We start from the raw sequence: 68,035 nt of genomic DNA, 5'->3' as shown, positions 1-68,035 counted from the left end.
ATTTGCCATCCCTGATCTAATCCATCCCCTAGTTACCCAGCCGAGGAGTGTGTATCAGGGGAGGGGACAGGACTGACTCTGGGTCACCCAGGGACAGTCTGGATGGAGTCCAGGTCTCCAGACTCCGGCCCAGAGCTCCTTCTGCTCTGCTAGCCTGCCTCTCTTGGTTCCTTCTTTCCCAGATCCCAGAAGCCTGGCTCCTCCTGGCCAACGTCGTGGTGTTGCTGATCCTGGTGCCTGTGAAGGACCACCTGCTCGATCCTTTACTGCTGCGCTGCAAGCTGCTTCCCTCGGCTCTGCAGAAGATGGCGCTGGGGATGTTCTTTGGTTTCACCTCGGTCATTGTGGCAGGTATGTCGGCCTGAGTGGAGGGCCTTGGGAAGGGGGCTGGCCTTTGTCTGGGGCTGGGGGGAGGCTGGCTCCACCGGGGGCTGATGCTGAAGCTGTGGGCCTGGGCCAAGTACACCCTCCACCCGTGGGTGCCAGTCTTGGCTTCTGGAAGATGTGAGCTGAAAGAGACCCTCCTCCTTGAGTCCATCCTCCCCTCGTTTTGACAGATGAGGAAACTCAGGCCAGGAGAGGAAAAAAGATTTTCCCCAGTGGGATGTAAGCTTCCTGAAGGCATGGGATTTTTTTCTTTTTTATTCACTGCTATGAATAATGCACACGGGTGCTCAAAAAATGTGTTGAATGCATTTTTCCAAAGACACACAGCCATTTAGCAGTTGGGGGACATTTTTCAAAAAGTATCTATTATTTATTCTCTTCCCTCTTCCATTTCAAAAGGATTTGAAGCCACTCATAAGAAAGAAGCTCTGGTAAAGAAGCCTTGCATGCTACTGCACAAACCTCAGCCCTTTTCACTTTGTGACTTAAGGATCCTGAAGTTACTTAGTGTCTTTGAGCTTCATCTTTAAAATGCGGAGAGTAATTCATTCAGACCCTGTGCAGAGGCCAGGCTCTACCCTCCTGGACTGTGGTCTAGCAGGAGTGTTGTGAGGATTAAACAAGATGAAGTTGGTAAAGCACCCAGCACCATGCCTGGATCACAAGTAGGAACCAGAGGAATTAAAGCTCAATTAGTATTGTGTTGCAAGTATGAAAACCAAACTAGATTCTTTTTCAGCTACATGCTTTAGTGCATTTTGTCCTATTTCATCCTCACAATAATCCTGGGATTTTTATTCCTACTTCTTGCATAAGGGAACTGGGTCTCAGAGAGGTTAAGTGATTGGCCCAAGATCACACAGCTAGCCAGTGGCAGGACCAGGCTTGGAACCCAAGTCACCTAATTCCATATCTGGTGTTCATTCCACTAGAGCACAGCTGTCTCCTAAGCAGTGAAGGGGAAGGAGATAAACTAAACTTGAAAGCCAGGTTAGAAACGCTATTGTAATACTTGATGCCGCAGTAGAGGAGTCATGTGATATCATGGGAATGGGGCTGGCTTTGAAACCAGACAGGCTGGGGTGCAAATACAGCCCCAATTACTTATCAGCTGTGTGACTCAGGGCTGATTACTTAACCTAAATTTCTCTTTCTTACTTACAAGAATGCATATTAAACGCCTCGCCTATAACAGGCTCTCAATTAACGAGAGCTGTTACGGTTGTTGAGTGCAAAACCTAGTTCTGAGCTTCCTAGCAGCCAAGGCAAAAAGGGAAGAACTGGAGGGCCAGTGTTCTTTTCCTTACATGCTGCCTAGTCAATGACTGGCTACTTAGTGAACACCCACTACATGCCAAGCTCTGTCATGGGCTAAGCTGCCTACTGTGGGCCTGACTGTAGCCCCTCTCCCCACCACCAGGAGTCCTGGAGATGGAGCGTTTAGAGTACATCAGTCACAACCAGACGGTGTCCCAGCAGATCGGGCAGAACACATATTATGCAGCACCACTGTCCATCTGGTGGCAGACCCCTCAGTACCTGCTCATCGGGATCAGTGAGATTTTTGCCAGCATCCCAGGTACGCTGGACCCCTCCCCTGCTCTCGCACGGGTGATGGGCTCTGCCTGGTGGTGCCTCCAAGTCAGAGGTCCCACGGGCACAGCCTCTGGAGCTTGTCTGCATGGAGGAAGGCGGGGTTTTCTGAGCGGGGCTGCAGTCACCCCGTGGGGACTTATCAGCACTGGTTTGTGCCAGGCACTGCGATAGGCAGTGGGGATTAGAGGTGAACAAGACATTTCCCATACCACCTTCCCCCACAGTCCCCCTGGTGCCATGTTCCCCACCCTCTGTGACTTTGCGGTTGCTGTTCCCTCTGCCTTCCCATTTCCCAGATTGGAAGTGAACTCCCATTTCCCCTTCAATTCCCAGTCTAACTGCCCTCTCCTCCATGAGGCCCTCTCCAAGGCCTCTGGGCAAAGGCGGTCCTCTCTGTCTTCCCTTTGTTCATGTGGCCCAGGGCAGAGGGAATGGGGCGGGGGAGACACTGGGAGATTTCTGAGGTTGAATCAAAATGATTTGGTGATGCTGCTGAAGGTGGGCAGAGAGGGTGAGAGAGAAAGAGGATGAGGACGGGGCTTCTGTCACTGAAATGGGAGACCCAGGAGGAAGGGGAAGAGGGGAGACAGAGCAGTGTGGGAGCACCCAGGTGGAGGTGTTCAGGGGGGATGAGCAGGGCAGAGGCAAGGGGTCACCCAGGGGAAGCCAAGAGGGAGGCCTGGCTGGGGGAGGGGAGGGCTGTGGCCCAGCAGGCTCTGCTCCTCCACCAGCCCCTTGGGTCGTCCTTCCTCCCTCTCTGCAGGCCTGGAGTTTGCGTACTCAGAGGCCCCGCGTTCCATGCAGGGCGCCATGATGGGCATCTTCTTCTGCCTGTCTGGGGTGGGCTCGCTGTTAGGCTCCAGCCTGGTGGCACTACTGTCACTGCCGGGGGGCTGGCTACACTGCCCGGAGGATTTTGGTGAGTGTGGGGGGCCTCCCCGGGAATGGGACATGGGTGGAGGGCGACTTGGAAAGGTGATGGCAGCTGCCAAGTGCTTTGACCCCAGGCAGATGGAAATGGCACGCTAGACTCAGAGCAGGGCTCTCGCCCAAACCCGGCCCAGCGCCCACAGCATGGTCCTGTCCTGAGCCTCAGGTACCCTAACCGCCCAAAAGGAATCAGTGAACTCAGCAGACCTCCAAGGCACCTTCCTGCTTCCGGAACTCTGCCATTCTGGCTAAGGGTCACCTTTCTCTGTGGTACTTATGAAGCTTTAAGCCCCTGAAAGAACAGCAAGCTACCAGGGCATTGTAGACGCCACAGGAGACACCTAGGGCAGCCCGATGCTAGTGGGCTATCTGCCCTGTGTTTTCAGACCCCACCCATTGCCCACTTTGGCTTCAGCTGCCAGCGCTGGGGGATCCCTGCCCTGACCCGAATGCCAACCCCTCCTTTCCCCAGGGAACATCAACAAATGCCGGATGGACCTCTATTTCTTCCTGCTGGCCGGCATTCAGGCTGCCACGGCCTTGCTGTATATCGGGATCGCTGGTCGCTATGAGAGGGTGGCCCAGGGCCCAGCCTCCCAAAGCTGTCCCAGGAGGGGCAGTGGCTGAACACGGCCCCCACTCCCCCCCTTGCCTCTCTCCCCCAACAGACAGTCACAGGCCCAGCTGGGGTTTCCTTCTCAGTTTATTCTGTACCCAACATTAGGATGAAATGGTTCTCATAAATAAGGGCCCTGAGCCCTTCCTCACGTCCATGGTCCATGACAAGGGGCAGGGCAGCGGGGGCCTGGGTGGGAGTCCTTGCGAGGGACCAGGCAGGGGACTCGCATCGACCAGCACCAGAGGACGAGCAGGAAGCTGCCCAGGCCAGAGGCCGACGGCGCCGGGCCAGGCAGGCTGGGGAGGGTCAGGAGCTGCCCCGGATCCGCTCCATGTAGCTGCGCAGCTCCTCGGGGTCCTTCAGCCCCATGTCCTCACACACCCAGCGGATGTCCTCCTCGCCCGCCACCAGGATGGACTGCACGGCAGGGGCCCCCACGGGCTCCTCGGGCAGCTGGGCTGGGGGTGCTGGCGCAAACGTCACAAACTCTACTCGCTTCCGCCGCCCCCCGGCTTCCTTCCTGGCCAGGGTGCTCGAGGAGCTGGTGGTGCCCCCAGCAGGGGCCTGGGCCAGGGTCAGGGCCTCCCCTCCTCCCCCACTCTCGCAGGGGCAGCCCCCCTCCCCCTTGGGCAGGCCAGGGGACTGCCGGTCCAGCTGGCGGCTCAGGTCCTCCTGGTCAGTGCCCAGCCAGACCCAGTTGTGGGGCTGGGGGGAGGCAGGGTCAGCAGCACCGTCCGGTGGCTCCTTGCGCTGGTAGCGCAGCATGAAGACCACACCATTGACCAGGAAGATGAGGATGGCCAGACAGAAGATGCCCAGCAGGGCGTACATGCCCAGCTCTAACTCGGTGACCCGCTGAGGGGCGGGGACCATCTCCTCCTCTTCCTCCTCCTCCTCCCTAGCTTCTGCCTTCTCCTTCCCGGCCTCCTCCTCTGCCTGCTCAAACTTGTACCTCACATCCCCGCTGCCCCCCACACTGCCTGCCGCCCGCCGTTCTCCACCCACGCTGGCCTCTGGGGCCGGTGAGCTCTGAGCTGGGCTGGATGGGAGGGCAGGGGCTGGGGTGGGAGCAGGGGACAGCCCTAGCCAGGCGGTGCCAGAGGCCAGGGGCACACGGTGGCGGCCCCGGCGGCAGGGCTCGGGCGGGTGCAGAGCCACATGCAGGGGCAGCCCCTTGACGCCCGCCCCACTCACCACCACCCCGAGTTGGGCACCCCGCTCATAGGCTGGCAGCACAGCACCGGGCTCCTCGGCCGAGACGGACAGTCCCAGGTCACGGTGGTTGTAGAGCTCAGCGGGGGCCAGGGTGTGGTCAGAGAAGGACAGCCACAGGGAGAGGGCCACCTCCTGTCGGGCACACAGACACAGGCAGAGACACGCGAGGGCACGCACGCATGCACACAGAGACCACTCCCACAGAGACAGGCCACACGGAGGAGGAGAGACCAGAGAGAAAACAGACACAGGTAGAGGGACAAAACACAGGGAGAGAGGGGACATGCGTCAATCACCTGTCTTCTACTCAGCCCCGGGGTCTGAGTCATCGGGAGGGTCCTCAGTTAGAGCCATCTAATAACCTCCCACTGCCACACTCCAGCCAGCCACTGCTTGATCACCTCCAGCCGCAGAGAGCTCACTACCTTACAGGGGTCAGTCCTCATCCTGAAAACCCTAAGGTGAAGGGTGGAGGTACCTCCCATCCCCCTGTTATCAACCCCCAGCTGGAGATGTTGACCTCATCCCCCTGACCCCCCAGCTGTCACCTGCTTTGGGGCAGGAAGGGCTGACTGTGCCCAGCACGTGGCTGTGACCTCCCCGGGGTGGGCAGTGCCCCGGCTTAGGGCAAGTGAGATGCCCATCACTGGCTGCACCCGCAGCTCCAGCACCGAGACCTTGTCATCCGTCACAGCCAGCACCTGCTCCCCCAGGATGGAGTCAGATAGCGGGGAGCGCACCTGAGGGTGAGAGGGAGTTGGAAGTGCGGGGGGGGGCCTCGTACACAGACAGCCTCCGCCCTCTGAGAGCCCAGCACCCTTACAAAGGGATCTGGTTTGTGCTCCCAGCATCTGCACAGGCTGCTTTCCCACCTTTGGCACCTCAAGACCTGGCTCCCACATACCCAACCCCAGCCCTTCATACTTTGAGGACTTCCCCCGTTACACGGGCCGCCCTATTCTGACCCAATCCCCAACCCCCCTGGGTTCATACCTCCCCAGGTACACCCTGGGCCTTCCGACACTCTTCACACCTACCCATTAACATTATGGGAGTCACCTACACCCTTTTCAGGCCGTCTGCTCACCTCGATGGAGGTGACGCCGGGCTCCCGGCCCACCAGGACGCGGCCTCCCTGCAGCGAGGCTACGCTCGGGTCCTGCACGCGGGCGTGCGGCGCCACGAGGTGGGACACGTCCAGCAGCCAGTCCGGGCCGAGCAGGTGGGTGAGGCGGCGGCCGCCGTCCAGCGGGTGGGCCGCGAAAGGGACGAGGAAGCGCACGCCGGCGCGCTGGTACTGCAGGCGGCAGCCGCGGACGCGCCGCTCGGCCTCCTCCGCCCCTGCCGCCTCGGGCTCCAGCACCCTGCGGGGAGCGGCGGCCCGGGGGCGGGGCGTCAGCGCGGGCCCCGCCCCTAGCCGGCCGAGGGCCCCGCCCAAGGGAGGCCCCCGGCTCCTAGTGGGCGCACGTTTCCCAAGCCCCGCTCGCAGCCGCACCTCCGTGGTCAGGTCCTTCCACCTGCAGGCGCCGCGCCCCAGTCCCATTTCTGACTGGTGCCTTTGCCTAGGCATCAAGCCGCTCTCGCCCTCCTCTTACTCCTAATTGGAACTCTGGTTATGCGTGACGAGACCCTCTCTTATGGGGGAGACCCACGGTGCTCACTCTCTGGAGGGCCTGGGAGCTCAGATTCCAGAGGCCTGAGGCCACCTCGTCCTTGGGCTCTGGTGGGATCCCCTCAATATTTACTAAGTGCCATCTTAGGCTTTGAGGACACAGCAGGGAACAAAATAGACAAAATCCCTCCTTCAAGGGCTTACATTCTAGGGGAGGAGTGTGGAGGGTAGTCAGACCACAAACAAGATTAATCAGATCACGTGGTATGTTAGAAAGGGATACGTACTATAGAGAAATAAGGCAGGGAAGGAGGAGAGGAGTGGAGGTCGGCAATCACAAACAGCGGTCAGAAGCTGGGTGATGGGCGGGCAGGGGGAGAAGGAACCGCAGGCAATCGGGCAGTTTTTCAGACCCCAGCTCGGGCTTATGGCTGTGTCCCCTGCACCCTCAGTCCCAGAGCGACTTCGCCAAGGCCTGCCAGCTTCCCCAGGGCTCCACCTACCCTTCCGCTGGGCCAGGTACCCTCCAGCCTCGGACCTGCTCGAGGGTGGTGTCGGTGAGTTCGATGCGCAGGGGCAGCAGCGGGGCCCACACGGTCAGCCGCAGCGAGGCCCGCAGCCGGCGCCACCAGAAGTCCACCTGCACCCCCTGAGCACCCCGGCTCTCCTTGCCAGCCACAAACACAGCGTCACAGGCCTCGGACACCTGTGGGAGGGCAGAGGACAGGGGGTGGGCTCAGCCACCCGGGACAGGTATGGACCGGGGGGCATCTCTTGACCCCCATACCATAAGAAAGGGGTACGGTTGAAATTCATTCTGTATTTTTCTGTAATGCGTGTCCTCAGATTAAGATTTCCCCATGCAGCCAAGATCCATTACCCTGGCAGGAACAGTCCTTCCCTGAGTTCACCTGGGGCTCAGCTGGGGGAACTGGCTATTTGCACAGGACAAAATCTCCTGGCAGAGGAGGGTTTGAATCCACAACTTTGGCTCCTCGTTAGTGCTGGCCTCTGGCTTTGGTGCTGGAGCCACCAGGTACGAGTGGGTAGGCAGAGGCTGAGGGCAAGGCAGACCTATCTGCCTATCGGCAGACCGTGAACCCTCAGGTAGGAACCACTTACAAAGAGACAAAGTGCTGGCACAGGTAGCCAAAGACACCTCCACTCAGGCGGCCAGAATTTAGGAAATGCAGGCTCTGGGCTTCCCCTCTTAGGGGAATTCAAAATGGGGAGTGTTGCCCTGCCTTTTTTTTAACCTCATGGGTCATTATGAGGCTCCAATAATAATAGATGTCATTATTTTTACCATTCGATAATGATTATATTGTATTATGATTATAACAGCAATAGCTGCCGTTGTTCAGCCCCTGGTCTCTGCTGGATACTGTCTTAGAGTGCTTTTAATTCTTACAACATCCCTAAAATAGATTCCCATTTTAAAGCTTAGGAAACGGAGGCTCAGAGAGGTTGAGACTTATCCACAATCACACAGCTAGCTGATAACAAAGATGGGCTTCAAATGAAAACTTTCCCACCATAAAGTACATGCCCTTAACTCTCCCACGTCAGTTCATTTGCCAGTGCAGTAAGAACGTGAAAGTGCCTAAGTTGGGGGTTTGGGGGTTGCACAGCTCCCACTTGACTCTGGAGAGAGTTGGTGGGACCAAAGCTGTGGTTCCCCTCATGAGGTTACTGGTGTCAAGAAGAAGCTGTTCTCTTGGGGACCTGAGTGGGGAAGGAGGAACGCTGTGTGCGCCACGCGTACACAAACGCGTACGTGCCACTCACCTGCAGGACCTGTATGTTGGCTGACTCGCAGCCGATGTGCTCTGTCACCTCCACCAGAGCTCCGCCACTGTCCACGGTGACAAGGCGCACAGGGACGTGCCGCGGCACTCCAGTCAACGGCGCCGTGTTCACCAGCTCCTCAGCCTGGGGGTGCAGGAGGAGCTCAGCCCCAAGCTCTTCACCTCCCTTGGCCCCCAGTCTGTCTGGGAAGAGCTGGGGACCCCTTACCTTGGCCAGTGGGACGAGGGCTCTTATGTCCCGCTCCGACACCAGGATCTCCCACACCATTTTGTCCTTCTCTGCTTCGGGGGCCTGGCCTGGGTACTCCAGCTGCCATGTGACAGGGCGAGTGACCGCCACGCCCCCACTAGTGCCATTCTCCACCAAAAAGTCCACCCACAGGAACTCGGACAGTTCAAGGGGGCTGCTGGCCAGAAGAGAGAGAATCTGAGTGCTTGAGAGTGGCCAGGCACTGTTGTGAGCGCTTCCTGTATTCGTGACGTAGGTCCTACGATTATCCCCATTTTACAGATGAGCAAACTGAGGTCTGGAGGTTATGTAACTCACCCAAGGTCACACAGCAAAAAGTGGTAGGGCTGGGATTAAACCCAAGCATCCTGGCTCCAGAGCCCAAGTTCTTATCCGCTCAAGATCCATGGAGCCACTTTACCAACCCCTAGAATGCTTGCTGGCTCTCCTGCCTTCCTGGGCCCCCTGCACTCAGGCCTCTGTCTTCCACAGCCATTGGGGTGGCATGAAGCACCAATGTCAATTTTTACCAAGTAGGAAGATTCACTTCCCAGTCCCAGAACTGGCACTTGACACCTTGAATAATAAATAACCTCACGGTTTCCTTTGATCAAGCACCTACTATGTGCCAGGAACCAGCCTAGACGCTTGCTGGGTGGTACCTTATTTTCACAAACCCTAAGGGATGCATCATTATCCCCATTTCACAAGTGAGGAAACAGAGGCTCTGGTGGGGTAGGGCGGGGGCGTGCTTAACTGGCTTGCCCAAGTTATTTATCCAAAAAGTGTCAGAACTAGGATTCAAACAGGGGCTACAAAGCGCATGGCCTTGACCCAGACTCAGGGCATGAATAAGAAGAGTTCATAAGTGTTAAGAACTGCAACTGGGCTTTTGGAGGAATATTAATGGCCGGGAAAAAGGGACCCATTTGGTGATAGTGGGAGGCAGGGTAGCTGCAGTGAGGGTTGTGACTGGGTGGCCAGGATAGATTGTCATCACCTGGAATAAGACTCATAGACACTCACTGTTCCTGGCACGTACCTGGGGATGGATAAATAGTAGCTGAATGAACAAAAGATATATCTGCTTTGTGCTGCTTCCTCGAAGGAGTCTGCTCTTGTGCCTGCCTACATGGGAATATGGGGGCCGGCAGCCCCCTCCCCTCGGGCCCCCTAAATCTGCCCACTAGCACTCTAGTACCATCCCTCCCTGCCCTACCCCTCGTGAGAGGTAAGTACCCACCTGGAGTCTGGCCCCGCGGGCCTGTCCCGGTGGCAGGTGATGAGGGTGGTATGGTGCTTGGAGCCCTTGAAGCGGTCCAGCTTGGCAGTCCAGAGGGCTGGTTGGGCTGGGCGGGCAGCTTTCACATGCAGCCCCTTCTTTACCTTGATCCTGGGGAAGGGGACACAGGTCCAGTTTGTCAGGGGGGTGCTGAAGTGTGGACTGGATCAGAGCGGGAAGATAAGGGACTCCAGTCTGAATCTCCTCCTCGCCATCCTCTGACCCACAAGGACCGCATCTCATGGCAGGTCCTCCCACACAGCTCTCACCCATTCAAAGACCACTTATGACTCCCCACTACCCACGAGGTCAAGTCTTAGCCTGGCATCCGAGGCCCTCCAGGGTCTGGTCCAGTTTCTTCTTTGGCTCTCCACGCACTCTTAGCTTTAGCTGCACCCAAAGTACACGAGCACGATGCCCTTGAAGCCTCTAAGCCTTTGCTCAGGCTGTGCCTTCAGCCTGGTCTGCCCTTCCTTTCTTCACCTGCTCATTCTTCAAGTCTCCAGCAACACAGATACCATTTCCTTTATTAAGCTCTCCCTGTGGCAGGATGAATTTCCCCTGCCTCCACCCCCCTAACCCCAGCCCGTGCAGCACTTTGTACCTTCATCAGAGCTTATAATCCAGTTCATGCCCGTCCAATCCCCTTCCCTACCACTAGGGGTCCCTTAGTGCCAGAGGGGGACGGGGCCTTGCTCTTTTCTGAAGGTCCAGAGTGGAGACACAGGGATTGGCATATTTTAAGTGTCTAGGGAGATCTAACAATGATACGAGTGAGAGAGGAGGGCATGAGAGACAGGGAGATGGGACAGGCACCTGTGAGACACAGGGATGGGACACACACAAACCCGATTATGGGATAGGCAAGTCACGCTCTGCAAATCCTTGGCAGTAGTAAGACTGGGGTAGGGGGGACTTCCCTGGTGGGGCAGTGGTTAAGAATCTGCCCAGCCCAGTGCAGGGACACGGGCTCGAGCCCTGGTCTGGGACGATCCCGCATGCCACGGAGCAACTAAGCCTGTGTGTCACAACAACTGAGCCTGCGCTCTAGAGCCCCGTGAGCCCCAACTACTGAGCCTGCGCACCACAACTACTGAAGCCCGCGCACCTGTGCTCCGCAACAAGAGAAGCCACCACAACGAGAAGCCCGCACACGGCAACGAAGAGTAGCCCCCGCTCGCCGCAACTAGAGAAAGCCCGCGTGCAGCAACAAAGACCAAACGCAGCCAAAAATTAATAAATTAATAAATTAATTAAAAAAAAAAAAGATTGGGGTGGGGGACGGCTGGGGGTGGGGCACTTCCTGAAGAAAGGGACAGGAAGGAGGGCCTTCCTATGGGGAGGAGCCAGCTCTGTCCAAAGGCTAAGGACCCATGGTGAGGGTGGTAAGAGGGAAAAGATGCAGATGAATGGGACTAGGGCAAATGCCTCGGCCGGGGCATCCCAGCATTAACCACTCCCAGGCACCGCACTTCCCAGTTTTTAAGCTCTCTCCCGTTTCCCCTCCCTGGAGCCGCAACTGCCCTGTGGGCAACGTTAGCCTACTGGACAAAGGAGTCTCAGGGAAGTGCCAGGGGAGGGGAGCTTCCTCCTTCTGATTCCAAGTTCAGGGCTGTGCCCAGTCGCCGGGTCCTGCTTGCTGCCAGGGCAATCACAGTGCTTGGCCTGGAGGGGGTATGGCGGACCCATGTTTTGCAGAGGTCAAGGATTCCACTAAAGACCCCAAGAGGAAGAGGTACCTGCACAGTCTTCCTGCAGAGGTTCCGGCCTCTGACCCGCCCCCAGGGGCCCGGTGCTCACCGCAGGGTCAGGACGCTGGCTGTGAAATTGTGTTGAAGCAGGAGGGCGGCACTGAAGAGCTGACCGGGCCGCACGGGCATGTCAGGCACCCGCAGAGTCACTGCCTCATCCAGGGGCACCTCTTGGTACTGTGGGGGGTCCGCGGGGCGCAGCTCCACGTCGCCCACTGGGAGGGCCTGCTCCCCAGGGTCCTCCTCACCGCCGGGGCCGCAGCCCCCAGGGCCCTCGGCTGCCGGCTCCAGTGTGTAGGCCAGCTCGGCCCGCGTGGCCGAGCCCTGGGAGAACCAGTGGGAGGGGAACTCCATCTCCACTACACAGGCGCCCAGGGATGGCTGCAAAGACACAACGGCCATGGTCAGCGTGGCGGGGGAGGGGAGTCCCAGCACCCAGGGCGGGAAACCCAGAGCTGCAGGGGTCCATGAGAGCAGGGCCAGCACGGGCCGCAGACGCATCCCACGTGACACAGCCAACTGGCAACGCGACCGAGGCTAGGTCTCAGAACGCGTCCACTGGCCGTTCTTCCACCTTTGGGAACAGCCTCATTCCAGAGGGAACCAACCCCAACGCCTGCCCCTAATCATGCTCCAGGACCGCCCTGACGACCACTCAGAATCCTCAGGCCTCTCAGAATCCCACAGCCCACAGAACACCTCTCTCCAGTGGAATCCTGTGCTAGACTGCAAAAGAGCAGAAATTGCAATAATAAAAGTAATGCTAACAATAATACAAACACTCACTGAGGGATTGCTCTTGTGCCAGGAATTGTGCCAAAAGCTATTCTTGCACCCATCTCATTTATTCTTTATTCCAACTCAATATGAGGTAAAAACTGTTATTATCCCATTTTACTGATGAGGAAACTGAGCCTCAGAGAGGTTACATTACTTGCCCAAAGTCATGTACGATGGACTGAACTCCTTAAGGGGCCCTAAATAAGAGGGACCCGCGAAAGCCAGCAGAGCAGGAATGGAGTCAGGTGGTCCATGACCTCCAAACCTCCCAGGAGTGGTGAGCCCTCTCTTCCCTACTCCGGGACCACCCTCTGGTGGACACAGCAGCAGGGCCAGCCCAGGTGGGGCCCTCCCACTCACCTGGAAGCGGCAGGCTTGGTGAGCAGTGCCTGCAGGGTGTGTGGCGTGGAGCCGGGCACAGGGCAGGCTGCCAGGCCCCGGGGGCCAATCCTGCCCTTTGAGGTGGAAGAGGACGCGGGCGTGGGGCTCCGCTGGAGTCACAGCCACTTCCACTGACACGGCCCGCACGTCCCACGGGACTGGCCGTTGCTGTGGCTCAGTGACCCGAGGAGGGACCACCTGGAGGGAGAACGGGGGTGCTCAACAAAGCAAGGGGTGGGGAGAAGCAAAAACTCAGGCTGGCAGGAGAGAGCCTTTATGGGCCTCCTTTTCCCCCTCTGGAAAATGGGGAGCACAGCTAGGGCTGAGCCACACACAGCAGACCTTGGCTCTGAGTCCGGTTAGCCCAGGAGACTCTGGTGGCCCCTCCTTACCTGCTGAGTGGCGAAGGGTGGGTAGGAGGCCCGGAGAAGTGGCTGGGCCCTGGGCCAGGGCTGCAGGAGCAGAAAGGTCTCAGATCGGGAGCCCAGAGAGGAGTTGGCAGGTGGATAGCGGCCCACCTGCTGCACACGGAAGTGCTCGGGGGCATCCAGGAGCTCCAGGGCCGCCGGCAGGTAGACTGGGTCCAGGGGGTCCTGGTCACACTCCACTGAAGAGGGAGAAGGGGGAGGGATGGTGACAGCTTTAGAGCAGGCAGGGGCTGAACTCAGCTTTGTCCTGGGGCACAGCAGTGGTGGGCGATGGAGGAAGAAAAGGGTTGTAAATGTCCCATCCTCCCAGGGTGTCGGGGGGAGTCTCCCCATTTCACAGATGAGGTAACTGGGACCAGGATTTGAATCTACATCCAGGACTGACTGCCAGCTTCTGAGTCATTCCTTCTTCTGCCTTCCACAGATCCAGGCCTTCCTCACGCCAGCAGAACCTTCTCAATGTCTCCTCCTCTCCCATTCCTGCCCCCTACCTACCTGCCTCTGACACCAAGGCATTTGCGGGGTACAGACCTCCCAAGACAGGGTCTATGTAGTAAAAGATGGTGATGAGGTGAGCTTTGTAGAAGCAGAGACCCTTTCTCAGCCCCTGGGTCCTTGGCCAGACTTGGCTGGGTATCCACACCCCCTCCCGCTGCATCATCACCATGGCAACCTTGCACTGGTTTCCCGAACTTGCTCCCTTCTACCCATCCCAACTGGGTACTGGAGTGCAAGTCTAGGATGGGGGAGGGGGGTGGGAACCATAAGCTTGGGGAGAGAGTCAAAGTATTCAACCAACAGTCAGAAGGGCAAAGGACCCCTAAGACCATATTTGCTTTGTATCAACTGACTATTAGTTAGCCCTAAAAATAATAGTTAACATTTTTTGACAGCAAGCTGTATGTTGGCTACTATTTTAAATACTTTACATGTATTAACTCTTTCGGGTTTTGTAATAGCTCTGAGAACTAGGTTCTATTAATATTAATCCCATTCTGTGGTTGTAGAAAATGAAGCTGAGAGGTTCAGGGACTTGCCTGGGGTCCCACAGCAGGAACGTGATGGAGCTGGGAGTCAGAGCCCAGGCACCAACCATTACACACCCTGCCTCTCCACCCTCCACCTCTCTCCACCCTGTGCTGCTTTCCACCGTGCGCCCTGTGGGCTTCATTCCCTAGAGTGTGGGTCTCTCCTCCTCTGCTGGGCAGCGCCTCCCTCCTCCTTCAGGGTCAAGAGTCATTGTCACCTCCTTCTTAAGGAAGCCCCCTTGATTGCTTGCCCTCTCACCAGTCCCCTCAGTCTTCTGCACCCCTGAATTAGTTATCTTCCTGTCTGTCGGCTGGGGGCCTTGTCTTACTCATCCCAGCATCCCCCATCCCTGGAGAGGATGTCCTGGGAGCCTGGAGACCTGTGTTTACGTCCTAACTCTTCCTCGGTTAGGCTTGGGTCAGTCGTTTAACATCCTGGAGCCTCAGTTTCCTCACCTGTAGAACAAGCGAGCACGGTGTCCACACGGTGGACAGGGGAGGGCTTTGTAAACTATGGTGCGCTGTCTGGAGGAGGGCTTATTGCTGCTGCATAATAGATGTGACGAGGCTTTCCTCTTCTCTCTGTGTGAGGGGTTATTAGGGCTCCTGCTGGGTCCCCTGGGGAGAGGAGCAGGTGGCTGAAAGCAGCCCTAAAGCCAGTTCGCTCGCTCTCAGCCCCACTGCTGGGCTGGGGGACGTGATGGTTTCAACCTCCTTCTAGACCCTCCCCAGCAAGGAGCATGTGGCTGAGAAGCTCCACTCCCCGCGCCCCCCACCCCGAAGTGTAACAGGTGAGTGACTATGGCTCCCTGGGGGCAGACCCTGGCTTCTGGTCCTTCTCCTACTCCATATACTCCACTGCCTGGATAATTACAAGATGCTCTGTGGCCTGGCTCCCACGGACTCGCATCACTCAGAGCTCAGCTCTCTTGTGGGGGGAGGGGGGCAGGGAATGCCTCGCTCTCTGTGGCATCATCCACCTGGCAGCCTCAGCCCGCGCCAAGGGCAGCCTGCCTCCCACGCAGGGGCACAGGGGAGGCGGTGCCCCTTCCTCCAGTGATCCCCATACTCAGGAAGGCACCGATGAAGTAATTCCAAGGTCAAAGAGCTCCTTGGGGCAGGGGGAAGGCGGCTGCGGATCTCGCAGGTCCTGGGCAAAGGGGCTGCTTCCCGTTCCGTGGGGGCTGGGTTGATGGTTGCGGGGAGGAGGCCAGGAGCCACGGGGCTACAGCTCTCTGTACCGCAGATTAGGGAGCTGGTGCGTGCGGGGCAGGGGGCAGCCAGGTTAGACGTCGCGACTGGAGGGGAAACTCGTGGAAGGTGCGGGGACACGGCGAGGATGGGGGGATGACGGTGAGAGCCCGGGGACCCCGCTGGCCTTGGGTCAGGAAGAAGTTGCCAGGTTATGCAAGTGAGGAAAGCCATAGAGGCGCGAGGCTGGGGGCCAGATCCCAGGGGTAAGTCCTCTCCAACCCTCAGGGCACGCTGCGGGGCGACCCGGCTCGGGGTTTAGTCCCAGAACTCGCGGGTTCCCGGCTCCCGAGCATCCCTCGCGCTCGGCCTCTGCTCGGGCCCGGCTGCCCCTCGCCCCGCCCCGCCCCTCCCCTCCCGCTGACCTCTCACGACGTCCAGGGCGAGGGCCACCAGTAGGCAGAGCCAGGGGCCGCAGGGCCCCCGGGGAGCCGCTGCCGCGAGCCCCGCCATCCAGACGTTCATCCTTCCCACGCAAGGCCGGGACTAGGCGGGCGGCTCAGGTGGCCGCGGTCCTCCCGGCATCTCCCGGCCCGACCGGGCCGGCTGGGTCCCCGCCGCCCGCCAATCCGCGGGCCCGCCCGCCCCGCGGCTGCAGTTCCCAGACAATAGAGCGGGAGCTAGAGCTGGAGCAGGAGGGTGGGAGGGAGCGAACGCGGCTCACGGGCTGCCCCTCAGCCCCGCCGGGTCCTAGTGCCCTACGGATGCCGAAGCCCCAAGCGCCCCTGTGCTAGAGGTCGGGCAGAAGGCCACTTCCCCGGGGACTGACTTGCCTCTGCCAAAAGGGACATGACGACGTGTTCGGTTCGCTCCCTTTCGGAAGCTCCTGACCAATGAGGAAAAAGCACCTCCTCTGCCTCACCCCCACCCCACAAGCAGCTCTCCTATAAAGGCATCTGACACTTGAACCAGAACCAGAATTCGGGGTGGGGGGGACGTAGAGAACCGAGCTCCGGGGTGGAGAGGGGATGAGAGGGGCCAGTAGGGCCAGGAGACAACTGCTCTGACAGAGGAAGAGCCCCAGATGCAGGCAGCCCCATCCCTGGGAGAAGTCTGTGGATCTGTGAAGAGGGAGGGCTGCTCTCTTTGCTGAGGGAAGGCCTGCCTCCCAGGTCCGGCCTCTCGGCGCAGCCTTGCTCGCCAGGCAGCGTTGGGAGAGGTCCAGAGCGGGGCACCTGGCTGCACTTTAGCCTTTCCTGAGCGGCTTAAAAAGGAAAAACCACACCCAGGCCCCTCCCCGAAATGCCTGATCCAATCCATGGGCCGGGTTGAGAACCGCGGCGCAGAAACTCCTGTCTGGTGGGGAAGCACAGGCAAGCCTCTCTCTGGCTGGGGGCCAGCCTTTGCCACTCCTGCACACAGGGCTGGACGGGGAACCCTCCTCCCCCTCCCCCACAAGCACACTACTGCCACAGAGCTGGTCAGTTCCTGGAAGTTTGGTAACAGGGGCTCGTGCCCTCCTCATTCCTCACACCCCTGGAGGCAAGGGTGACTGGTAACAGCCTTCTTTCGCACTCCCTTCCTTTCTCCCAGCTTCGCACTACCTGACACCTGCAGGGAGAAGTCCTGAAAGCTGAGCAGCTCCACAGAAATGGGTTTAGCTGGAGAGGGAGCAATCAAAGCAAGCCAGACTTTGAGCAAATACATTTGATCCAGAACTAGATAATAAAATAGCGTGCACTTTATTTAAAACCAACCAAGCGCTGATAAAAATATATTTCACTGCAGCTGTGATTCCATATCCAACCTCAACAGTAAGAACTGGGCATTCCTCTACTCTTCACATCACATGTAGGGCCTGGCAGAGGAGGCCACCCACCTCCACCAAAGCCTCGAAGGAAGAATGAGCGCCCTGGTGGGGAGGGTGCAGCCGCCGAGCACGAGAAGGGGAAGGGGCTGTGCGGTGCATCTCTGCTGTCTGCTCTGCGCTCCTCCTAGGCGACTGATCTGCGATCTCCTTGGTGGCAGTGATGGAGAGAGAGATGGAGAACCGCCTGGAGCTGCGCAGACAGGAAGATGAACCCTCCTTCCTCCTTCAGGGTCTCTGAAATCCCCACAGGGGATCTCATGGCCACTGCAGGGTCCTACTTGCAGGCACAAGCCTACGAAGCTGTCATCTTTTGCTCTGGCTGAAGGGAAATCAAGATTCTGAGGAACCACTTTCCTCTTGACACAAAGCAGCTACAGGGCAGTTTCCTACATACAGTACGGCAGCGGGCAAGCAGAGGGCCCTGCTGGCTCGGATTAAGGCACTTGTAACAGATTCAATGTACACCCCGGCCCGGGCCCCAGGCGGGAACTTCCCCACTTCCCTTCCCCTCAGGCCCCAAATGCCCTGCCTCTTCCCCACGCTGGGCAATGAAGGGGACAGGAGCGTGCCTTGAGGGACTGTGGTTTGGTTGGAGTACAGGGCTAGCAGGGGAAGACACGCAGGAAGGAAGCTGGGGACCTGGCAGGGGAGGAGCTAGAGAAGGACAGGACAGCAAGAGCATCGGAGGAAGGCAAGGCAGCAGCTGAGTCACGGGAGGCTGCTGGCAGTGATCAGAGGTGTCTGCTGAGAGGAGATGCAGAAGCTGGCGGGAGGCCCCCCACCTTCCCCTGGCTGAGACAGGTGGGGGCAGAGAAAGGGTGAGGAGAACCAGCCCCAGACAGAGAACCACAGAGGACCAGCACAGGCGATGGTCTTTCTCTCTCTCTCGGCTAAAGGGGCTGGTGCGGAGACAGGGCTCGGAGACAGAGCAAGAAAGGGGCAGCGGGCTGAAAGGAGGGCTGTGCGACCCAGAAGCAGCTCGGCTCTTTGGTATGACGAAGGTGGCAGCGTCCGGCGTCCCTCTCACTCCTCCTCCACGCTCCGGGGCCCCTTGGCCGCTCGCCTCTGCCGCCAGCGCAGCTCCTCCACCTGGCGCTCCAGCCCCCGCACCTTGGCCTCCAGCTGGGCCCCCGAGGCCCGGGTGCCAGTGAGCCGGCTCAGCAGGGCGTAGAGGGTCAGCAAGGCCAGGAGGAGCAAGGCCCGGGTGGAAGGGTCGGGCACTGACCTCACCAGGGCCACAAAAGCGGCCAGGAAGAGGGCAAGCTTCAGGCCCCACAGGATCCGCCCCAGCAAGGCCAAGACCAAGCCAAGGAGCAGGGACAGCAGCCAATAGGCAACCAGGGCCCCCGCTCCCCACAGCAGGAAGGTCTGGACTTGGCTGGGGCTGAGCTTCAGGTCCTGGGTGAGGTGATCTCCTGGAAGGGGAGAGAGTCACAGAATCAGCCAACCTGGTGCCGTGAAAGGAGAGGGGGTCAAGAACCAAAAGGGGGAGGAGCCAAACCCCCTTGCCAAGGAAAAATCCTTTCCCACCGGGTCCTAGAGCTTAAATCTCAGCTCCGGTTCCAGCTGACTGTGGGTAGACTACTTCCCTTGGTTAAGTCTGCTGCATCTATGAAATGGGAGTAATTCTCTGGGCTGTGGGTGACAGTTATGGCTTAGCGTGATGCGGCAGTTAGTAGCCTTCTCTTATGCTCGCCTCTGGGAAGACCTGGGAGATGCTGAACAGCCGGGGAAAAGTCTAGAGCCTGAAAAGATAAATTCCCACAAACAGGAAGGGACAGGCTAAGCTCCAGCTGACCTAACCAGTTCTCTGCCACTCACCTTCTAGCCCCAAGACATTCAGCAGCTGTGCGGCAATCCCAGACAGAGTGAAGAAGGCCACAGAGATGGCCGATGAGATGGCCCACGTCACCTGAGCCAAGGTCTGTGGGAAGAGCAGGGCATGAGTTGAGTCCGTAATTAATGATGCTCTTCTCTTCCGAGTCTCACCACCGCCGCCCACGAACATCTCCGCCTGCTTCTCAGCCTGGCTGAGGGGTCCCTTCCACAGCCACCTTTCAGTGCATGGGGACGGACGGCGGGCCATTTCTCCTTCCTGTCTGAACTGGAACCCAGGACACTTGGGCCCTAGTTCAACTGATGTGCTGGAATACTTTGGTGGTAGTAGTGGGTGAACGTGGGCGTGTGGGGGGATCATCAAATCCCTGGAGTAGTCACCCTGTAAAATTGGGGTCCTCCTAGCCTCCCAGGGACTCATGAAGGTGTGTGAAGTAACATCGGTGGAGGGCTAGGATATTTCAGTGAAAAAGAAGTCAATCAGCTCTTCTATATTATGCACTTTATAAATGATTGTTTCAGACGACCTATCACAAGTATGCACCAGCATGCTTGGGATGCCATTAGGTAGAAGAGACAGCCCTGCCTAAGAACCCTGAGTCATCCTCACCGCCACCTCTAAAGGTGAAAGAATGAACTCAGGTCTTGATATTTTGCCAATTTAAGACTTTAGGTCAGATTTAGACCAAAGCCAGACTCTATAGTCACTGGTGACACAGGTTGATAAAGATGGCTCATTTCCCAGCCTTTCTGGCAAGAAAGGGCAGGAATAAGGGAAAGATAGGGGTGGAGCTAAAGGCCCTGGGGTACGAATGAAACAATGAGAGTGCAAAAGGCCGGCGCTGTCTGGCTTCATTCTGTGGAACTGGGGGCTCTCTGCCCCAGGGATTATGACGCACAGAGGACGTGGAGCCAAGACGGGCGGCCATGAACAACAGCTCCTCTGTCCTCAATGCGCGTAGCCACAGCAGGGAACACCTTCCTTACCTCAGAAACTAGGTGCGTGGTTTCTGGCCCAATCCAGGCATCCAAGGTTCCCCGCACAGATCGACCTATCTGGCTCAGGAGATCAACTGGGGCCTCCCTCTTCTGCTGGCCTGGTGACACAAAGTCTCGATGGGACTGGGATGACGCTGAGTGGAGGAGGAGGAGGGCCACTAGGAACATCAGGACGACTTGGAACAGATGCTTGCCCCATGGTGAACTGCTGCCTGAGCCTGCCATGGCTGGGTCTGCCAGAGAAGAAGCATGGGGTGAGCAGAGGGCCCGAACTGGCCGAGAAACCCACTGTCCCCAGCGTGACAGGCCCCAGCACCCCCCTTCGCCCCTCCCTGTTAGCTGACAAAGGCAGAACTCGGACTTCAACTTAAGCCGGGCACAACCATCTCATTCATGGGTTCCTCTCTCACGTTCTTTACCACTTGCATATTAACTAGCCAGCGAGTATCAGTCAATGCCTTAAGGTGGATGAGAAGATCTAAGGCTTATTCCAGTTCTAAAAACCTGAAGGCCTGCCTTTGTGTCTTAGGTGCTTTGGGCACAAAAAAAAAAAAAAATTATAAGACTATATGGCTTTGGGCTTCCCTGGCGGCATAGTGGTTAAGAATCCGCCTGCCAATGCAGGGGACACGGGTTCAAGCCCTGGCCCGGGAAGATCCCACATGCCGCGGAGCAACTAAGCCCGTGTGCCACAACTACTGAGCCTGTGCTCTAGAGCCCACGAGCCACAACCACTGAAGCCCGTGCGCCTAGAGCCCGTGCTCTGCAACAAGAGAAGCCACGACAATGAGAAGCCCTGGCACCGCAACAAAGAGTAGCCCCCGCTCGCCGCAACTAGAGAAAGCCCGCGCATAGCAACAAAGACCCAGACGCAGCCAAAAATAAAAACAAACAAATAAATAAATAAATTTATTTGAAAAAACAAGACTATACAGCTTTGTCCTCAAGGAAGTTATAATCTACTTAAGATAAAGCTGATATTTATATTTTAAAAAACCTTAAAAAATAGCACTCGAATAGGATTACCGCTATATAACGATGTAAAGAAAAGTGCTCAGTTAGGTGCACAAATAAGAACCCACTGCACATAGGCCATTCGCTCTGCAGGACCATCACGTGAGGTGGGCGTTATCCTCCTCGCCACTAAGGGGAGAGAGGAGAAGAAACGGAGACTTAGGAGCTAAGCATTTGCCCAAGGAGAAAGGTCAGGAGTTAAACCCAAGCTTCTGCTTCCAAAACGCAGAAGTGAAGGTGGTTGCTCATTGGAATCACCTGGAAGCGGCACAAAGTTCCGATACCTCTGCCCCAAGCCCCGAGCTTCTGATGTCACCATCTGGGTGTGGCCCGGGCTTCGACCTGCAAAAGCGCCCCAGGGGATTCCACTGTGCAAAGCTGAGACCCACAGATACAGAGATGACCTCAACTCCCCAGCCCCCAACGTAGGCAAGGAGTTAAAGCGTGACTTTTAAGGAAAGGTATTATTATTATTAACAGAAAGTTAACCATGCGCCACCTATCTCGTTTAATCCTCACAACAACCCATCAGTTAGGTATTGTTCTTATCCCCCATTTTCCTGATGAAGAAACTGAGGGAGGATAGGTAGTAAGCGGGGGAGCCAGGATTTGAATCCAGGTGCATCTGACATCAGACCCGCTCACACACACCACTGTGTTGTATCCTCTCCAACTTCAGTCTCAGAAGTGATTTGGAAAGTCCTACAATAGATTATTCATGAGCTAAAATAGACTTGGCATCTACCAATCCACTCCATGAATTACTGGTGACAATTCACTTAACCGCTTTGTGCTCTGATCTCATCTGTAATGTGATACTGTAGGCAAATTAAGACCCAACAAGTATCGACTCATTGAAGTACGCGTGGATTCGGCCAAGAAAAACGTTTTTAGTTCCAACTTCTATTTGCTACCACTCTTGAGAAAAGTCAAATGGCACCAGCAAATCCCGTTCTCTTCCAGGCTCAGAAATGAACCTGCAGCTCCAGGGTGTTTCTGTGATTCAGACCTGATGAGCAGAGAGGCTAAGCCATGTCCCCGAGGTAGGAGCAGCCAGGTGTTCGAAGTTTTTGTAGTTACCAGGGCACTCCGGGAGTCGGCCAGAAATCTGGGGCCATCAGGATGGAGGAGAGCGAAGAGAAGATATTCCCATTCTTGTTTAGTGGGAAGGAGCAGGGTCCAAGAAGGAGTTATAAAAATATCACATTCGGGGCTCTTTCTGGCCCAGAAACAGCTGCTCCAAGTCCCTCCTGAGGCCTGTAGGTAAAGCAGGGCTGCAAAACATGCAGTTCATAGGGAACGACCTCAGGCTGGGAAGCCTTCTACTCTTTTTGGCACAAATCAAGAACCAGATGGTTCCTGCCTGCCGGTGGTCAGAGATGAGGAAAGCACAGGTCAGTTCCTGGTCTATCTGGGTCATGACCACACTGGGGACATAAAGAGCAGGGTTGCTATCTTGGGTTGGATTCTATATCCAAAGACCTCCACCAGGAGGGATCAGATGTCATCTCCTCCTTTCTGGAAGGTCAGGGTGACATGAGCTGCTGCCCCCTTGGCAGACTTCTGCGTTCTGTGCCAGCCTCGACTTTCAGGCGGCCATTTGCTCCAGTCAAGGGGAGCTGGGGGACCTTGAAATAAACTCTCCATGGGGTGGCTGGCATTGCCCTGCCAGCTGACCTTCCAAAGGGCACCGGAAACCAAATCTAACAGGATTCTGGAGTGTGCCCTTTGCAGATAAGAGAGCAGATTACTGGCTCGTCCCTTTTGTCCAATTGTTTTCTTTAACAGGATTCTTTCTCATTTCTTTTTTTTTTTTAAACATTTTTATTGGAGTATAATTGCTTTACAATGGTGTGTTAGTTTCTGCTTTACAACATCTTTCTCATTTCTTCTTCAGCAAGAGTCTAACCCACCACCATTACGCTTCCTCACTTCAGCCCGATCAAATACTTTTAATAAAGAGAAGCCATGGTAGTCAGGAGCCGAAGCAGTCTTGAGCTCTGAGAGGAAGGATGTCTTAAACGTCTTCACCTCCTGCAATGCCTGACCTCGGAAAAACAGCAGGCACTCAACAACCACAACAAATTGTGTGTGTGTGGTGTGTATAGTGTGTGTGTTGCTTTATAATTTACAAAGTGCTTGTTCTTTCACCATCTCATTTAACTCCTATAACAATCGTATAAGATACTGCTACTCTCCACGTTTTACTCAGAAAACAATGGCTTGGAGAGATCAAGTGACTTGTTAAAAGTACACACATCAGGACTGGGACTTGACTCCAGAACCCAGGATCTAAACCTTGCCCTTTAGCTCCTTCCACACCTCCACTCTGCCTCAGTAAGACATGGTCCCTGCCCTCAAGGTGCTTAAAGTTCTGCCCCCCAAATCAACAATCGCAAAGTTAGAGGACTAACTATCCAGACTCCCACGAGGAGACCACCCTCCAGAAGATGACCCACCTGCTGGGCTCACATGTCATGGTTCTGCAGCAAGAGGTATGAGGACAGCCAAAAATTGGGACTAGACCTGCCACTTTTGTTCAGGCAGCTGCAACGGGGCTCAGGAAGGGACGGGCTGAGCTGGGGAAACTGCTTCATTGAACTATGGTAGTGAGGAGCCGCATATGTTTAGCTGTGGTTTTCTAAGTGGGCGGGGCGGGGCGGTCCCCACACCCCCTGCCAAGGCTCCTTCCTCCCCCGTAGCTTCCTCTCGCGCTATGAATCACGACGTGGCAGGAGGGGCAGCTGACTTAGTACCCTCTGCCGGCTCTGATTTCCCCATCGGTGAGGGACTTGCCCCTTTGGAGCAGCGGTTCTCGACTCCGGTTGCCCATCAGAAGGGCCTGAGCCGGTTTAAGCTAGAGGGTCTGCTCCACCCCTACCCCGGGGCTTCCTTACTCCGACCCTCCCCAGAGACGGGCTCAGGCTTTTGTTTTTAGAGCTCCCCGGGGATTTCTGATGCATAACGGGACAGCTGCCACCAATGATCACCAGCACAGGGAAAAGTCTACTTTGGGCAAAGCCCCCAGAGTGCAGCAGTGGACAGAGGACTCTAGACTTCCTTCTGTCCCAGGCTCAATTCTGCCACACACTAAAAACCACTACCTTCTGTCTTATTACTTAACCTGTCTGAGTTTCAGTCTCCTCAAATGTAAAATGGCGTTAAGCAAGGTTAAGAGTTATTGCAAAGAGATAACATGTTTCTGCAAGAACTTTGTAAACTGTAAACATCTATAGGAACGTTGCAGTACACAAACTGCCAATATACCACTCATTGTATTGTAGCATCATTTACCAGTTTCTATGCCTGGCTCCCCCATCAGACTTGGAGCACCTCCTCGTCAGACTTAACTTTTCTTGGAATCCCCAGCGCCTAGCACAGAACAATGACTAATAAATGCTTGTTAAATGAGTATTAGAAGCCCGCCAAGAAGCGGTGAGGGTGGCAATGGAGAGCCATGGAGAGGCGCGGAGAGGAGGCTATTTTAAAGTTGATCCAAATATGCAGCGGCCACCCGAAAAGCACAGCTGCGTGGAAAGGAAGCTGCTAGACCGGGTGAAGCTGCCCCTGAGAAGAATGAAATCAGCGTCCCGGCAGGTGGGGGCAGCCCCCGCTAAACCCCTGACAGCTGCTGCTGCCCAGCAACTGTTTGGGGGCCGGGCGAAGGGCAAAGGGGCAGCCTCCCGGGCGCACGACGCCTTCCCCAGGACCCATCTTCCCCGAGACAGGGTGTCAGTGGCATGCGTGTGCTATTTCGAACCGCGTGTCCCCTGCCAAGCTTGCTGGGTGGCGTCACCGGCAAGGGATGCGGCGCGGCCCAGGGGTTCGGGGTACCCCAAAGGGCTCGGAGAGGGGCCGCGGGAGGCTGGGCCGTGGGCGAGAGTCGGGGGCGAGGGGCTCAGCGCTGGCCTCGTCCCCCAGCCTGACAGCCACCCGGCCTTGACCGGACCTCGGAGCAGCGCTGGGAACTCTTCTCCCCGGAAACGCGCGCCTCCCGTTACCTACTAACGACGCCCCCTGTTGCATAGCAACGAGGATCCGAGTCCCCAGGTAGTCTCCCCGCCACGCGACATCGGAGCCCTCTCCACTGGTGCTCGCCAGGCCTCGCGGCTCCGCCCTGGTCCCGCCTGTAGCGGCCGCCGCAACCCAGTCCCGGGTACAGCCCCGGAGCCCCGGTCTCGGGTCGCACTCACCGGGTTCCGGCCACAGCTGTTCTTCACGTGCAACTTCACTAAAACGCGCCACTAAAGCCGCGCCACTAAAGCCGCGCCTCAGTACTGGGGCGTTGGTTTATGGTCTGCGCACGCGCGAAGCGGGATGCGCCCACGGACCGGCCGGCCTCCCTCACAGCCCAAACCTGGTGCCGGTCAGCGCATGCGCCCTACCCTCTGGTTACGTTTTTTTCCCAAGCATTCCCACGGAGAGAAGAATGGGGTCGGAAGTTAGAGCTGGGAACGGAAGTCTCTGGCAGGAAAGGGGAAAGAGTTGACTATGTCTGGGCTATAGAGTGGGTAAACTGGATCTTTGAATTTGGAGTGGAAGCTTATCCGCTTCTAAAATCCGCTTGGCATTTCGGGGAATGTAGTTCTCCCTCTACGTGGTGCCTCCTGGGGTATTGTGGGAAATGTAGTTCTAGAGGCGCCTCAGAGCACCTGGTCTTTTGAGAAACTTTTCGCGCTAAAAAGGCACAAAGGGAAAGGGTTTTAGAGGAGAAGTAAGAGGCGCACAACCGGGAAGATGCATCCTTTCCTTCTGAGAGCATTTCCACACCCAAACTCTGCAGATGGCTCCTAAATGTTCTCCCAGTTTTAGAGAGGGAAGGGAACCGACTCCAGACCCATTTCTCTATATATATTTTAAAAAGGCAGCATTATGAGGGGGAATGCCAGGGGATTTGGAATGAAGTGATCTTTGGTCTGCCTTGTGATTCTAGCAGGTCACTTCATCTCTCTGGATCTCCTTGTTTCAACTTTGCTATTGTTAGAAATAAAACTATAGGCTCGAAATGGAGTCACTTATTGCTAGGACAAGCCCCCAAACCGGGGATTAATACCTGACCTAGCTGAACTTTCAACCTCCCCCAGAAATGTAGTCTTAACTAGTCAGTCAGGAATTTTTTGGTCAGCACCAATGAGGCAATCTGTCACATGGGCTCTCTCTTGCCTCCAAAGGAAGATGAGATAATCTGCTATATAGACCCCTTCCATTCCCCATGGATAGGTTACCTATGCCTAAAATAATCTCCTTTTTTCTGTTTATGACTTCCATGTCCTGCCTTTAAAAACCCTTCCCTTACTGTAGCCCTTTGGAGAGATGGCCTGCTGCCTGATTCATGAATCTTTCATGCCAGTTAGATCTTTGAAATTTACTGGGTTGAATTTTGCTTTTTAACTGTATAAAGTACTAGAAGGTCCTAAAAATACCTCTTCAATGCACAGTAGGTGTGGGGATTCAATGAAGTAAGGGGGGTGAACATGTTTTTAAAAACATCCAAGTAGCTGTCCAAATGCTTTTATCACATTGGCTGACATAGGCAGGCTCCCCTTTGATGTTAAAACAGTTCCTGAAACTCAACACTCTAAAACAGAGCTCTTTTTTCCCTCCCTCCCTGAATCAGCTGTCTGATTCAGCCTTCGATAGCTCTGAGGAACTGATCCCAAGAGGTAGTGGGAGAGGCCAGTATATCTGTGACTTTGGCTAAAGGGTATGTGCAATCCAGCATACGTCTCAGCAGAAGGTTACTGCTAGCCATGAGGAACAGGTATGTCAGTTCATGATTTTAGGGCTTTTCTAAGTATGGGAAGATGCAAGAATTTGGGTTCATAAAACATTTTCCTGTCATATCTAACTATCTAAGGGCCAGTTTTGCCTGTTTTCTCAAAGCACAGAGTGGATCATTCTGTTCTTCACCCTGAATTCCTTTCAGGGTGTACTGTAGGTCAGCAAGTACAGTGGCTTAGGACTAGTAGACTAGTCCTTAGTAGACTTGTGGAACTGCATGGTGAGTAGCATTCCTTGTTTTACAGTGCCCCCCTGTGGTCATAAATTTAACCAAGGTTTGGGAGGCATTTCATAACCAATTTGTCCCATGGGGCCAGCAAGGCTTATTTCTAGGTCAGGCGAGGATTTCGTGGATATGCCGCCTAATGTGAAATTACTGGACTAGACCCTGTTAATTGTAGCCATAGAAGTATCTGAACCACCTGTATTACTAGTCTGTTAAGGTTCAGGAAATGATTCTCTCTTGTTGCTTCTTCCCATATCTAGAGTTACACTCTTACCATCATTTTAATTTTTTATAGAACTATATATTTGGTCAACTGTTTCAAGTTGCTTAGTCATCATTATTTTTGTTGGAGGCTCAATTGCACATTGGGTAATACAAGAAATAACAATCTTGTAGAATAGGCAGAGTACAAGTAGTATAGCTAGCAGCATTAATAAAGTCTGAAGTAGGAATTTAAACTAAGAACTTTCATTAGGTGCAGACCCTGGCCACCTGACCCAGTCTGTTCCATACCAGTCACTATATTTAAGGGTAATGATAAATTGGCATTGTTCATAAGGTACTCAGCCCAATTTCCCAATGTTATTAATCTGATTATCCTTAGTATAATTTAATTGTTCCCAGCATAAGGGGACTTTTCAATTTAAATGACTGTAGCCTGGTGTTAACCATATAAATCCATCCCATAATTGAGGGACAGTCTCTCCCAATAAGCAGGAGGTTATGGTTTTTGACTGAAATTTAGCTAATTGTTCCGATTGAGCTGAGTGAGTAACCTTTAAAAAATATTTGTATTTATGGCCAGGGTCAGAGCAGGTATGATTGACTGGCCAAGTGAGGGGGTCTCATCTAGCAATATCAACAGTGGCCTGAACGGAACTATAACTTCTTTCTTCTGGAAAAAATTTCCTAAGGGCCATTCAATCAGAGGCTTGGAGTGGAGAAATCCACCAAGGTAAACCAGAAGTACTGGACATAGGCAATTGACCATAAACCCAACAATTGGATTGATTTTTAAACTCTGCATGGGACTTATGTACCGGTTGTAGAAACCAAGAAAACATTAGAAATGATCACACAGGTCAGGCCCAGCATCTTGGAATAGCTGTCTACTTCTGGTGTTGTCTTTTTTTTCCTGGTGCGGGTGTAGTTTCTCCTCTGAGTGTCGTTTTAAGTTGATGTTGAGGTCAGCAGTCCTCTCTATAGGCCAGTCTGGTACAGAGGCCCTTTTTAAAGTGGGAGATAATGAATCCAAGAGTCAATTCCCTTCAGTTTCACTGCACACGAGCTAGTTAAGAGTACCTGATAAGGATCCTTTCATCTAGGTTGGAGAGAGTTCTTTAAATGATGTCTTTTCCAGTATGCACAATCTCCTGGTTGCAAGTCATGGGGCATCTGATCTTCATCCAAACATAACTAGGGTAAGCTTCAGAAACAAGATTAGAATGTCCTTTTAATAGTTCAATTAAACCTTACAATAATGCAACTTAGTAAAAAGGAGCCTTCTAGGAAGTGAGTCTTCGGCAGTAAATACCGAAACTCAAAGACTACTAACAGCACTAGAACTTAATATCCACCAGGGTATATTACTGAAACATAATTCTTATCTCCAAAACCACCCTCATCTCTACCAAATATAGCCAAATTAAGACTAATTTGCTTGCAAAATGAGTCTGGTTTCAATAAACTTGGCCTGATTATTTACATAAGTATAATTGATCATATATGCTCTTTTAAATTGGCTTTGTTGGAACTTTTCATAAGGAATCTCAGATTTGAACTTTAAAAGTCCTCTCAAGGCCAGGAAAGACATGCCAAGGACTTGCCATTAGATTCTGTTTGGAATACCTATAAATTTGGGTGAATCTCTTTCTTCTTGAGGTACAAAATATCTTGAGGTCCTTGCATCTGCCAGGAGGTGGCTTTCTTTATTCACCTGATAAGGCTGTTGGGGACCCTGTATGCAAGATACCAGACTGTTTTTTCAAGGGATTTATGGCTCCATAAAGTCAGTCTTAGTTCCTTAAAGCTGTCTGGTCATATCTGAGCCTATGCACATCTCTCTCTATTATGACATTCCAATCAAAGCCTTGATAGTATAACGAATGTTTCCAATTGTGTGCTGTTATAAGGAGAGTAGATTCTTATTGAACTTACTTACTCTTATGGCAAATAACCATATTGCCATGAAAATAAGAATACTAAGAGTTTCCAAATTCTGGAGGGATCAGGTAGAGAGAAAAGATAAGTGTTTCAGTTCTGCTTACAAAGGTATAATTTACCAAATTGCTGTAAGTCACAGCTTAAGGGGAAAGGTTTGCTTATATCTGGAAAACAAAGATTAAAAGTCAATAATATTTCAGACAAAAAGTCGTACTTGTTGATCTTGATACTTCATAGTTTTATGAAGCCATCAGGTTTTCCATTCGAATTCTTTAATTTCTTACCCAATTCAGCAGTATAATCTGAAGGTTATCAGAAACCTGTACTTATCAGAAAGTCCTTTCTATGAATCTTCTTGAAAATGAAGCATTTTTGCAAAAGCATCAGAGCGAAACAGTAATTATCTATAAATGACAAGAGACTTTAAAAGGCATAGTTAAAGACCTGATTACAATGCAATTGTCAGAGAAATTTAGTTATTTTTGTGACATAGAATATTGAAATAATAACTAGAATTATGACTGATAACATTATGATTGATAACATTATTAATGTTATAATGTAACATTATATCTACGTTCAAATTTTAGAAATTTCATGTAATTTCTAGAACATTTATGTTAATAACAATTACCCATAAACTATAACCTAAGAAGGCTGACAATGCTTCCCCTGTAATTTAACATACCAAATAGTTGGGATTGACATATATGCACTAATATGTATAAAATAGGTAACTAATAAGAACCTGCTGTATAAAAAAAAAATTAAATTAAACTTAAAAATTTTTTAAAAACCCAAAACATACCAAATAGTATGTTAGATATTAGTTTAATATCTTTGAGATGTTTTAGTATTCTCTGAAGTATCCCAAAGTTAGCTAGAAGTCAAAAGAACTTTGGGTGTTCCCTGGTAAGATCCCCCATGATGCACGCACGGAAGTTTGTCAAAGATATCAAAAGATTTCAAAACACTTGGTCAAATAGGATCATCGGTCACTGTGAAACAATATTTAGTCACTTAATCAAGTGACAATAGAAGATTTCAAAGGCAAATACAAAAAGTTACAACAGATTGTTTAAAAGGTAGAGAAACTTTACATTCTGCTATCGAAAGCAGATCAATATTCCAAGAAAACTTTGCCCCTCTTGACAGAGAAAACCAAATTCTAATTTTGTACCAGCTTATTTTTAATATTAAAACTCATTCAATCAATTAAATTCATTCCAATCTTCACCAGTCCTTATCACATACAAAACTCTTTTCCTAGATTACCTTCTATAACTTTCTTTTATACCTTCAGATTTTGTCCTATGCTTTCCCTTTCTCTCTCTCGCTCTCTTTAACTTCTTTTTAGGACAAAATTACTTCCTTTTCCCTTAACAAAATTCATTTCCATTCCTTAAACCTTCTTCTTCCTTTGCACACAAATATTTTTTCCTTATTAATTTTTGGAAGTTTTAATTATATTATTTTAATTATATTCTTTAACCTTTAAAAACCTTAATTCCTAGTAAAAGCTAAGAAGTAAGCAATTATGAACTCTCTTAATTAGCATTCTGTAGAATGGCAAACTTATTAACTCTATAATTTCTAAAAACATGTGCTTTCTTATAAAAAAAGTCTCAATTAATAGTTCTAAATATCATTAGTTTCTCTGTAGAGGGAAGCCTATTTTACTGTTTCAGTATCTTATTTTATTTGTAAAGGATCTAGATAGTCAATAAACTTCTAGATAGTCAATAAACTTTAACTTAACTTAGCAAAACTCTAAAGTTTCAAGTTACCAAAAACCTGGAGAAACTATTTTTAAGAAGACATATGATAAAACATAATTTTTTCTAAAGAGTTCATCTAAAAACTCTTATCTCATTTACATTTAATTTACTTGTAAAAATCTTACTACAGCAAGTTATTTTTCTTGCTGACAAATTTTGTAAAAGAGATAATAAGATCTTATTTGACTTTTAGTAAACCTACATACAATAAAAATATTACACTTAATGCTGATTACTTTAAAGACATCTCAGTTTTAATTAAACCAACAAACTTAAACTAACTTAATACCAAATATTAATTTAATACTGAATATTTCCCAGATCATATGAACCTGAAATCCATTTGGGTTAGTTTATTTATATTTCTGAGAATTTATATAAGTGCTTAATTTCACTTAAGCCAATTAAATAGAACTCATTTACAAATTGATTTTGGCAATACCACCTGCGGGTAGAAACATATCATATCTATAACATACACACAAACATGTAGACAACACAACCAGAGATCTCAAAGCTTCATTTAAAACTTAGTCATGAATTGGATATTACAATATAAAACTCATTTGTTTATATAACAGAATAAGTTGTTTACTTGCTTGAGTTTAAAAAGGCCTCTTTTCCATTTTTTCCCCTCCAGTCTCAGGAATTGGAGATGGTCTAGATAGATAAGAGTTCCTGAGAGCCCTGGTAGAACGTTTACATCTCAAAGGCACAAGGAGAGAAATGCAAGCTCCTCCTAGAAGGACTTTTGTTCCGTTAGGTTCAGAATTTTGAAAAGATGTTTTATCAAACCGATTTCTCTAACAATGCAAAAACCAGTTTTGGAATGTTAAAAGAGCCCCATCTTGGCCATTTCAGGGTGGGATTTCCTTTAGTTCCCAATTAAGTAAGTACTTGCAAAGTATAAGTTCTGTAAATACATGAACCTGACTGGGGTTTTAGTTGGAGGTTGGCTGTATGATGCTCCTCTTTTCTTCTTTTTGGGAAACTCTATTCCACATTTTAAAGTTGGTTTGTCAGGATGAAATTACTACTGAAAACTGTATGGTGGGCCCATGTGCTGTTTGTGAGCTTAATTCCTCTAAGGTGTCACCTTAGAGTCATTTCAGCTCTTTTACCTGTCTCGGTTTCTCCTTCCAGCAATCTAAAACCCCCACAGGTGCTTGGAGCACCGGACGGCCAATCCTTATGTGCGCATCCCTGGATGAGCGACTTTTTAAATTAATGACTGGGGGACTTCCCTGGCGGTCCAGTGGTTAAGACTCCGCGCTTCCACTGCAGGGGCCACAGGTTCGATCCCTGGTCGGGGAACTAAGATCCCACATGCTAGAAAGTGCGGCCAAAATTAAAAAAAATAAAAACAACAAGAACAACAAAGAACAAAAAGACCCCAAAGACCTATAGGAAAAAAAATAACGTAAATTAATGAGTGGGTTTCCCTATGGGACTGCGGTACAGTATGAGGACTCACCTCCCCCTCGCCCGTAAATATCTCAGTTGCCTGAGAAAGCTGAAACCACCTGGGAGGAGCTATGTCTCTTATCTTTGGAGCTGCAAGCTCTCATATGCTATCTTCACTTTTATTCTGACAAACCCTGTTAAAATTTATGAAGCTGATTTGAGGAAAGACATCAGGTCAGCCTCCCACCTAATCACCCAGTCCAAACCTCCTCAGTGTCTTTCAGCAACTGAGCAAAATCTTCCCAGTGTCTCTCAACTGGGGAATACAGGCACCTCTTCTTGAACCTAAGTTGAAGGATAACCCGCTCCTCATACCAAGAAGCTTAACAACCTCTGAATTAAACTCAGGATTGTCAACCAAGATGAGAGATCTGAGCTTAGGAGAGACTCTGCTAAATTCACCTGGACACACCAAGGAGGCCGACGGGCGCCAGGGGCCCTTGCTGGTACCAAGGGTCTGGATCATCCTAGAGTTTAGACAAAGGAGAGAAGTCTGCTCTGGGTTTCTCCCCTCATGGTCACCAAAACTGTCAACTGACAAAAAAGTGCACAACATAGGAGCTGTGTGTTGAGTTTCATGCATTGTCTTACTGAGGACTATAGCCCAGGAGACAGCCTGTCCAATAGCTCTGAGGAGCTGCTCCAAAGAGGTAGGGAGAGAGGCCAGTATATGTGTGATTTTGGCCAAGGAATATGTACAATCCGACATCTCAGTAGAAGGTTACTGCTAGTCACGAGGAACAGGTATCTCTGTTCATGATTTTTTTTTTTTAATGTTTGGGATTTCATTTTAATTAATTAATTAATTAATTTGGCTGCACTGGATCTTAGTTGCAGCACACGGGATGCCGTGTGCAGGATCTTTGTTGTGGCATGCGGGATCTTTAGTTGCAGCATGCGGGATCTAGTTCCCCGACCAGGGATTTGAACCCAGTCCCCCTGCATTGGGAGCGTGGAGTCTTAACCACTGGACCACCAGGGAAGTCCCTCTCAGTTCATGATTTTAGTGCTTTTCTAAAGTATAGGAAGATGCAAGAATTGGGGTCATAAAAATTCTCCTGTTACATCTAAGGGCCTGTTTTGTGCATTTTTCCAAAGCACAGCGTGCCTCATCCTGTTCTTTGTCCTGAATTCCTTTCAGGGTGTACTGTAGGGCTGCGATTATAGCGGCTAATGAGTTAATCCTTATAGGACTGGATGATAAGTGACATTCTTTGTTGTACACAGACTACACATGAGTAGCAATCGGTCTGTCCCCCTGTCAGATTGTTTCTTTCCTTCAGATGTTTCTCAGACACATCCATCTTCCTCTGGACCTTCATCACTTCCTGCCTTGGCTAAGGGTCTCTTTCTTCCAGAACAGGCTCTGGTAGCATCCTGGGCCACACCTTCCAGCCTTTCTCACAGTTGCAACTTCACATTTGCTTGTGAGATCGTTTTTGATTTGTAGGACTACCAATCTCATGTCACTTGGATTTTCCTGTGCAGGAAATGTAACTTTTTTTTTTTTTCTTATGACAAGTTAATTTCTTTTCAACTCTCTTTTCCATCTGAGTGGTAGGAACACTCTTAGACAGTTCAGGGTTCTTCCCACCCTTGTCTTACAGGTTGTACACACTTTTGGAAAATTAACATAGGGCCAAAGGATGGAGGGGAAGAATTCACCTAATCCTCTTAGTTGTTGGAGCTGCATTGTCCTGGTTAATCCTCCGTCAGTTGTCCACACAGGTTGCAGCTAAATCTACCTGGGAAATGGAGCTTCTGGGTTATTGACCAATGTGTACCTTTGCTTCCCAAGGAGGAGCAGCCTTGGCCTGGGGGAGCAGGGCATAGAGTTCCAGTCTCAAGAACCCACTGACAGCTATGCATATAGCCCATTCCCCCACCTCTTTCCTTCCCAGCCTTAGGTAATCTTTATCTCCTTTGTGGGGAGATTGAGATTGGGGGGAGTGGGGAGGAACCTGAGATCACGTTCTCACCTGTAATAGTTATTCCAAAATCAATTGCCCTGAATCCATTCTATTCCCTGAGGGGCTTGTTTTGAAACTCAAAAGCCTTGAAATGACTCCCCATTTCCTCCATCTTCTGTCACAGCCATAAGCTCCCCAGCACAGGGACACCTCTGGTTTTGCTCAGAATGCTATCCCCAATGTCAAGTACAGTGCCTGACTAGCACATAGTGGATACTCAATAGATTTGTCCAACAAATGAATTATTGGGTCTTTCTCTCTCCCCCTCCAACCCATCCAGTTAATGTCTTCCAGAGGAATCTTCTGGAAATGTGGTTATCACTCCATAGCTGATGTGCTGTCCGGCTGTGAACCCAATCAAGTCTAACCACCTCTGGTTCAAGGTCCCCTCTAAACGGATCCATTTTATTTCCTACCACATCCAAGTACTTAAGATGCCTGGCCTGTCACGCAGCCTGTCATTCAACCAACAATAGTTATGACGTTCCTGCTCTGTGTCGGGCACCGTGTTAGACTCTGAGAAACAACAGTGACCGGAACAATCATGGTTTCTGCCATCACGGACTTTACGGTCTAGCGGAGAACCCAGACAGCAAACAGATACTCGTACATAATTAAATAATTAAATGATTATAGTTATCCAGAGTGGCTCAGGGGAGAATTACAGGGTGCCGTGACTAAAATTCAGTCAGGGGTCAAGAAAGAGGCTCCAGAGGAAGTACCACTTAAGGTGTGATTGAGTTTACTTTGGAGCGGATGGGAGGGGAGGGAAAGAAGAGAGGGAGTTGAGGAAAGTGTTCGGGCAAACGTAACTGGAACCAGCCAGAGTGGGTAAGTTTGAGGACTTAAAAGGCCAGTGTGGATGAGCAGAAGGTGAGGACTTGCCCAAAATCACACAGCAAATTGGTAGTAGAGGCAAGACCAGAACAGTTTCTTGGCCAGTGTTAGTTTCTCTAACCATCTGCATCTGCGCCTTCTTCACTGGGTCTTTCAAAGCGTATTCCGAGAAACACTTGCCCGAGAATCACGTGGGGCATGCACTGACAACGCAGACTCTCTAAAGTAGACCCCAGGAAGATGCATTTTAAGAAGTTCGTTCAGAAATTCTCGCATACACCAAAGTTTGCAAGACTACGGTGTCACGGTCCTCGCCAGCTCCGGTCTCAAAAGGGTGTTGCTGAATTGATTGGCTTTAAAGTCCCACTGCATCATGGGAAATGTAGTTTCGGCTCTCCTTTCCTAGCCCCTGGGAGCGCTTTACGGAACGAGCCGAGAGGGTCCGGAAATAGCCGAGTATTTCCTGGCGCGCCCTTTCCTGCCCGATTGCATTCTGGGAAAGGGCAGTTTCCGTTAAGTGCCAGAGGCTGAGGCGCGCGACCGGTCGCGGTCCCACGTGAAGCCCTACGCGAGCGTCCCTCGGCGGGGCTGCTCCCCGCTCGCAGCGGAGCGTCCCGGAAGCAGCGGGGAACCGGAAGTGGCCCGCGGAGGCTCGGAAGCTGATCCCGGAGCCTGGTGTGAGGAGCCTTGGAACGCAGCGACGGCGCCATGTCCCTCATCTGCTCTAGTGAGTGTCGGCTGGGGCCGATCCCGGGTCGCAGGAGGCCGGAGAGCCGAGCGGGAGGATATGCGGGCCGCTGCGACGCCGGGGTTGGGGCGGAGGTGAAAACGGGGCTCCCGGGAGGCAGGGCGGCGGCCTGTCAGCCCGGGGGTCCTCCTCCTTAAGCGTGGGGTGCATTTGCGCTGCGCTTCACAGTTTACATAACGCCTCAAGCGTTTTGTCGCAGGCAGCACTGAGGCCACCCACCTCGTTTGCGCAGTGGAACTGAGGCCTGGATAGAGGGGAGCAGGTGCGGGGGAAACAGGAAACCCTAGGGCTTGTGCAGGATCCGCCTCCGCTGGCGCAGGGATGCGGGCCTCAGTTTCCCTATCTGCAAAATGAAGGCCTTGGCACTGGATGTTGTCTGAGGCGCCTCGCTTGGGTAGGCAGAGCTTTTGCAATTTGCAGAAGTCGCACAGTAGGTTAGAGGCAGTGACGGCTGGAAGCCAGGTCTCTAGCTCCCAGCCTGACTGTAGGACTAATGAAAACAGCGCACATTTAAAAAGCCTCTGTTGGTTTACAGCGCGCTTCCAAGACTGTGATCTCGTTGTATCCTCGTAAGAATTCTTCCAAGCAGAAATAAACATCCGGTTTTACAGATAAAGATGTAAGGCTCAAGGAGAATGTGGCTTTTGTAAAACAGAACAGCTAGTAAGTGGCAGAGCTGCATGATGGAGTCAGGTTCTCTGACCCTGAATCCATGCTCTTTGCAAATGCCTTGTCCTGTCTTTCCTTTAGGTGTTTTATTGAGGCTTGCAGATGTTTTGCATTCTCATTGTTTATCCGGGTATTAGTTTCTCATTTGTTTCTCTCTTGGCTTCCTAACTCTCAAGCCCTTTACTCTCTCAGAACCTCTCCATAAATCCAATACAAAGGGAAGAAGGCGCGAAAGGAAATGAGACTAGAAAAAGGAACCTTACACCTTAAAGAAATGACGGCGTGCAAAGTATTTTCACATTCATTGTTTGAATCTTGAGAAAGCTTTTTTCTGTTTTTCCCAGCTCCATCCTTCCTCTCATTTGCTCATCGGTTAGATGTTTACTGAGTGCCCGCTGGGCATCTGCATTGTTCCAGAAGGCAGAGACCAGCTCTAATCCCTGTCCTCAAGGGGTGTAAATGGTACCTCTGTTGGGGGTTGTTGTGAGGATGAGTTAATAAGTGGAGAATGTTTACAGTCGCCCTTGGCACCTACTAAACACCATGTAAATGCTTTCTGTTATCATAGCACTTGGCACATCGCTTTGTAATTTCTTTGTGTGAGAATCCATCTAGGCTCTAGCTTGAGATTTGAATGGCCTCGTGTGTATCTCCCTGTCTTGCGGTACAATGGGTGCCTAACCATCTTTGTTCAAAAATGAGCTGGGCGGGGATTATTGACTGCTCTCTAGGTGCCTGGCGTTTAGTAGTCCTGTAATAATTATTTATTGACTATCTGACTGTCAGGAGACTGATGGCGACGCTAGTTAGGTGGCTGGAAAATGTGCTGGGTACAGTCCGAAAATGGCTTGGCGTCACGTCTTGATTCCTGTTAGCCGAGTGTAGGGACGCGTGGTCTTGTGGAGGCCAGCAGTAGGGGAAGCACCCCTGTGGCCCTTTCACCACCCCAAGCTCACTGCCTGCCCTTCTCCGCAGTCTCCAATGAAGTGCCAGAGCACCCGTGTGTGTCCCCCGTCTCTAATCACGTCTACGAGCGGCGGCTCATTGAGAAGTATATTGCAGAGAACGGCACAGATCCCATCAACAACCAGCCTCTGTCCGAGGAGCAACTCATTGATATCAAAGGTGCCTGCCGGCTGGCCTCAACCCAGGGCCGTCCTTGCCCGCAGCCTGGGAGGGCGGGAGGGGGCGCCCGCGCACTCAGGGAGGGGCGGTGGCCTGTTCGTGCAGGCTGAAGGGGAAGGAGGGGGGGAGCGATGGAGCGCCCCGGGTTATGGGTTCTCACATCCACTTCCCTCTCTCTGCAGTTGCTCACCCAATCCGGCCCAAGCCTCCCTCCGCCACCAGCATCCCGGCCATTCTGAAGGCCTTGCAGGACGAATGGGTAAGTCCCCGGAAGAGAACTGGTATCTTACCCACTTGAAGAGAGGGGATCACTGGACTAGGACGTGGGGGTGGGAGGCATGGAGCATTATTTTCTCTGTTGAGGGGAGGGTGAGAGCAGAGGAGGAGGCTGCCTGTTGACCTCACACAGGTCTGGGCTCCACGCTTAGTTCCATTGCCCGCTTGCCGTGTCCCTGGGCACGCTGCTCGCGTCCAAGTCCTGATTTTCCTGACCGCCTGACATGGATTAGTGCCTGTCTCTCGGGGTTTTGGGAGAATTAGAATAAGATTAGAGTATAAACTTCACGATGTCAGGGGCTTATTTTACTCATCGATAGAGCCCCAGCACTGATAGCAGCGCCAGGTACATAGTAGGTGCTCTAAAATGTGAATGAATGACTACATCTTGAGGATTGTCTGGCGTAGTGCCTGACACAGTGAGGGCAATCAATAAATAGCAGCTGTAGCAATTTTATTCCCTTTTGACGAGGTGACGGCATGACACCTGAGATGTGCCAGTAAATTAGAGAAGATGGGGATGGGAAAGAGTTGGCTCCCACTCCTGTCTGTGTGCCCAGGGTTTGGCGTGCGTAGGAGCTCGGGAGCATCTCCCAGAGCGTTCAGGGTCACTCAGGTCTTGCTTGGGTCACCAGTACTGGTCTAGTCTTCTTATCAAGGGCTGACTCTTCTGCTGGGTGCTCCCCGCGCCTCCCCGCCCCCTCACAGTGGCGTCTCCCTCTCCCAGGACGCAGTCATGCTCCACAGCTTCACCCTGCGCCAGCAGCTGCAGACCACCCGCCAAGAGCTGTCGCACGCTCTGTACCAGCACGATGCCGCCTGCCGTGTCATCGCCCGTCTCACCAAGGAGGTCACTGCTGCCCGAGAAGGTATGGCCTCTCGCCTGCCATGCCCCACTCTGGGCTGCGCCTGTTTTATAATAGCCCGTTTCTGACATTGTTTTCTCTCCCAGCTCTGGCTACCCTGAAACCGCAGGCTGGTCTCATCGTGCCCCAGGCTGTGCCGAGCTCCCAGCCGAGTGTTGTGGTGAGTGTCCCCGCAGCGCCGCCAGCAGCCCGCGTGCGTGTGTGTGTGCGTGTGTGCGCGCGCACGCGCGCGGTGGCTCACACAGCCCTCCTCTGCAAAGGTCTCTGGCATTTCTGTGCTCCTCTCACCTTCACCTTTCTGCTCTTCAGGGTGCAGGCGAGCCGATGGATTTGGGCGAGCTGGTGGGCATGACCCCCGAGATTATTCAGAAGGTATGTCGTGCTCTCACTTGGTGGGAAGGCTGATGGGCCCTCCCTTTTCACTATCTGCCTGGAGTCCAATATGAATAAAAATCCCATCCACTTGGAGATGAAGTGGAGTTGTGCAGAGCACAGACTCCGACTGGGCTGCCTGGCTTTGTGTTCTGATGTCACCGGTTATAAGCTTTATGACCTTGGGCTGACTTAACCAGTCCTGTGTCTAATTTGCCTTGCTTCTAAAGTGAGGATAATGGTACCTACTTTATAGACTTGTGGGAATTTTAAAGATTTTGATTACTGTTAAGTACCGTTTGTTGCTCTTATTAGGGTTCTTTGCAGATACTAAAACATTTTGTTACATGTTTTCATTTTTTTTGTTTTGAGGGAGACAGGACAGGAGTGATGACTTTCATTTTACAAGTGAAGAATCTAAAGAATGTGAGGTCCAGATTCAAAGGCACAGCTCACAAGAGGCAGAGCTGGCCCCTGAGTCCAAGTCCGGTGCTCTGTTACACTCAGGGGATCCTCCTTAGTACGAGTTGATAGTGTGTGTCTTTTCCAAGCCATTCAGGTTGTCAGCATGCATCTCAGCTCTCCTCTTAGTGGCGCAGGCATGGTCTGGGAACCGTGCCATTTATTGCCTCTGTGGCCTTGGGCAAGTGACTTCACTTCTCTGAGGCTCAATTTCCTACTCTGTGAAATAGGGTCATCAACACCCACTTCATAAGGTTGGAATGAAAGTAAAAAGAGATAATGCACAGAAGCCTTTAGCACAGAGCTTGGCAGATGATGAGTTCTTGGTGATGCTTGTGAAAGCGTAGATGTGACCAGCATTCACCGTGTTGTTTTCCTGGCAAAATAATGTGTCTCACGTTGAGCGTATTCCCCTCTCTCTTCCCCAGCTTCAAGACAAGGCCACTGTGCTAACCACAGAGCGGAAGAAGGTGAGTCCTCCCAGGGTCAGGGGCGGGAGCTGGCCTGGAGGAGGTGGCTGGCCCCTTAGGAGGAGGGGGGATGGCCGAGTCCTGCACTCACTGCCACTTTTCTTGGGGGGCTTTTTCTTTCTCTCAGAGAGGGAAGACTGTGCCTGAGGAGCTGGTGAAGCCGGAAGAGCTCAGCAAATACCGGCAGGTGGCATCCCACGTGGTGAGTGGCGGAGTCCTGCAGACTTGGAGACCGGGCCCTCCCAGGCTGTTTCTGGGGTGGGGCAGGTCAGCATGGAGTGTCGCCAGGGCCTCTGGCCCTGCCCCGTTTCTAGTCTTGGCTGCTGAGTTGTCAGGCTTCTCTTCCTGCCCAGCTCTGGCTTTCCCAATAGCATATGAGGGACTTACTGCATCCAGGCAGAAATCCAAGTGCAGTGGATGAGGAACAGAAGTCACTTATGTTCCCCGGGGCTGGGGCTGGGGCTGGGGCCGGGGCCAGGACAGTTGGGTGGCTTTGTGGCCTGCCTTGATCCGGCCGTGACTGGGTTTGATGTGGCTCTCTCTGCACAGGGGCTGCACAGTGCTAGCATTCCTGGGATCCTTGCCCTGGACCTCTGCCCCTCCGACACCAACAAGATCCTCACTGGTGAGAGCGGGCCTGGGGACAAAAGTACCTTCTTCAGCAGAGGGACTTGGGTGGGCCTGACACATTTTTGGATCTCATTTTGGTCCTCTTCAGGTGGGGCAGATAAAAATGTCGTCGTCTTCGACAAGAGTTCTGAGCAAATCCTGGCCACCCTCAAAGGCCATACCAAGAAAGTCACCAGCGTGGTCTTCCACCCTTCCCAGGTAAGGGCTCTCCTAGCACCCTCAGCCCTCATTCCTGAGCCCTGTTTCAGTGGTTTAGGGTCCCAGGACCAGACCCCCACCCCGTTGCCTCCTTGGTGAAGTGACACGGGCCTGAGAAAGAGTGCCGACTCTCTAGCTCTGGCAGTTAGGGGCCGGGTTTGGGGTCACGGGGTTGCCCTCTACTCTGTGTCAGAGCTCCTGAAGCGTGGCCTTCAAACCGGAGGAGAAAGGAATTGTGTAGTTTGAGAAGCATATTCATTGAAATGTTTTATGTTAGGAAAAGGAAAAAAACCCTATAGCGTTTATAATACAAACTATAGTAAACAAAGCTCAACAGAATCTTGCCTCATGTATCTGAGGAAGACAGATGGGTCTGTATTCCTACGGTCCTCCAGGCTGAGGGTGAGAACGATGTTAACCGCTGAAAGTGGTTGGGTTAAAACAGATGGAGAGCCGCTGGTTTAGAGGGTAGGCAGCTCGTTTGACCAGATTAATGACGTTATGGGATTTGAGTTTTTAAGTCTAGGGCAGTTTGGGACTGTAGGACAAGTGGCTGGATCAGCTCTTCCCAGAGTCTTTGCTCTGTACCTTTAAGGAAATTAGAAATAGAAAAATAACATGGTGAATTTTTCATTAAACTAGATATATTCAAATTGAAGCACTATTTTCCTGCTTACTGCGTGTTAATATGTTATTTCTCTTATGCAAGTGCATTGATGGAAGATGGTTGTTGGTTTTACCTTATAGCTTTTAATGTCCTAACTAACCAAAATAATTGGTTGGTGACACCACGTAAGTTTTTCTGAGAATTAGCTTGTCCCCGAAATCCTTAAGTGTGGGATGCACTGGAACATGCCCTTGCAGCCCCTTCCAGGCCTGGTACTGTTCAGACCTCTGCCACCCCAGACAGTAGCCATTAGCTACATGTGGCTATTTAAGTAAACTGAAATTTAAAATTCAGTTTCTCAATTGCACTAGCCACATTTCTCTCTGGTCCTGGAAAAGGATCATGGGAAATTTCCCTCTGGTGCAGTTATCCTTTTTACCACTAGATGGCGGGGCCTCCCGCCGTTGGCCAAAGGCTGTTTAATTTCCCATTCTAATAGCGTTTACCCTTGGGCTCTCTTAGGCATCGTTGGGTGGATGGGTGGTTCCAGGCAGGGCGGGGCTGTGGCTGTCCCCAGCCCTCTTTTGTAAGATGGTTGTGGTCCATCTCTTCTCTGTCTCTGATCATCTGCCTCTTTGCTTTCCTTTTAGGAGCTGGTGTTCTCCGCCTCCCCAGATGCCACTATCAGGATTTGGTCTGTTCCGAACGCCTCTTGTGTACAGGTTGTTCGGGCCCATGAGAGTGCTGTGACAGGCCTCAGCCTCCACGCCACTGGTGACTATCTCCTGAGCTCCTCTGATGACCAGGTGTGGTCCCAGCCAGGGCCCCAAAGAGGCTCCTGGTCCCCAAGCTCCTATATCCTGGGAGGAGGGAACATCTTACCAACCCCAGCCGGTTCCCCAGAACCCCAAGGAGAATGTTCCCTCTACCAAGAGGGGCTGGCCTTGCCAGGGTCTGCCGGACTAGAGTCTCTGCCTTCCTGAGGGGCCACCAGAACCTGGGGACCCACTGTCTTACTGGCTCCGTTGTCTCTCTTTTTTCAGTACTGGGCCTTCTCTGACATCCAGACAGGACGTGTGCTCACCAAGGTGACCGATGAAACCTCTGGCTGCTGTAAGTTGCCTCGGAAGCGCTGGGCTCTTCATTTGCTACGTTTTGTGTATTTTAATGTTTTATTTAGTCATTTGCTCATTTGTTCTAAAAACACACTTCACCACCGGTACGTGCTGAGCGCCAGGCATGGTGCCAGCCCGGTGAGCAGTGGGAAGAGTGAGGACCCTGCCTTTGCTGCGCTTAGTCTCCCCTGGCGGGCTCTGACGCACGTCCGTCTCCCCTCTCCACAGCTCTCACCTGTGCGCAGTTCCACCCGGACGGACTCATTTTCGGGACAGGAACCATGGACTCTCAGATCAAGATCTGGGACTTGAAGGTAGGACGTGGTGGCCTCCATCTGCGGCCCAGGGCTGGAGCTCTTGCAACTGTGCAGTGTGATGTAGTGCTGATGGCGCCTGGCCCCAGGGGTGTCCCAAGAGTGGGCAGTGGCTGTGTGTGCGTGTCACGCAGTAGGTGTGGTCTGGCGTCCACCCCTGCTGTCCTGCTGCTTGTCCTCCCTGAAGGAGGGAAGAGGACGTCTCAGAAGTAGGACTTTGATGAGCTCCGTTTTCTCCCCCTGACCAGTGGGTGACATTTTACTCCCTGCCCCCCAACTGTAGGAGCGCACCAACGTGGCCAACTTCCCTGGCCACTCGGGCCCCATCACCAGCATCGCCTTCTCCGAGAACGGCTACTACCTGGCTACGGCGGCTGATGACTCCTCTGTCAAGCTCTGGGATCTGCGCAAACTTAAGAACTTTAAGACGTTGCAGCTGGATAACAACTTTGAGGTGCGCCCCCTCCCTCCCCCCAGCTCTCTTGGTCGCCTCTCCTCCTCATTTGTCGGTTATTCACTGAATTACTCTAAACTGCCTCTGTTTATCCCCGATTGCTCATAGTTTCTGCTCCCCTCATGCGACCTCTGTCCTGATTCTGGCAGGTGAAGTCACTGATCTTTGACCAGAGCGGTACGTACCTGGCCCTTGGGGGCACAGATGTCCAGATCTACATCTGCAAACAGTGGACGGAGATTCTTCACTTTACAGGTAGAGGCTGGCCCTGGGATCCTGAGGTCTCTGGGTGCCCTGGCCCAGAGGAAAGTGGGAAAATCTCACTGTGTTAGGAATTTCTAGGGGTAGGCTTGCATTTGCCAAGGCCGCTTTTAATCACTATCTGAGGCAGTAGAGTTTAATGGCTAAGACAATGAACTCAAAGAGTCAGACTGCTTGGCTTTAAATGCTGGCTCTACCACTTGAAGCTGTGTGACATTGGGCAAGTTACTTAACCTCTCTGGAGAATGATAATAGTACAGTTGATCCTTCACAGATTCAACCAACTGTGGATCGAAAATAAAGCAAAACTCGAATTGGCCACACACTGGCAACTGCTAATGTAGCATTTACCTTATATTTACAACTATTTACATAGAATTTATGTTATGTTAGGAATTATAAATTATTTAGAGGTGGTTTAAAGTATGTAGGAGAATGTGTATAGGTTATATGCAAATACTACACCATTTTATATAAAGGGCTTGAGCGTCTGTGGATTTTGATGTCTGCAGGAGTTCCTGGAACCAGCACCCCTCAGATACCAAGGGAGGACTATACATACCCAGTGGGGTTGTTGTGAGGTTTAGCTGAGTTTATATATTATGCATACATGTATTTAGATGAGTTTATATAAATATATAAACATATAAAATACAAATGTACATAATGTGTAAATATATAAATACAAAATAGCAATACACATAAATATATGTGTTTAGAACAGTGTCTGGCACCTAGGAAGGATTTGCTACTATCATTCAGTATTGCGTCTTAGTCCACGGTGGGATTAGAGCAGTAAATAAGGCAGACCCAGTGTTTGCACTAACGGAATTTCTGGTCAGGTTGGGAAGGCAGATGTAGAGTGACTTCACCAGTAATTACTTAAGTGCCTTAAGTAATGAAACGCTGAGACAGTGGGTAACGGTTGGCAACCTCCCTATAGTCGTGTGGCCTCAGGTATGTGACTTGCCCTTTTGGAGCTGTAGTTGCTTCATCTTTAAATGGGCGTTCTGACACTGCAGATTGTGCCAGCTGGTGCTGTGGAGGTGCTGCATGGTGACAGGGTGCCTCTTGCACCCTCGGGAGCGGGGTGAACGACAGCTGCTGTTGTCTTTGTTGAGAAGTTGTTGTCCTCGTTAGCAGGTTGTGGGGCAGGGCGCCAGCACCTTCTCCCACCCCAGATTCCACTCAGTGTGTGTGTTCCACACAGGTGGCCAGGCCTGACTGTGTGGCCCACGAGTTTTAGCCTTCCCTGGGCCTGGTGCTTTGATTTGGAGCAGAGTTAGGTGGAGTGGAGGGCTGGGGGCACGGGGTGGCTTTGTCGTGGGGAGCTGGTGGCCGGCTGTGGTCCTAGGAATTTGCACTGATGCCCATGAACTGCCCGAGCCCGGCAAGGAGGGTTGCCCAGCCTCTTCTGCCCCTGCCCCAGCCCTGCCCTGTGCCAGGGGCCCAAGTTTCCTGGAGTTAACCCCATGAGCTAGAACCAGCTGATAGACTATTCCAGTTACACACAGGGAGTCAGAACTAAATACATACCAACCAGCCTAGCTCCCAGTCAGTTCTCGGACTTGAACCGAGCCGAGCAGAGCCGAATTGTAGCTGCTCCGAAAGCTTAGGTGGGGGAGACTGACGTTCCACTCAGCCCAGCTGCAAAAACCTAGGGGCCTGCCGTGGGCCAGCACCGAGTGAGGCCCTGGAGCTCAGTGCTGTGCGGGTCAGACTAGAGCCCTGGCCTCGGGGGTTGACAGGCCACGGGGAGGTCCATACGGGCAGGGGCCCCAGGATGAGGAACACTGACGGGGGAGGGCTGGATGGGTTGGGAGCGTATCAGCAGGGGTCAGTGCTGAGACCCCGAGGAAGAAAAGCCTCCTCACCATTGTCTCTTGTCTCTCCCCACAGAGCATAGCGGCCTGACCACGGGGGTGGCCTTTGGGCACCACGCCAAGTTCATTGCTTCAACAGGCATGGACAGGAGCCTCAAGTTCTACAGCCTGTAGGCCCCGGCCCTCCTGACAGGAGCTGGGCCTCATCTCAGTAGTGGGGTAGCGTTGGGGATGGGGGGGGAAGGGGAAAAGAGACTACTGGGGGGCGGGGGGTGTATGGGGCGGGACATTTGCATCATTTCCCTCTGGTCCGGGCGGCGGGCTGAGAGCCGCGGTGGCGTGGACCACCCCCATCCGTGCAGCCTCCGGCCCGCTGGGAGCAGCCGTGGGGCAGAGTCGGGGAGAGGCCGAGCCAAGGGCACTGTGAAGGGGCTGGGCCAAGGGCTCAGGCAGGTTTTTGTAAGCAGCGATCTAGTTTTCATTAAAAAAAGAAAACACCAAATACAGCCACCTTCCTCTGTGTGTCTGTAGCAGGGAAAGTCAAGGGGAGGGGCACCAAGTAGGACTCTGACCACCAGGATGCCCATCGTTCCTTTTTTTTTTTCGATTGCACAACAGAAATAAAAAAGAAAACAAAAAGAAATCTACAAGCCATTTGCCAGAATGACTCTTCCACATCCCTGCAGGCCTTGACTTTGTGTTTCTAGGGTCTCACGTCACTTGCCTCGTGGGGTTGGCTCCCACGTGAGCCTGGAAGGGAGGGGGAGGAGCTGAGGAGCTGCCAGCATGTCAGGAGGGATTTCCTCAGTCCTTCAGTCCGAGGTGACAGAAAATCTGTCCCAGACTAGCTTGAATCAGAAGGGTTTCTGTAGCGCTGGTGTTTGAAGATTTGAAATAGAACTGGTTCCAGGGGAGACAGCCAGCAAACAGTAAACAAGCAAAAGATCAGCGAATGCCCTATTTAATTAGGGAAATAAGGGTGGTCAGTGTGGCTGCTTTGGGTGGTCAGGAACGGCCTCTTGCAGATGACACTTAGGTTGAAGCCTGATTGACGGGAGCTAAAGGGGAGGTGGAGTGTTGCAGACCGAGGGAAGGTTCTAAGGCTGGAATGGTCAAGGGGCTTGGAGCAGGGGAAGGAGGCCAGTGTGGCCGGAGTGTGGCGCCACTGGGTGTGGCCCCGGGAGATCATCAGTACCCTTGAGAAGAGCGGTCCCAGTAGAGCGCTGCGGCGAGAAAAGTGAGAAGGTGGGAGGCAGTGATTGTAGGTAAGGAATCGCGCCAGGGAGGGGAGCCAAGAAATGGGGTGTCCCCTTGGGGCGGCGGTGGGGTCAAAGCATAGCCATCCATGTTGACACAGCAGAGCCCTCCACGCGTGCTTTGCTGTGTCCGTGCCGTGTGGCCAAGTCGGTTCGGGCGTGCCGTGTCTTCTAGGAGGGTCAGAATGCCTCTTAACTAGTAAAACCCTTGAAACTCCGGCAAAGAAACCATTTAACTTTTGGACCCAGTTTCCTCATAAATATTTGACAAGGAGAGGCTCTGTGTATGTGTGTGTAACCCCTGGTGTCCATGGAACTCGCCTTTTGGAAAACATCCCAGAGTTTTAGCTGTTTGTAAACAGTGTGCAGTGAGCACCTTCAAGCATGCAGCCTTTTGCTAGCTTAGGTTAGTTCTTACAGGTAACTTTCCAAGAGTGGAGTGGTAAGCCAGCGTTTGGAAGACTTAGAAGTTTTCCCACATTTGCCAACCAAAGTAGTACCAATTTGAAGGTGTGGCTCAATGTGTGATGATATTAATTTTATGTATCCTCAGCCAATTTGGGGTATTTCTTGTGATTTGAAAAGAGTATGGGTCTTAAGAAAAGACCCATCATAGTTCTGAAGCAGGACCAAAAAGGAGAAGGGAAACTGCTGAGTGAAAGATGGACCTGTAGAGCTGTCCGCTGCTGTTTGCAGGTGGTGAATCAGCATCATTCAGGGTGGGGGTGGCTGAGGACCCTGGGGGTGTCCTGGGGCAAGCACAGCACCAAACCATCTCATGGTTTCTGGCTGGATACTAATATGCATTCTTAAGGTCTGCCTTCGTTTCCAGGAAAACTGGAAACTGCGGGACGTAAGGACAAAGGTTCTTGGGGGACCTGTGGGTTGGAAAGGGCACCGTGGTCCCCCTCAGATTGTGTGAAGCGTGTGTTGTATCCATGCAGATGTGCATTGGGGGCGGGGCTTAGAGTATATCTCAGAGGGACTTTAGTCCCGCCCCTACCCCCAGTCAGTTCCAGACCACTGCCCTAGAAGGACTGGTATGTGGATCGTGAGGCTCTGCAGTGCCTTCATCTCCTGCCCTCTTTCCTCTCTCATGGGCAGAAGGGCTGTGTGCCAGACACTATATGTACATTTTCTCATTTTATGCTTGAAACAACCTTGCCTTTAGCTGTCCAGCAACTGGGCAGCTTCCTGCACCCCCCTGGGGCTTCATGTCCCTTTGCAGTCCAGGGTGGAAGATAGGCTCTGGGACTCTGGGGACAGACTCTGGGCTTTGAATCCCAGCTCTGGCACTTAGCAGTGAGGGGCCTCGGTCAGATTATTTAACTCCTCTCTGTTCAGTGCCTTCATCTGGAAGACGGGGATAGTGTACTTATTAGGGGTGTTGTAAGGCTTAAGCAGGTTAGTGTGTGAGCAGTGCTCAGGACAGTGCTGGGCGTGATGAATGCCGTACACGTTTTAACTGCTGCTGCTGCTACTTTTACTTCTACTGCTACACTGTTTGCTCTCCCCAGGGTCGCTGCCCTGCCAGGCGAGTGCCCTCACTCAGCCCGGGTTCGTGCCTCTGGCGTAGTTCTAACCACGTTACCTTGGAGGTGTTTATGCATTTGTCTCTCATAACTAGGTTTTAATCTCCCGAGGGCAGGACCGTGTACTCATTGCTGGCATTCAATTCACTGCTGCTGAGGGGCAGACAGATTCAAACCTGGGGCTCAGACCAAAGCCCAGGCTCTGTGTCTCCGCAGAAACAAAAGGCGGGGGCGGGGAGGGCTGGGGGGGCATGGATGACAGACTTCGTTATTCCGGCCAGAAAGGAACGGAGAGCTGTCATCCCTGCCACGTCTCTCCAGATTTCAGCTCAGCTGTCTTGTAGGTGAACCTTTTGGAAGTAGGGCTCAGTTGGTAGATTCTAAAGGGCTCACCTATTCTGGACCCTTATTAGGCTCATGATTTTTTGTAATTAATGCTTATTGCATCCTACATGAGCTTGACCCCTTTGACGATCCATTCCTGGATTGTTCATGCCTGAGGACCCAGTCCCCAAGCCCACCCTTGTCCGTCCACTGTTGAAGCTTGCTCGGCCTCGGAGCACTGACCAAGGCGGCCACCTGGGGGCACTGTAGTTACACTAGTCTCCCCAGTAACACTGGCCCCAGGACCGAGCTGTCAGCACCACAGCTGGGCCCTGTTCTCCCCGTTCCACAGGTTGGAAACCATAAGTAGTAGAGCCGGGATTTTAAGCTGTCTGGCTACAGAGACAGCTGACTGCTCCATCATGAGCTGAGACAGGAGCGGGCAGCTCCACGGTGTTCCAGGATGTAGTGCTATGGTTAGGTGTGGGCTCTGGAGTCAGAAGCCAGGTATGAATCCCAGAGCTGCAGCTCTCTATGACTTACGTGTTTGTGTCTCAGCTTCTGCACCTGTAAAACTGAGTTAATGGTGCCTACTGCACAGGGCTGTTGTGTGCAGAGGGCGTGGGAAGCACCCCATAGCTGGCTGCTGTTTTCCCTGCTCCTGTCTGCACTGGCATCCACTGACACTGCTGGGGTCCTGGTGGCCCTTGACCCTCCACACCTGTGTTATAAAGGTGAGGCCTGACATGGCCTTCTTCCTTCATGAATCTTACGTTTATAAGGCTCTGATAACACGAAGTGGAACGTGATTAGGCAGGGAGGTGGGAGCACACAGGTGATACAACCGTGGGGCTGTAGAGTTCTCATAGAGGTGCCAATGCAGAGGATGGGGTGCAGCTGTTATGAAAGGTAAATCTGGGGAGAGGCGACACAGGCACATTTTGGAGAAGTAAAAATTCACTAGGTGGACCCAGGGTAGGGGTGGCTGGTGGAAGGAGAGGCTCTGGCAGCCCCACTGCCTTGCTGAAGTGAGGAGGGAGGAGAGAGCCAGGAGGGGAAGACAGACAGCGTGGAGGGTGGAGGGCAGGAATGGTGGAATAATGCCCAGCAGATTGTAGTCAGGCAGGTTGGGAGGTGACTGGTTTCAAACCAGCAGCGTGAGGTCTAAGATCTCATCTGAAGTTTTTCAGAATTTGGAACAGGTCTTTAACCAACATTTTAGAAGTTTTTTTGTTTTTTATTGTGAAACATTCATTCAAAAGTGTCTAAAACATATCTTTTCAGTTTAAAGGATAATAAACACCCTTGTATCCACCGCTCAGCTTAGGAAAGACAGCATTGGGGGCCCTCTGTGTGCCCTTCCACGAATGCATCCCTCTTTCTCCCCCCGCAGAGGAAACTGCTACCCTGAAATAGGGGTTGATCATTCCTTTGCTTTTATAATTTTGTCACTATATATTTTTCTTCCTTTAAAAAAATTTTTTTTTGCTTATCTTTGAACTTTGTGTAAATGAAATCATTCAACTCGCTTTCTTTGACTTCATTTGCTCAACATTGTTCTAAGACTTACCTGTATTGATACACATAGCTGTAGTTCTTCACTGTTGTGCCAACAAAGGCAAATGGCCAAACAGAACTCCCCCCAGGTTGCTGGAACAGCATTCACCAGAGACGAGGGGCAGCCGTACAGATGTGCAGGTCCCACACGGCGCATGCATCCTGGGCAGGGCGCTCTGGGGGACGATTCCCACCATCGGGCTGAGGTGCTTTTGAGCGGCCCGATTGGGAAGCACAGCTTCTCCTTTGTTGTCCTCCGGGGAAGGGAGACGGTAACAGTATGATGTAGCAGAACCTTGCTTCAGGCCCTAACCTGCCAGCTCCATGTTTTGTGGTGGGTGGGTGGGTGGCGGGGGGTTTGTAGCAGCTCTTTCCCTTGACGTGATCCTGGATCTAGGGTCCAAAGGATGCCGTTGCAGCTGTCTGATGAGGCTAGTGGGCAGCAGGACTCACCGCATTGCATTCATGGTGGGAGAAGCACCAGCCCCTCCTCTGACATAATTAAGGGGCTGGGGTCCAAGCTTTGTAATTGATCAGCGCCTTAGGCACTTGGCAGTGGCTGGATTCCATGGAGCCTTATAAGAGGCCTCCTTTTCTGGGAGGCCAGCCTGCAAGGGATAAACTTGGACAGGTTAACCCTTCTCATTCACTGTAGAATCCCATTATAGGAATACCTCGCACTGCACTTATATGTCCTATTGTTGGTAATGGATATATGGGTTTCCAATTTTTTTGCGATTATAAACAGTGTTTCTGTGAACATTCTGGTACAAGGGTTTTTCCTAGGATATTAACCTAGGAGAGGATTTATTATATAGATCATATATTATAGGTAATGACGAACTTTTTTAAAATTTATTTTATTCAAGTATTGATTTACAATGTGTTAATTTCTGCTGTACAGCAAAGTAATTCAGTTATACATATATATTCTTTTTCATATTCTTTTCCATTATGGTTTATTATAGGATATTGAATGTAGTTCCTTGTGCTATACAGTAGGACCTTGTTGTTTATCCATCCTATATATAATAGCTTGCATCTGCTAATCCCAAACTCCCAATCCATCCCTTCCCCACCCTCCCTCCCTCTTGGCAACCACAAGTCTGTTTTCTAATGACAAATTATTTTTCAACATGGTTGTACCAGTTTACACTCTGATTAGCAATGGATGAGTGTACCTGTCTCCATACCCTTGCCAACCCTTAATATTTTCTGATTTTTAAATTTTTGCTCATCTGGGGGGTATATTATAGTATCTTGAAGTTTATTTTCACATCCATGATTACTAGTAAGGTTGAGCATCTTTTTATCCACTTACAGGCCATTTGAGTTTATCTTTTGCGAAAGCCCTGTTTGTGCCTTTGCCTATGTTCCTATTTGGGTTGTCTTTTTCATTTTGATTTGTGGCAATTTTAAAATGCATATATATTTTGGATAGTAATCCCTTGTTGTGTTGCAACTATCTTCTCAGTTGGAGCCTTGTCTTTTCACTCTTTTTTATGGTGTCTTGTGATTTTGGGTTTGTGAAATGCTCATTTTATCTGTGACTTTGAGAATTCTTTGGGACTTTGGCTGAAATCATGTTTTTTTTTTCAGTCAAGGTTTGCATTTGCTTCTCCTTGAGCCCAGACTACTTTAATTCTCACCCTGGGATCACTTTAAATTAAATTCAGCCCTTGAGGTTTTCTCCAGACTGAACTTTCAAGAGTCCTCACCCCTGCCCTAGACTAAGAATCTGGACCAGAGAAGAGGGAATTGTACTCTTAATTCTCAGGGGAGATTTTTTTTTTCATCCATCCATCCAGCCAGCACCATAGTCAAGATAGGCAAGATCCCTTGCTGCCCGCTTCCGTGCAGTGGTTTGTTTCTCCTTCCCTCTGGCCTGAAGATGAAGCCCCCTGAGTCCCAGCTTGGATAGAGGCCTGCACTAGGCTCCCCATCTCTGGCAGCCTCTGGGCTGATCTGCAGTTCCCTGTGCTCATCAAAGCAGAATGTCAAGACCTCCAGGCTTCCGCAGAAATCCCAGAATAGAAGCTGGGCTCACTTCCAGAGTTTTTGTTTTTACTTTATTTTTGGCCTCTGTGCATGCCTTTTTTTTTTTTTTTTTAATATTAGCTCAGCAATGATTTAAACATGTTTTTAAAAACACACACACATAAATCTGGCATTTTAGTTGTTTGCTTCTGAAAGTTGACCTGGGTATCTGGTCTTCCTACTGCTGGAACAGAGTGGTACTTTTTCTTTTTTTAATTTATTTTATTTATATTTATTTTTGGCTGCGTTGGGTCTTCGTTGCTGCGCACAGGCTTTCTCTAGTTGCGGCGAGCGGGGGCTACTCTTTGTTGTGGTGTGTGGGCTTCTCATTGTAGAGCACGGGCTCTAGGCGCACGGGCTTCAGTAGTTGTGGCACATGGGCTCAATAGTTGTGGCTCGCGGGCTCTAGAGCGCAGGCTCAGTAGTTGTGGCGCACGGGCTTAGTTGCTCCGCGGCATGTGGGATCTTCCCGGACCAGGGCTCGAACCCGGGTCCCCTGCACTGGCAGGCGGATTCTTAACCACTGACCCACCAGGAAAGCCCCAGAGTGTCACTTTCATGTAAAACACCCTTACAGAAATGTCTGAGCATGGAGTCACACTTTACAGAGTTGAATTTTGCTTAAGTTGAAGAAACAGGCTGTGAAGTATTCTCCCTTTTATTTAAGGCAAAGCGCCATGATCTCAGTGTAAAGTTGAGGGAGCCAGGGGTAGATGGAGAGGGAGGGGATCCCCCTTGGGTATCACGTAGCTGCAGCCACAGCCCCTGGTCCTCTCCCCAAAAGGCAGGAAGAGAGAAAACCTGACAGATACCGAGCAGCTCTGCTTCCTGCCACAAGTCAGCAAAAGTGGTTTGTTAATCATCCCCATCAAGTCTGACTCAACTGTTCTCAAGGTTCAGGTGCCTTCTTATACCAGGAGGTGGTTTCAGGTGAGGGAAGAAGTTTTAAATTGGGCAAATTTGGACTGGCTTTTTTTTTTTTTTTTTTTTTAATGCATTTTAAATTTATTTATTTATTTATTTTGGCTGTGTTGGATCTTCGTTTCTGTGCGAGGGCTTTCTCTAGTTGTGGCAAGCGGGGGCCACTCTTCATCGAGGTGCACGGGCCTCTCACTGTCGCAGCCTCCCCTGTTGCGGAGCACAGGCTCCAGATGCGCAGGCTCAGTAGTTGTGGCTCACGGGCCCAGTTGCTCCGCGGCATGTGGGATCTTCCCAGACCAGGGCTCGAACCTGTGTCCCCTGAACTGGCAGGCAGATTCTTAACCACTGCGCCACCAGGGAAGTCCCCTGGACTGGCTTTTGATATCCAGGAAAGTCAAAACTTAGATTGCTTCCCTCCAGGGTAAGTACAGGGGACTTAGCGCTGCAAGGACCTTCATTGTTCACATACTTTGTACATTTGTTTCTGTAAACAGGACCCTTTGACATGGAAGTGTTGACAGAAATCTATGTACAATGGAAATAGTGTTTGCTGAAGTTACCTATCAAAATCATGAGCCTGTATACACGAGGAGAAACAGCAGGAGAAAAACACCTGCAGTGTCATAGGAGTATTACAAAAAGTTAATGGATACTTTTATGAGCGTATAGGGTAAGGAAGGTCTTTGCTGCATTTAAAGATAAAAATAGGACAGAAAAAATATTCATCGTTACGTAATCCTTTCAAACAGCAAGATGGAAGGACCCCATGAAGAAAAACCAATGGCCAACTCAGTGGGAAACTTGAAAGATGAGGATATCCACCCCTTGACTTGTGAAAGCTCTTTACAGACAAGGAAACAAACTCAGGAGAATAGATGAGAGACACGAAGAGGCGATTTATAAGATATAAGCGGCTATAAAGATGCTTGGCGTCTAATCAAAGAGGTCCATGTTAAATCAGCAATGCTGTTTACCTAATGATGCTCAGATAGGCAAAGCTGTAGAATGCTATTGATCTGTGGTGGCAAGAGTGTGGGGAACAGGCACCCATATGTTCCCAGAGCCCGACAGTCAAGAGGGGCGTAGCTTTCAACCCAGCAGTTCTAAGAATTTCTTCTGAGAAAATGGTATACGAAGAATTACACGCTTACATAATTGTATTCAACACTTGTTATCCTTAACGATAGACTTGGTTTCCATCAAAAGAAGATCAGGAAGTTCCCTGGTGGTCTAGTGGTTAGGATTTGCTGCTTTCACTGCCATGGCCCAGGTTCAATGCCTGGCCAGGGAACTAAGATCCTGCAAGCTATGTGGTCTGGTCAAAATTTTTTAAAAATTGTTTTTAATAAAATTGTTTTTAAAAAAGGAGATCAAATATATTGTTCAACCATGATACGAAGGAGAATGCAGCTGTTAAAAGTAATAGGTAATGACACAAGATGTCTACCTTTGCATGAAAAAAAAAGTTAAAGAGAAAAGTTGGTTACGTAATGTGATTCCAGTTGGCATCTATAGACTCATGCTTGGTTTAAACACAGCATCGATGCCATTCCCAGAACCACCCTTCCGTGCTGTTTAAACGCTCACAATGAGCTTGTGCAATGAAGGCAATGGTAAGAAGAGTTGGCCCTGAATGGAACTGGATCCCTGACCCCTCAGAGCCTGTCAGCCTGGCTCCTCCAAACAACATCCAAGCTGAGAATCCTCACTTATTTCACACTAACCCTGAAAAGTATATCCCATAGGCCCTGCACAAGCCAGGAGGTCGGACAGAACACGTCATCCCTAGTCACAGATGGGGAAATAGTCCAAGCTAAGGGGAGTTCCTTAACTAACTTCCATAGCAAGTGTCTGGATCTTCCTGCCTAAGTGCTCTATTCTGCTAGAAAAGCCTAAGGCAGCTGCTTCCCCTAGCCTCTCCTCATCTTGAGCTATAAGCTTGTCCTCATATGGGGAAGAAAAAAAAAATTTTAGGTAAGCATTAGTTTTGGGGCAGGAGGAGGAGAAATTCTGGTAGTTAATAGTACTCAGTAAATGTTGGCTGTTATGTACTATTCTAAGGATTCTTATCTATTAACTCATTTTATCCAACATCCCTATGGGGATAGGTATTATTCCCATTTTACAGATGAGGAAACCGAGGCGCAGAAGAGTTCAATAACTCAATATCACACAGCTAGTAAGAGGCAGAGCCAGGGTTATAACTCAAACAGCCTGGCTTGTATTCAACCAGTATCCTGAAAACAGAAAAGATGGAACTGGCCACGGCTGGAGAGTGCCTGCATGGTGTCAAGGCCACGGGCCTGACTCAAGCACTGTGGTTCCCTTTACGCCACTTCTCTAACTCACGCCCTACCAAAGGCCAGAGAGGTGTCTGAAACCAAGTTTGACTTCCCCACCAGATCCTCCAGCTGCGAGAGGCTGAACCCAACCCACTCCACCTAGGTTGGGTTACCTTTCCCACCCTAGAAGCTCTACATGGCAGCAAAGTCCTTTCCAGACCGACAAGTCAGAGATGAAGGCCCATGTCATACACGAGCAGACGGTCAGCAGCACAGCCAGCACTGGTACTGACCTGTCTGGCAGCCGTGCCCACTGTGGCATCAGGCAGCCTCAGGGCCAACAGGCTGCTGTTCAGCCTGTGCCGACCACCCCTGTGTGGACCAGTCCCAGGGGCCAAGGGAGTGGGAAGGGGGGCTGGTGATGGGAGAAGTAGCCAGCATCCTCTATGGAAGGCTGGGAGGCTCAGAGGGGGACCGGGAGGAGCTTGTTCAAGTCAAGTTTAGTTCTTTTGGCCCCGGGAGCTCTGGATTCCCTCATCCATGATGGCAACCAAGTGGCATGCTTCGAGGATGCCCACTCAGAGCTCCTGTGTCTGTGAGAAGGTGACAAGCCTTCACAGGCCATTAGCCCTGCCAGGTTCCCGATTCCCAGCTATTGCTGTGCTTTGACTCTGCCATGAGTTGACCTCCCCCTACCTTCTCTTGTCCTGCTTTCTCTGCCTGGAATGCTGCCTTTCCTTGCGGAGAGGCAAAGTCTCCTAAATTCCGTCCTGGGAGGCATTGGACTCTACCCAATAATAGAGGCCGCAATTCTGAAAGGACAGAGCTGACTCTGAGGCGCACGTGTCTGAGATGAGAATGATTCTGTCTAGTCATCACAAGTAGCTTTTCCACACCTGCTTTCACTAGGCTTGAAACAAGGGTCTATTCAGCCTGTTCACCTTCTGTTGCCTTCCAGGAGCTTCTGGGCTTGGCCTGACTCAGGTCCACAAAGACGCCAACCCCTCAGACCAGGGCAACAGCCAACAGCAAAAGAATTACCCAGAGGAGAGGACTTGGGCTGCAGTTCATGGTGGAGCCTGCCAGACAAAAGGGATCTGAAGGATGGCAGGGCTGGGCAAGGGCCCCTCCAACTCTCTCCCCAAACCCCAGCCCTTGGTAATCACACTGGGCAGAGCTGAAGCTGCCCTTTTGCAGGTGAGGTGGACCGTGGCTAGCTTTGCTTAGTTCCCCAATGAATTCAGTCACACCATCTCCTGCCCTCACTATAGCCAAAGCTTCCCCGTTTTGTCAGCACACCCTGGAGGGCCAAGGCCTGAGGGGCCTGCCCACAGCCTCACAGCCTCATACCTGCAGGCCCCAGCGTAGACTCCCACCTGTAGGAATCCTCAAAGCCCAGTGGCCCGGGAGAGCTTACCATGCTCTGGACCTGGCAATGTCATTGTGGTGACCTGAGGCTCATTGCCGTCCTGCTCCCCATGTGGCTCAGAAGCCAGGAACAGGCCTGCAGACATGAAAGAACAAAGAACCCCCCTATTCTGTCCTCCACCCTGGACTCACCCGCAGCCCCAGAGCTACATGTAGTCAAGTAAGTCTTCAGCCCTGAGGGGCAGCAGGCAGAGGTGCCGCAGAGGAAGTAAACCTGGTGGGATGAGAATAAGGTCAAGGCACGGGGCTGGCTTAGAGCCATGGGCAAGAAGCCCTGAGGCAGGGACATGGGGTCTGGGACCCAGCCCAGGCCCACACTGCTGCCGGCCAGGCAGGAGGGAAGAGATCTGGGCACGCTGACCAGCCCCAGTCCCACAAGGTACAGCGCCATAGGTGCTGCTTCCCAATTTGGAACCTGTGCCTCCCCCGTTCTGGATGGCTCACGTCTGCAGTAGTGGACCCTGCGGGAGGGAAGCGCTGTGCCGCGTAGAGCCCTGGCCCCGGCCTTCAGAGTCCCCCCGGGAGGGCCGACTTGCTCCCTTTGCCACCCGACAGATGCAGAGAGGGGATTCCGAGGATGTAGTGTTAACTGGGCAGCAGGAGAACAGATGTCTAGCGCCCTCTCTTCCTGGCCCTCAATGACCAATGACTGGGGGCAGGGTTGGGGGGGCGGGTTACCATGGCTTCCAAAAACACAAAGCCACGGGCAGCTCCCAAAAGGTGTAGAAGCAGGGACTTCCCTGGTTGTCCAGTGGGTAAGACTCCACGCTCCCAGTGCAGGGGGCCCGGGTTTGATCCCTGGTCGGGGAACTAGATCCTGCATACATGCCACAATGAAGATCCTGCGTGCTGCAACTAAGACCTGGCGCAGCCAAAATAAATAAATAAATAAATTAAAAAAAAAAAAAGGAGTAGAAGCAGGAGGAACTGACCTGAACCAGCAGCCAGCAGCGTAACCAACAGGTACCCCTTCATCCAGCAGGCGAGGGTCTCTTGGCTCAGGAAGAGGCACGCAGCTGAGCTGGTTATTCAGCTAGCCTCCCAGGTGCTAACCAGTGACATCTGTCTACATCTGATGGAATGCCATGCATCTATTTAAAATATAGAGAGATCTGTCTATATTAAGGTGAAAGATTTATATTGTTCAGTAGAACGAAAGTTAAACAGTAGTATGTGGCCTATGGTGCCATTTATAGATTACGTAGAAAAACCTAAATATACACTAAATGTATCCATATTTACCTTCCGCAGAAGTTGAGTTATAAAAATTCAAAGCAGAGGGACTTCCCTGGTGGCGCAGTGGTTAAGAATCCGCCTGCCAGTGCAGGGGACATGGGTTCGGGACATGGGTTCGAACCCTGGTCCGGGAAGATCCCACATGCCACGGAGCAACTAAGCCCGTGTGCCACAACTACTGACCCTGCACTCTAGAGCCCGCGACCCACAACTACTGAGCCTGCATGCCACAACTACTGAAGCCCACATGCCTAGAGCCCGAGTTCCGCAACAAGAGAAGCCACCGTAGTGAGAAGCCCGCACGCAGCAACGAAGAGCCAACGCAGCCAAAAATTAATTAATTAAAATAAAATTCAAAGCAGAATTATGCTGAACACATCATTTCTAGAGTCAGAAGTGAGGCCACTCTGGAACACCATGCCCGGATCAGGTTAGGGTTGATTGCCTTCACGATCCGGCATTTTCCTTCCTCCTTCTGGAGTGGTTTGCAGGTCAGGGCTCACTACCCTCCACAGCACTCAGGAGGACCAAGTCCCGTCTGGGGACCTTTGTCCGCACTAGCTCGCAGGGGGCTGGAGGGATTCGGTGACCAGCTTATCCCTGCTTAGCAGATGGGGAGCAGGCAGGAAGAACACATGCTTCTGAGTGGTCCCCTGCGGGCCCTCCAGGAGCCAGTGTCCAGGAGGGCGAAGGTGGCAACGGTGAAGCACTGGTAGTGAGAGTGGAAGGGCAGAGCTACCCTCCAAGGCCATCATTCAGGTCCTGAGCTGTCACCGAAAGGACACCTGGGGAGGAAAGAAGTCAAGGAGGGGGAGGGGAGGGGCAGCTCCAGCACCACCGCCACTCACCTGACTGGATGGGCCACTGAGGATACTGGAAGGGGTTGGCGCTGGTGCAGCACCAGGACCAGAATGGGGTCTGTCCTCTGCAGGAGCCAGACCTCCATGGGGTCAGACTCTTGAAGCAGCCCCACAATGGGGTGGTCCCCCTCCCTGTGGTAGGAGCTGAAAGCCTTGTCTGCAGGGAGAGGGGCCCATGAACTTCGGTCGGCTGTATGTCTGGGAAGTGGGGGTGGGTAGAGAAAGCGCAGGGACACTGTACCCTTTTCCCTTGTCGATCTGCAGCTGGAGCCGCAGGGGGCTGTGCTGAGTCACAGTGGCTGGATGGGGGAGGAAAGAGGGGCGCCTGGAGGGGCAGGAAGTCACTGGCGTTGAAGACACAGTGGATGTGAAGCCTGAAGTCCAAGTTGGAGAGGATGGAGGAGAGAAGACACAGAATCGGCGCATCCAGATTACTGTACTATGTGGATGGGACATAGGAGGCTTGGTCCAGCAGGGCGGATGGATGCCACCTGCAGTCCCCTGGGTGATGTGCATCGTTGCCCCATCCTCTGCCCACCACGTCTTGTCTTCTGGGGACAGGTCGAGCCTGCTGTGCCAGGCCATCTTCTAGATGCCGAGGATGGAGCCCCCATGGGGCTGACAGATGCCCACCCTGTTCTGAAAGCTCTGTCATCTCACAGACCCGGGTTTGAATCTTATCAGCATTTACTGGCCGTTTAACCTAAGCCTCAATTTCTTCATTTGTACAATGGCGCTGACCCCCCTCCCTCCAAAGCCTGTGGTTAAGGATCAAGTGAGGTCACGAGATAGCGCCCTGGGGTCATCATTGTCCTTGCAGTTGTGGCTGGTCTGCCACTGGGTCCAGTGTGCCTGGCTGGCCTGCGTGGCACTGCACGCACCTGGTGGGGGGAGGGGCACGCCGGCACCTGGAGGTGTCCTGCAGGAGGAGCTGACCCACCCCACCCCGGCTCCTGAGCGCTCGACCTTTACTTCTCCTTGTGGCAGAGCCCTGGGCCCGGGCCTGGGCCGGTGCCCTTGGGGAGGACGTCCTACCAATGGAGACCAGGGCCTGGCACAAAGGAGGTGTCAGTACACACGAGTGATTCCACCCTGACCGGAAGGCCTTTCCTCTGCGGAGCCCTCCAGCTCATTCCTGATGGCCTACAGCTGTTTCCCCTTATGCTTCCCTTCTGTGATGAATTCTGGCTAGCTCCCGTAGCTTTTAAATCCTGATGTCCAAAGCATGCCAGATTTGTCCCCCGGTCCCTCTGGGAATACATAGCATTTTAAAAGAAAAGACATTTGAACCCTGACGCCAGCAGCCTGCCCCAGCCCTCATGGCAGGAGGGTGGGGAAAAAAGACATCTGGAAACCCACTCAGTGCCAAGCACAGAATTCCTACACCCTGTGGTTACCATATTAGTTCAGGCTGAGGTTGGTGCCTGGCCCCTGGGGTTCAGAGACAGGTGTGACAAGCTCAGATGTCCTCAGGGGTTACCCCCTGGCATCCTGGGTTCCTGGCTCGTTTTGCCACCTGAGTCAGCAGGTGCCGGTGGCCCCTTTCAGTGAAGGGTTCTCCCTCCGCTCCTCCCCCACCCCACCCCGTACCCTCAGAGCTTCAGCCCCAGTTATCTTCTGCCTCATCTGCGGCTTTGTAACCTCTGAGATCAGGAGGTGGCAACGGCCAGGCACAGCCTTGGCTTCTTCCTGGGGCCTGGAAGGGGACTTTTCAGCTTCTTGATGCTTCGTTTCTCAGCTTAGTTCTGGAGGGATAAAGGCGAGGGCTCCCGAGGACTCCGGCCCTCTCAGGCCCTGCTGTGGCTTCTGCCTGCCAGGCGTGGGCAGGCCCGGTCTAATGCTCACATCAGCTCTGGTTGAGGGGTGTTGCCCCGGCCTGGGGGGCGGGTGGCGCTGGGAAGAGGTAAGTAGCTCATCCGAGGTCACACAGTGGGTGATAGCAGAGCTTGGACATGAACCCAGACGGCTCCAAAGCCTGTGCTAAGCTCACCTGTGCTCCCTTCACACCCAAGCCCGCAGCCCAGCCTGTGTGAGGAAGGTGCCGTCCCACGTGATGGAACCCTGTGGCCCCATCCAGATGCCGATGTTGGTCACCAGCTGGTTGTGCTGGATGCGGTCCACCTGTAGGAAGAGACAGCTGGGGGAGGCCCTCCCAGGGGGTGGTCATGGGCACCAGGGTGGCCCCCACTCTTCCTGGACTGTGGTGTCACAGCAAGTGAGAGGGCCAGCCATGGAGACCACGGAGGATCCCGCCTCCTGGTTGGGGGGCAGCCGGGGGTGGTGCGGGCCAGGTGGAGATTGATCAGTGTCCTGCACACCAAGGCGGTTTCCTGGGACACCACCAGGACGAAGTGACTGTTTCTGAAGCACTGGACAGTCGCTGGGACGAAGGCAGATCAAAGAGGAGGGTCAGGGCCTTGGGGTTCAGGGTCCATCATAGACATGGTGCGGGGAGGGCCTGGGTGACCGTCAGCATTTGAGGGCTGGCCTCGGAGGGGAGAGCTGGCTTCTCTCACTGCCCTTTCTTGCAGTGGTAACTCCAGCAAAGCCTTCACAGACCAGACTTTCTCACGCAGGCAACAGACAGGTGAACTACACTCTAGAAGTAGGGTCACCATTTAATTTATCATCCACGCTGGAATGTTCTAGATCTACGGGTAGGGGTACATGTAAAGATAGATTAACTGAGAGATATGGGAACATATGTATATGTATAACTGATTCACTTTGTTATAAAGCAGGAACTAACACACCATTGTAAAGCAATTATACTGCAATAAATATGTTAAAAAAAAAAAGATTAACTGTTATCAGGCTGGGGCAGGTGGTCACCACATCTAAAGATCTCTTCTGCGGTCCATTCTGGGGGCCAGGCTCTCCTAGGAACGGGGCGTGGAGCAGTTTCATCACTGGCGGGTGGGGTGGGGGAGGAAGCCCTCCTGTTCCTTCAGCATTCAGGGGACCAGGGCCTTGCTCAGTTTGGAAAGTGGCACCTGTGTTGCCATAGTAACAGGGACCCTCTCTGGTGTCATGACAGAAGCCAGCTGATGGGCTTCCTTTGAACTTCTTCTCACTCTGTGGGGGATGTGCCTGGAGGCCATCTGGCACTGTTCCTGAGTCAGAGGGTACCTAGGGCTGGGGACAAGAGTGGTGAGGACAGGAGAAGGAGCCAAGTGGGCTGCACACCTCCAGGGAAATGGAGGGCAGTGGCCTCGCAGAGCCCAGCAAAGGGCTGTCAGGCCACCCGATCTTCACGAAGGCTCCCGACAGCGTGTGCGCGCACGGAGGACTCCTCCGTATCTACGTAAGCTGCTTCTCAGCTGCTCCCCACCGTGTTCCAAGGTGCCCCGCTGGGGTCGAGCTAGGGTGGGCTGGGTGGGTCCAGGGACAGTGAGGCAGGGGTTAAATGGGCTAAGCTGTCCTCTGGGGTAGGGCGGAGGGGATGCGGATGAGGGGCAGGAAGGGAGAATGTGGTGGGTGGTGCCAGGTGGGAGTCTGGAGTCCAGGTGTGATCAGGTTTGGGACAGATCAGAGTGACCATTGGGCAGCACAGCTTCCACGAACACCCTCGGGTGGGAGCGCCCATCCTACAGGAGAGAGGGCGGCAGGGGAGCAGCCTCCAGGCAGAGGAGGGGTCAGTGCCCAGGACTTAGTCTTCCTCACCCACCAGCCCACTGAGTGGTCTTGGGTTCCGATGTGTCCCTGGTCCCTGAGGGGCCTCTCTAGCCTGACACTTTGTTAGGGCAAGCTGGTTCCCAGCCGTGGGGTCTCCCCCAGAGCAATGAGACCCCTACCTTCTCCAGGGCATGGCAGTCTTTGTAATTGGCAGAAAAGACCGCGGGCCCCTGGGGCTTGGCTGTCACCCGCGATAGCAGATGGAGCAGCTGTTCATCTCAGATGGGTTCCCAATTCATCTGCAGTGGGGGGAGGGGAGAGAGGGATGGAGGGAAGGAGTCACGGATGCTGAAGGGTGAAGCCAGAGGCCGTTGGACTCTGCTGAGAAGACTCCCGACTCACGAGAAGAAGTACCTCCTAGAGGTCTCCTGGGGGATTAAGGCCATTAATACCACCGTGGCTGTTACCGATGACAAACAATGGGAACAGACAATTAAATAACGTGGCCTCCTGGCTGGGATCCTAAAACAGAAAAAGACCTTAGGTAAAAGCTAAGGAAATGGACTTTAGTTATAACAATGTGTCAACATTGGTTCATTAATTGTAATAAATGTACCATCCTAATGTGAGATGCTAATTACAGGGGGAGCTGTGTGGGGTATATGGGAACTCTCTGTGCTATCTTTTCAGGTTTTCTGTAAATCTAGGACAGTTCTAAGAAATAAAGTCTATTAACAACAACAAGCCTGGTTCACAGACAGGGGCGCTTCCCACGCGGCCGGCAGGGTCCCAAGGCCTTGCTTGTATTAGCTCATTAGGGGCCATCCTCCAAGGGGGGGGGCTGTCCCCGTCTTCATCTCCTGGAAGCCTGAGCGCAGGGTCTGGAGGAGCCCGGCTCAGCGCGTGTTAGTCCCCATAGGTCATTATAATTCATAGCTGCAGGGAGAGCATGTGGCTTGGTCGTTAAGAGTCTGGCTCCAGTCCAGCCCCCTGGTCACTTTCTGGCTGTGACAAGGGACACGTCATTTTTCTGAGCTTCGGTTTCCCGTTGGTGGATTGGGGTTGATATCGCTTACCTCGCAGGGTGAGGGGAGACTGAAAGAGACGAATACTGGGGGTGATAAGTCATTTGTGATAATGACTGAACACTTGGTAGTGATCAACTTTTACTGCGATTAGCACTGAGATGGGGGAAGCTCCGTGGGTTAAGGGCCCCAGGAGCAGAGCAGGTGGAGCCTGCGAACCCAGAGCGGGGGCAGTTTCTGGAGGGAAGGCTGCCTGAGCAGAGGCAGAGGCGCCAGTGGACATGGGGGGGGTGCCGTGGGGGGGGTGGGTATTGTGCCGAAGCGGAGGGAATTTGGGGGTGGGGGAGGGCAGGGCATAGAGAGGTGGGGAAACATCGGACTTAAGCTGGGCTGGGAAGGGGAGGAGAGGTGGCTGGAGGGGGGCAGGGGCTGGTGAGGTGACTTCTTCCTGTGGGACTATGGGAGGTTTTCAACTTTTTATTTTGAAATACTTCCAGACTTACTGAAAAGAAGTTCCATATATCCTTCACCCAGTTTCCTCAAACGTTAACTTCTTTTAACATTTGTTTCAGCGCTCATCTTCTCTCTGATTGTATGTACACGCACACACGTGTGCGTACACACACACACACACACACACAATTTCTTCCATATAGCATGAGAGAGCTGGTTGCAGATGTGACTGACTCTAAACACTGCTGTGTGTATTTCTTAAAAAACAAGCAACCACAGTTAAAAGATCAAAATCAGGAAATCAACATTGGTATGACCCAACTGTCTAATCTATGAACCTTATTCAATTCACCTATTGTCCTCATGCTTTTACAGCAAAGGAGAAAGTTTTTTTCCCAGATCAGGTCCAGTCCAAGGTCAGAATCATGTTCCTTGGGCCTCCTCCAATCTCGGACAGTCCCTCTGTCTGTGTCTTTCATAGCGTAAATATTTTTGAGGAGTACAGGCCAGTTATTTTGCAGCATGGCCCTCATTTGGGTTTGTCTCGTGTTTCCTGCGGCTTAGACGCAGTTTATGCATTTTTGGTGGTGTGTGGGTTGCTAGGGCCACCATAACAAAATACCATAGACTTGGTGGCTGAAACAATAGAAGTGTATTTTCTCACAGTTCTGGAAACTGGAAGTCCAAGATCACGATGTCAGGAAGTCTGGCTTCTTCTGAGGCTTCTCCCCTAGACTTGCAGGTGACTGCCTTCTTGCTAAGCCCTCACATGTGCGCATACAGCCCTGGTGTCTCTTTACGGGTCCAAAATTCTTCTCCTTCTAAGGACACCAGTCTGATTGGATTAGGACCCACCCTAATAGCCCCATTTTAACTTCATCACTTCTTAAAGACCCCATCTCCAAATAGTCACATTCTGAGGTACTGGGATTAGGGCTTCAATGTATGAATGGAGGCACAGTTCAACCCATAACAGGCAGCAACACCCCAGAGGTGATGTTGTGTCCTTCTCATTGCATTCAAACCGGAGGCCCATCGGACTGGCTTGTCCTATTACTGCTGATAGATCTTTGATCACTGGGTGAGATGGGATTGGCCAGGTTTCTCCACTCTACAGCTAGCTACTGTGTTTCTCTTTGTAACTAGAAAGTATATTATGGGGAGATATTTTGAGACTACTTAATTATCCCGCCTCTCAGCAAACATTCACCCACTGGTGTGCTGGTTCTCCAATCCATCATTCCTTCTGTCAATACATTGCTTTGCTTTCTACTGTAACAGAGAGCTTTCCCTGATGGGGGGTTTTAGGTGCCAGGGAGAGCACCAGACAGAGGAGTTGAGAGACCTGGCTTCTATCCTGCATTCACCTCTCAGGAGCCAAGGGACCTTCCCCGTCTGTAAAATAGGCATGGAATTAGATAATATTCAGAGAGGTGTTTTCTAACGGATCACGGACCTTACTCGTGAGGAAGGCGTCTCTCCCAAGTCCCTGGAAAGGCAGAGAAAGAGCAGGGGAGCTTCCTCATGGCCAAGGGCAGAAGGATGCCTTTGAGAAAAGTGGTGCTGAGCTGTCCTGGAGAGAGAGAGCCCTGAACCCTTGGTCATGACTCTACATTTCTGCAAAGACTCATGGGTACCAGAGCTCATCTGCCTGATGCTGGATCGCTTCAGCCTGCAGCGGCTTGAAGCAGGGTTTCAGCTCCCAGCCAGGGATTGAAGTCAGGTCACGGCAGTGAGAGCTCTGAGTCCTAGTCACTAGACCACAAGGGACAAGTGGCCAGTTGCAAAGCCCTGGCCCATCAGCTGTGTAGAGGCGAATTTCCATATAGAGATGGAAAGTAGTGAAACAAGTAAAGTGTTTATTAGGAGGAAAAGGGTTACGTGTGGATAGACACACGGGCGGGCTGAGAGAGAGAGAGAGAGTCATGCCCTTGTGATAGTTTGAATCACTTATATGGGGCATTCCTTCCCGGTTTCCTTTGGCCAATCATCTTGCTTTGCCTGGTTCTGAGGCCGTATTTGGTTTATCTCAGAGTCCTCCTGTGTGTGCACACGCATCTCTTAGCCAAGATGGATTCTAGCGAAGAGGGCTATGGGTAGGTTGACATCACTTACTATGAGATGATGCCCCCTCCCTTTTGACCTCTGAGGAGCCTTTCTGCACATGTATAGTTGGGAAGGACTCCTTGACTTCAAGAATGAGGAATATGTGGTCTTTTATCTCTTTTCTGGGCACGGCTCAGCTATTCTTTTGCTCCTCATCTTGGAGTATCTCTCCGCAGGCGACAGACTCTGGCTGCTCAGCCTGGAGCCCATCTGTCTCCTGCCTCAAGCCTGAAGCTCCAATGCTCACCCACTAGAGACCTTGGGAAAGTCACCTACCGGCTTGGTGACTCCATTTCCTCATCTGTATAATGGGGCTAATAAGGGTACATAACTTGTAGGGTTGCTCTGAGGATTCAATAAATAACCCATGTAAAGCACTGAGAACAATCTGCATGTGGTAATCATTTGAACGTGATAGTGGTGAAAACCACCATTATTTTTTATGGTTGAGGAGAGAGGGTCAGATCAGGGTGACTTGACTTGGAAGCTTGGCTTCCCTCTTGGCCTCTTTCTGAACCTCAGTTTGTTTATCTCTTTCTCACCTTTCTAAACTTAGTCCTTTTTATTTTTGAAAATTTGACTTGCGTTTCTGAATATGTAAAGTGGGATTAAAAATAAGGTCAAGGGACTTCCCTTGTGGCGCAGTGGTTAAGACTCCACGCTCCCAATGCAGGGGGCCCAGGTTTGTTCCCTGGCCAGGGAAATAGATCCCACATGCATGCTGCAACTAAGAGTTTACATGCCACAACTAAGGAGCCTGCCTGCTGCAACTAAGACCTAGTGCAACGAAATAAATAAATAAATATTAAAAAAAAATAAGGTCGAAGTCACTGAGGTGCTGAGAATTCTGCGTTAGTTCTCCACCCCATCTGTTTTTTGTTTTTTGTTTCCTTTATTTTTGGTCTCACCACAAGGCAGTGGAACTCCCTTGACCAGGGATCACGGATCAAACCCGTGCCCCCTGCAGTAGAAGTGCGGAGTCTTAACCACTGGACCACCAGGGAAGTCCTCACCCCATCTCTTCTGCTAATAAAAGCCAAGGCTGGAGGGAGGGTGCCAGGGGAGGCAGGGGCCTTTCTAGGCTGGAAAGGCAAGGGTAAAGGGAACTGAGATACTGTGATTTATGATAAGAAATATGTATTTGGTCTTCGTCCCCATCCTGGCAGAGCTCCTAAACCCCCTTGGAATTTCCTGGGAGGGGAGCAAAACAAATGTGTCCTTTGTTATGTTGTTGAGGTTCCTTTAGGAAGGCACCTAGGGATGGGGGCTTGTTGCCAAGGGAACCAACCACATGGTTAGAGGGTTAGAACACATCCCCCCTTCCCCACCTCTTGGGAGGGAAGAGGGGCTGGAGATTGAGGTCAATCACCAACAGCAAATGATTCAATCAATCATGTCTGTGTAGCGAAGCTGCCATAAAACCCTCAAAGGACGGGGTTCAGAGCTTCCACATTGGTGAACATGTGGAGATACGGGGAGAGTAGCACCCAGAGAGCATGGAGGCTCTGCGTCCCTCCCATACACCTTAGCCTGTGCACCTCTTCCATCCGGCTGTTCCTGCAAAACGTTTCTCTGAGATCTCTGAGCTGTTCTAACAAATTAATCAAACCCAAGGAGGGGGTCGTTGGAACCTCAGATTGATAGCCAGTTCAGATCAGAAGAAGAGGTGACACCTGGACTTGTGATTGGTGTCTGAGTAGGGGGAGGGGACAGTCTTATAGGACTGAGTCCTTAACCTGTGGAATCTGATGTTATATCTCCATGGAGATAGTGTCAGAATTGAATTGTAGGCCACCCAGCTGGTGTCATGCGGAAAAAAACCCACACAAAATCATGGG

The 68,035-nt window shown here is 51.9% G+C and overlaps 5 protein-coding genes across 8 annotated transcripts in view; 2 read left to right on the top strand and 3 right to left on the bottom strand.

Annotated features, from left to right (window-relative positions):
- SLC15A3 (solute carrier family 15 member 3) overlaps window positions 1–4,876 on the top strand; it is a 12,907-nt gene extending 8,031 nt beyond the window's left edge. The window contains exons 5-8 of the mRNA XM_059931682.1: window positions 183–351; window positions 1,808–1,966; window positions 2,747–2,902; window positions 3,386–4,876. Of these exons, the coding sequence (XP_059787665.1) occupies window positions 183–351; window positions 1,808–1,966; window positions 2,747–2,902; window positions 3,386–3,540 (639 nt within the window). The 3' untranslated portion in view covers window positions 3,541–4,876. The remainder of the gene's footprint in view (window positions 1–182; window positions 352–1,807; window positions 1,967–2,746; window positions 2,903–3,385) is intronic.
- On the bottom strand, window positions 3,599–15,924 carry TMEM132A (transmembrane protein 132A). Of its 3 annotated transcripts, none has more exons than XM_059931680.1 (11): window positions 15,663–15,924; window positions 12,983–13,197; window positions 12,570–12,788; window positions 11,479–11,810; window positions 9,640–9,789; window positions 8,376–8,574; window positions 8,148–8,291; window positions 6,863–7,065; window positions 5,835–6,111; window positions 5,296–5,487; window positions 3,599–4,879 (listed from the first exon to the last, which is right to left on the bottom strand). In XM_059931680.1, exons 1-11 carry the CDS (start codon window positions 15,760–15,762, stop codon window positions 3,839–3,841), a joined length of 3,072 nt encoding a protein of 1,023 aa, XP_059787663.1. In that variant the 5' UTR covers window positions 15,763–15,924; the 3' UTR covers window positions 3,599–3,838. The 3 variants fall into 3 exon arrangements, with proteins under 3 accessions (XP_059787663.1, XP_059787664.1, XP_059787662.1); XM_059931681.1 differs by having other exon boundaries at window positions 8,376–8,571; XM_059931679.1 differs by lacking the exon at window positions 15,663–15,924 and having other exon boundaries at window positions 12,983–13,403.
- A 1,039-nt stretch (window positions 15,925–16,963) lies between these two features.
- On the bottom strand, window positions 16,964–25,436 carry TMEM109 (transmembrane protein 109). 2 transcript variants are annotated; one of them, XM_059931677.1, is made up of 4 exons: window positions 25,150–25,436; window positions 19,931–20,175; window positions 18,929–19,031; window positions 16,964–18,522 (listed from the first exon to the last, which is right to left on the bottom strand). In XM_059931677.1, the coding sequence occupies exons 2-4, from the start codon at window positions 20,165–20,167 to the stop codon at window positions 18,131–18,133; spliced, it is 732 nt and encodes a 243-aa protein (XP_059787660.1). In that variant the 5' UTR covers window positions 20,168–20,175; window positions 25,150–25,436; the 3' UTR covers window positions 16,964–18,130. The 2 variants fall into 2 exon arrangements, with proteins under 2 accessions (XP_059787660.1, XP_059787659.1); XM_059931676.1 differs by lacking the exon at window positions 25,150–25,436 and adding an exon at window positions 24,958–25,143.
- Window positions 25,437–35,666: 10,230 nt separating this feature from the next.
- Window positions 35,667–45,790, top strand: PRPF19 (pre-mRNA processing factor 19). Its single transcript, XM_059929742.1, has 16 exons — window positions 35,667–35,902; window positions 37,568–37,717; window positions 37,900–37,976; window positions 38,721–38,862; window positions 38,946–39,019; window positions 39,169–39,231; window positions 40,122–40,163; window positions 40,291–40,365; window positions 40,713–40,788; window positions 40,882–40,991; window positions 42,249–42,404; window positions 42,642–42,711; window positions 42,942–43,027; window positions 43,311–43,481; window positions 43,631–43,736; window positions 45,642–45,790. Exons 1-16 carry the CDS (start codon window positions 35,884–35,886, stop codon window positions 45,737–45,739), a joined length of 1,515 nt encoding a protein of 504 aa, XP_059785725.1. The 5' UTR covers window positions 35,667–35,883; the 3' UTR covers window positions 45,740–45,790.
- A 10,608-nt stretch (window positions 45,791–56,398) lies between these two features.
- Window positions 56,399–62,890, bottom strand: ZP1 (zona pellucida glycoprotein 1). Its single transcript, XM_059929964.1, is given in 18 exon segments — window positions 56,399–56,553; window positions 56,825–56,902; window positions 56,905–56,943; window positions 57,035–57,120; window positions 58,789–58,923; window positions 58,983–59,027; window positions 59,029–59,155; window positions 59,235–59,302; window positions 59,304–59,378; window positions 61,037–61,135; window positions 61,187–61,242; window positions 61,245–61,378; window positions 61,992–62,048; window positions 62,051–62,133; window positions 62,445–62,534; window positions 62,536–62,585; window positions 62,793–62,863; window positions 62,866–62,890. Coding segments are annotated over 18 exon segments (1,473 nt in total).
- Window positions 62,891–68,035: the final 5,145 nt, after the last annotated feature.

Source organism: Balaenoptera ricei, chromosome 8 (genome assembly GCF_028023285.1).
Source record: "Balaenoptera ricei isolate mBalRic1 chromosome 8, mBalRic1.hap2, whole genome shotgun sequence".
NCBI classification, from domain to species: domain Eukaryota; kingdom Metazoa; phylum Chordata; class Mammalia; order Artiodactyla; family Balaenopteridae; genus Balaenoptera; species Balaenoptera ricei.
This window is presented reverse-complemented; position numbering and strand designations above follow the sequence as displayed.

Bases quoted from the DNA above. Each gene is read 5' to 3' on its own strand.
- TMEM132A (XM_059931679.1), bottom strand. From the start codon at position 13,351: ATGGGGAGACTCCCCCCGACACCCTGGGAGGATGGGACATTTACAACC. The intron at 7,066-8,147 runs GTGAGTGGCACG...GCCCTCCCACAG, and splicing joins CCAACATACAGGTCCTGCAG to GTGTCCGAGGCCTGTGACGC. The intron at 5,488-5,834 runs GTGAGCAGACGG...TCTCACCCTCAG, and splicing joins CCGGCGTCACCTCCATCGAG to GTGCGCTCCCCGCTATCTGA.
- TMEM109 (XM_059931676.1), bottom strand. From the start codon at position 24,982: ATGCAACAGGGGGCGTCGTTAGTAG. The intron at 20,176-24,957 runs GTAACGGGAGGC...CTTCTCTGGCAG, and splicing joins ACAGGGGGCGTCGTTAGTAG to ACCCAGCCATGGCAGGCTCA. The intron at 19,032-19,930 runs GTAAGGAAGGTG...CTCTTCCCACAG, and splicing joins CCACGCACCTAGTTTCTGAG to ACCTTGGCTCAGGTGACGTG.
- PRPF19 (XM_059929742.1), top strand. The intron at 38,863-38,945 runs GTATGGCCTCTC...TTTCTCTCCCAG, and splicing joins GGTCACTGCTGCCCGAGAAG to CTCTGGCTACCCTGAAACCG. The intron at 39,232-40,121 runs GTATGTCGTGCT...TCTCTTCCCCAG, and splicing joins CCCCCGAGATTATTCAGAAG to CTTCAAGACAAGGCCACTGT.